General features: G+C 44.6%; 1 protein-coding gene across 3 annotated transcripts; it reads left to right on the top strand.

Annotated features, from left to right (window-relative positions):
• The first annotated feature begins 19,515 nt into the window (after positions 1–19,515).
• On the top strand, positions 19,516–53,371 carry LOC142587446 (AB hydrolase superfamily protein YfhM-like). Of its 3 annotated transcripts, XM_075698469.1 has the most exons (8): positions 19,516–19,538; positions 22,490–22,576; positions 33,777–34,002; positions 38,521–38,660; positions 40,764–40,876; positions 43,545–43,722; positions 50,214–50,350; positions 52,377–53,366. In XM_075698469.1, the coding sequence occupies exons 1-8, from the start codon at positions 19,531–19,533 to the stop codon at positions 52,793–52,795; spliced, it is 1,308 nt and encodes a 435-aa protein (XP_075554584.1). In that variant the 5' UTR covers positions 19,516–19,530; the 3' UTR covers positions 52,796–53,366. The 3 variants fall into 3 exon arrangements, with proteins under 3 accessions (XP_075554584.1, XP_075554585.1, XP_075554586.1); XM_075698470.1 differs by lacking the exon at positions 40,764–40,876 and having other exon boundaries at positions 38,521–38,692; positions 52,377–53,371; XM_075698471.1 differs by lacking the exon at positions 50,214–50,350 and having other exon boundaries at positions 52,377–52,558.
• The last annotated feature ends 18,718 nt before the right edge of the window (positions 53,372–72,089 follow it).

The raw sequence follows: 72,089 nt of genomic DNA, 5'->3' as shown, positions 1-72,089 counted from the left end.
CTGCGGAATCCCGCAAGGTGGCGGAACTATCATGAAAAGGAAAAACTGTCATCCATCCGTGTTCGGGTGGGTGACAATTTATCCGTTTCATGATAATTCCTCCCCCTTACTGGATTCCGCAGAACTGATTTGCCCTTAAAGTACCATGTTAAATTGTGAGATGTAGCTGCCTACTGATTGTTCCTTAGTGTGATTTAATGGCATGTGTGTGCAGCGCCACCAAAATTCTGCTCAGCCGGGCTCACACGAACTACGCCTGAGGTTGAGGGGAGGCTGCCGGCTAGTAGAAATGTAGGTGAATTCAGCAACGCTAAACTCAACCTCGTGCGTTAGTTTTATGTTGTATGAGATTAGGCACGTAGTGAGGTCGGATTTTGAGGTGAATCTTTTACGTAGCTGCTTACGTGCTCAGTTTACGTGCACGTACGTAGCCGCTTACGAGGCTCGGTTTAGTGGCCACATGCGTCTAAACGGCATTCCGTGGCAGCTGTGTAGACAACACCTGCGTCTTCAGAGCGGCGTCTTAAGAGCCGTTCAACAATAGCTTGTGCATGTATGACGTAGTGCGTGCAGTAGTGCACGCGTGATATTTCCTTGCATTTCTCATAAATGACAAATACATAATTATATATATAGTGAAATATCATCAAAACTTTACACCAACATAATTTATACCACCATAGGAGCTTCGCTGGTCAATCACCTTCACAGAGTGGAATGGTTCCTCAATTTCTTAAGTTACATTGTTATCACGTAGTATTTGCTTCTGTTACAGGCACGTCAGTGATATCATAACGTATTGACCGCGTGCCACAGGACTTTGCAGCAAACAACCCTAGGCGACGCATCAGCCGAATCGTTGAAATGGCAACCGTGTAAAATGAGCCTTCTTGAAATCGCTTTGCGGCGTGGGCCACTTGACCAATTTTTTTTTTCTCCATTCGAACGAAGCAGGTGAGAAAGGCTGTATAGGTGCTGCCTAAAGCAGCCCTGGAGTAATATATATATATATCATTGTGTTGGCCTATTGCCTCGCAACAAGGGTGTGACGTGCTTACCCCACACCTTTAGACAGCAAAGTGTCCATTGTTTCTTCTCTTACGTGGAAGCTGTCGGAGAACAGTGAGAAAACGGTATTCGCATGGCTTATTCAGAATATGTACCTTTGCCTTCAGCAAAAGCGGTCCGTTACAAATGCCACAAGTTGTATCTGAAAATGTCGCCATCACAACGAGAACATTTCAAAAACATTGCAGAGCACCGCGCAATCACTGAGGACAATTTTCGAGGACATAGATACCGGCTCAACAAAATTTCGCAGCTGCAGTGTAGGCATTGTTCTCGGTGACAAACAAGTGTAGAACAGAAAAGAAGCAAGTGCTACGGTTGAACCATACTGTTGGCAGCGGCTGAAGCTTTCACTTTCCAAAATACTTAATCGCAGAGAGTAAGCGAAGAAGAAAAGCTGAAGTCGCTTAGCTTTTTTGGTATGCATGTAATGGCGCTTTTTGTCTCATCGAAATTCGCTTCCTTTCCATTTGCTTGAGGCTCTTCCAGTATGCCCGGCGCCGCCGCACCACCTGCAGCAAACAACTGAACACAGACTCCAACGGCGGGTTTCATAACAACCTTTATTCTCAATTCAATGGCATACGCACATCGACAGAAAAATGTTTCATGTTTCAAGTGACGTCGCATATAGCCAGTGAACCTCTTATACAAAGACAGGACAGCGCCAGATGGCACGGACGTATAGGACAGCGCTACACAGCCAGTTGAAGCGGCAGTGCTAGCCGAGAATACATTCACGCATATGTGCCAAGTAAAATGACAATATTAATAGGTTTTAATTGAGAAAACAATGATATGATCATGACGCACGCCACAGTGGGGGACTTCCGAATAATTTGGAACCGAGGTGTTCTTTAATATTTACCCAGTGCACGGAACACGGGCGTTTTTTTTTGGGGGGGGGGGGGGCGTTCCGCCCCCATCAAAATGCGGCCGCCGCGGCCGGGATTTCATGCTGCGCCCTGGGGCTTACCAGGGCAACGCTATTACACCACTATCTAGGGTGTATGCAAAGCAAACGCAGGGGCGTGTTAGATTCTCACTTATGCAGAACTCTATGCAGCCTGACGGACTACTGCCAGCGCAAGCAGTATAAAATCTAGCTCCTCCATCTGGAGAGGCTTCAAGTTAATTTTTCACTTGGGTCTGCATGAAGGGCCCATATTTTACTGGGCACAATCCCAATATTCTATAACAGTATGACAATACCAAAAGCCAGTGTACATGCATCACCTCGTCATCAGATATTACGCTTGTACCACTTCATGCACTTGCCCATCATGACCGACTGATCCGAGATAAACTTCGACATTGGGCATTGAACTTGATAGCAGGCACTGCTTATTATTATTATTTTTATTATTATTTTACAATACTGCAGGCCCTCGTCGGGCCCATGCAGGAGTGGTTACAACATGGAATACACTACAAAAAAGAATGAAGTGAAACTAGTGTATCCAAAACAAACAGCATTAGCACACACAAAAATGAACATACTCAATAAATATATACACTGTTTAAATGAGCCGTCCGGGAAGCAGGAGAAACAGCGTTTACCATAGGAATGCATCTACAGAGGCTGCATATGAAATACAGGTAATATCACCATTCGTATTCCAGATTCTCAATACTGTCAATAAATGCTTTGGCAGATGGGCAATTTACGGCTCTAGAGGGTAGTATGTTCCAATGGGAAATGGCGTGTGGGAATAAAGACTACTTGTGAGTGTTATTATGGCTCGGATGGTGTCGTATTGATTTATTATGGTTGGTTCGGGCAGAAAGTCTGAATGGCGCTTGAATGTATGTTGCTTGTGGTATTCGATAGGAGCCGTGATAAAGTAAGTATAGAAATTTTAATCTGGAAATCATTCTACGCTGGGGAGCCAGTGATTGAACGTTAGCCTTGACGCGCAGGTTCGTAATGCTCGTTTGACGTGAATATTGTGAATATATAAGTCTCAATGCTAAGTTATGTATGCGTTCTAGTTTCTCGGTTAAATACTTGTGGTGCGGGGCCCAAATAATGTCAGCATACTCTAAAGCGGGTGTAATGAGGGTTCTGTATGCATTTAATTTAACACTAGGAGGTGTGTTTCTAAGTTTTCTTCTCAAGAAATGTAGTTTACCTAGGGCCTTGTCATATATGTTATTTATATGAGTTTCCCAATTTCATTTCGTTTTAGGAGTGACCCCGAGATCGCTATCGTGGCTTAAAAGCCCCGATAGTGACCGTTAACGGAATCCTTGGAATAATAATAATAATAATAATAATAATAATAATAATAATAATAATAATAATAATAATAATAATAATAATAATAATAATAATAATAATAATAATAATAATAGTGTTTTCTGCACTTCAATTTCTACAAGGTGTACCAGCCTGCTTAAGCGTTGCAGCTTTTCTGCGAGGCTGGGCAGCCAAGTTAACTGCGTGAAACAACAGCGAATAAAAATATAGTAAAAAGATTTCACCAAATAAGCATGAAATCCTTGTACGACGTTGGAACGACAAAACAAAAAACTAACAGCACAAATGATAGTAAACTTTCCCCAGGGCACACTTACATGCACGAAATGTAAATATTAAGAATTTAGGCAAATTGTAATTTACGTCTGCCTATATTATCGTTCGACCACAATCGAGGAATCTTCTTAAGGTATTTTAATACGGTAATGCTCGGTGTGGTTCGTAGTTTATTAAATAATAAGAAACATATTAGATGCGCGTTTTCTCTTTCCTTTTTTTGCCGTAAGTGGTGAAGATGCGGGGTATGACGTCATTTTCCGACTGCCAGAGAGGCCCTAGGTTAAAGTTGTAGATTTTTAAAGGAGCTGTGAAAGAAGTGCTTGTGCAACGTGTCAAAGGTAACTTGCTTGTGCACAGGTAACGCGTCAAGATATTTCATACTGTCTCTGAAAGACTTATCGTGATGGTTGCTTCCACAGGCGAGATTGGTTGCAATCTCGAGTAGAAGTCCACTTATTAAGTTTAACATATGGAAAGACGTGGTGCGTAAATTGCTAATCTGTATCCTAAATGGACTTTGTTAATCCCTCATATATAGTTTTTATAAGCCAAAGATCGCAAAGGGATCATATATATAAACAAACAACATATATGTAAACAACAGAATATATGTAAACACACACTAGGCGTAAGCCTAAGCGTTTGGGTAACTCTTGAATATATAAGCTCCACGACAGTGTTTTTTTCAAATGTAATACCGAGATATTTGAAGTTGGACTTACGAGTAAATTCCAAAGGTGGGCATAAACAGCGCGATCGTTTGCTCACATGAAGGTGTATATTTGATCATGTTCTAAACATTTTGAATGGACACTGAAAACAAAGTAGGCAAGTTTCTCTAATAATAATAAAACAATATTAGCACTAAACCACGCTCTGAAATTGTTGCCAGCACCGTATCAACTGAGCACAAATGCAGCAACTCTGCACAGAACTGATCGTAAAGCTGGAAACTCAAGCCAAGTTTTGAGCTGACATAATAGAACTCCTCGCTCTTCCCTGCAGGCGGGAATGATCTGAGAAAACATGCTGCATAGGCCAGAGCTTGCGCCTTTGATATAAAATTATCGCCAAGGTGGCTACGAATGCCACATCAGCGTCACATTTAATAAGAGCGTAGGCAGGCTGAGATGCATGTCTACCATCTTCCATTTAATATTTAGCATGTTTCCTGAAACCTTGAAATATTCCTAGAAAGCCAGTAAATTTGGAAATGTGCACAGTATATACTCTTAAGGAGTATCTACAATGTAGTACAGTAGAGTGCAGTATATACTGACGCTTGCTGCGGCATTTGGCATAAGTATAGCAAAATTGAGACGATTCATACCTTAATTATTACGCAAACGAAACAGAAGGCGCAAGCCTGCGTGGAACGTGCAGCTCAGCAAAAGCATGATTGAAGGAGCGCCTCTATAAGAGCTGCATTTTCAACAGCAAGCACGAAAGGTTTCGTACCTTGTGAGACGGCGCCGTAACATTTAGTAAAGAGTGAACAGAGGTGTCAAGACTGCGCAACGCACATATCCCTTCACCGGTGGTACGTTACGATTCCGCTGCTGCTGCTGCTGATAATCCTTTATTCGCATCCTCTTTGGAATTAGATGGTGACAAATATTCACTTAGCCTGCTTGAACTGACCAGGTCGAGTTACATGCAACATGCAACTGCTGTATGCAATACTTGGTGGAATACCACACAACTGCAATGCGAAATTTGCACGTATCCACACTACGCGGGGCGTAAGTAAAATTGTGACAAGTGGCACAATATGATGCTAATGATGATGACGACCCTTTTTAGGTACAGATACTTGTGCACTTTTGCCGCCCATTTATTTTGATACATGTTCCTGAATATTTCTTCAAAAGTAATATGGATCTGCCTTTCACTGACTTGAAACGAGGTTCAACCAATGTCCCCTTACACTGCCTCATTTGTGGTTTTCCATTGGCTCCCAAAGCCAACCGGCGCACAGATCTTTGGTTAACTTCCAACCCCGAAAATATATCCTATTTTAGGCACAGAATGGCATTTGCCAACTTCAGCGATGGCACCATGACTCATTTCCAGATTCAACGCACGCCCTCATGATCTGCGACATGGTGTCCCTCCTGGCGTAATATTAGGCAAATGCAATGGAAAGTGTGCACTTATCACCGCTACACAGCACGCATGTCACATCACGTGAAAAGTGGCACGATGCCACGCTGTTGATTAGCATGATGATGATGATGATGATGATGATGATGCGCCTCCTTTGAAACGGTGCGCAGACGAGCAGTTACTTGGCCTGCTTGATACATCGAAGTATGCGATACAGGTTTCTCACTCTAATATTTTTTATAAATCTCTTAATCTAACTTTTTCTTCTTCAGGACTTTTCTCTCTCCCTTGCACCACTACCTATACAACTGCTGCATGACGTGCCACCTGGTTCAATAATATGCAACTGCAATGCAAATTTCGTACGCATCGACGCTACGCGGCGCATATCTGGCTACTGACTCGCAGCTGATTCCCGCGCAGCGGTGCCGGGTTCCATCTCTTCGGGAACTGGGCTTCGTTTTCTCATTCTCCGCAATAGCTGCGATGGATACCGGCGGCGGCGACGCACCACATCGCCAACCCAAACGACTATTGAAATGAGCCCATAACAGCTTACGCAGTAATAGGCTGTAAGAAATATATCTTCAGGGTGTTTAGAATGAGACCAGCTACGAAGAAGCAGGGGGGGGGGGGGGGGGTGTATTCCACATGAATTGGCCTTCGTTGTCTTACTCATCAGGGCTATCAATTTTATGGCAGCACTTAGTGAAAGTATTTTAGGTGAGAAAGGCTCATTCGCGGTTATTTCTCGTATTGAGGCCTATTGACTGTGGCGGGTAACCCCTAATACACTGAAGCAAGGCTAAGAAGTATGGTCGGATTGGTGCACAGTCATGACACAACAAATTTTGTTGAGACGCCACGTTGGGCAGCGTAGTGTCCTAGACACTACGGTGGGGACAAACATATGAACATACCAGTAGCGCAATAATCTACACGTGTTGTGGAGCCATTTCGTCGATGATTATAAGACGCGTAATGTTTGCCTGTCGTTCTACAGAAATGTAGGTTGCCCCTGATGACTTTTGGTAGGAAGAAACCGTCTCGGTTGACGAAGAGCTGCTAAGGAATGTTCAAAGATGATGCCTTCAAGAAAAGATACGGCGAAGTTAGTTAAACAGCTCCTCGGAAGAATGTGGTCGTGTACCAGGTCGTGTATTGTACAGCCACTACGATTTAGTTTTTAAAGATCTAGACATAGCACGCCAAAGGCTCGAAGCCTGTTGCCTCACAGTACTGTTAATATCTTATGGCTTTGTCTTGATTCACGGGTAGCGACGCGACAGCAGACAGAATGAGCGCTTTGTAGCGTAAATAAATGACGGTCAATGTGGTAAATCCTCCGAGTTACCACGGCTCAATGACATTGCCCACTCTCAGGCGCGCGTGCTAACTCCACGAGCGGGAGGAGGAGGCTTGTCCCAGTCCAGTCTCCAAGAGTTCCGGGACACTCTATTTACCTTTAATGAATTCCTTAAACATTTCTACCTGAAGAGAAGACTCTTTCCTCTGCCACATCAAAAGCTCACAAGACCTCAGCGTGCAACCCTTAGGATGCGTCAGACTAGCTCTTTCTTAGACAAGTGTTTATTCCCGGACGTTTTTAGCTCGCAGTGCGTTAGCTGCGCGGGGACTTGCAATTGAGATCATATGCTCTGGCGGTATCCCTCGTTACGAGAGGATAAGCACATCGCTGAAAAGAAGTGGAACTCGGCCATCAAGAGCTCGGAATACCATCGTCAGCTTTGGGCTGTCCTGAGAGCCTGCGATGCGGCGATTAGGTTGGGTCTAACTGAGCCTAAAAAATGGGAGCGGCCGCGGTTTCGCCTAAGGGGCAGCGCTTCTCAGGATGCTTCTAATAAAGTTATTCGTATCCCAATCCGTATCAATAAGATGAGGAATAACATCATGTCGCTGCACAAGGGCAGTTCTAGGCAGATAAAAAAGACGGGCCAGGAGCAGGCGAAAACAGTGAGGGTGCATATTGTAGAGATAGAAGTGGCCAATCTCGATGAAACCACAAGAAATAAAGAGAAACTGTCTGTGAAAGTAACGTTGGGAATGACACGTTTTTTGCCACTAATTAAGACACGCGAAAAAGGAAGAAACACAGACGATGACACTGGCAGCAATGTTTCTTCGTTTTCTGCGTGTGTTAATTTGCGACAAAAACATTTCCTTTAGCAAACATAAACTGCACCAACAACCAGTTCTGTTGAAGTAGTTTGAGAACGCGGCCTCGTACGTAGAGGTCTGGGCAATGCACATCGAAGAGAGCACGCAACTAAGCAGTTTTGTAATGCTGATAGCCAAGGAGCGACTACTTTTGTTACATAAGAGCCCACACCTCCTGTGATAATTACCGAGAAAAGAGAGATAAAGTATATTTGCGCGCCATTCACTATGTGCTCCGGGGTATACAGGATGGCAGGCAGTCCACGCTTATCAGTCTACGTCCATATTCGCCACTGTCCTAAAGGTCATCGGGAAGTGGCAGTATCTAAGTGTGAGCTGTGTTCATAATAGTGTATTGTACATACTTCAACAACTGACTTTTTAGAGCGCAGCTCCAAGGCGCCTGTTGCTGCGTTGAGCGACGGCCTCGGCGTAGCCGACAGAACGAACGCGCGTACCGGAGAATGAAAGAAACTGATAGCGGAGTGAGCTCTCGAATTCCACAACACTTGCCGCCTTTTGAAATTTTGCCTTGAGAATACTTACTTCGTCTTTAACAAGGAGTATTACAATCAAGTATTTGGAACAGCGATGGGAGCATCTGTGTCCGTCGTTTGCGCCAACATGGCTCTGGAGGACCTAGAAAATGCCGCCTTATCTTCATTCGGGACGCGACCAAAGCTATTTCTAAGATACATGGACGACTGATTCTGCATTATCCCTGTTCGGCACGCACCATATTTCCTCGAGCACCTAAATTCCTTCAAGCCGAATATACAGTTCATGGCTGAAGAGGAAAACAATGGGCGAATTCCCTTCCTGGATGTCCTCGTAGAGAGGACTTCCAGCGGCCTGAGAACTAGTGTGTACAGAAAGCCAACGCACACGGGAAAGTACCTGAGCTTCGACTCGGCACACCCAATTGTGCCAAAGCGATCCGTTGCCGCAGCACTCTTTCCCGGGCATTCCGCGTCTGCTCCAGCCCCATGAAACGTATGCAAGAGCTACAGGTTGTGAAAAGGGACCTGTTGAACAATGGTTACCCTCTACAACTGCTCACAACGCAGGAGCTCAAATCAGTGACGCCCCGCCGTGCAACGGCGAAAGAAATAGTGAAGCGCGCTGCAGTACCCTAAACAGTGGAAACAAGCGAAGCCCTTACACAAATTTTTAAGTGCTACGGTGTGCAAATCGCCCACTTGCCTTCCAGAAAAGTTGGCCAACAGCTGGTTCGCGCAAAACACCCTTTAAAACAGATGGACTACCCGGGGGTGATATACAAGATACCATGCAAGGAGTGTGACATGTCGTACATCGGCGAGAACGGAAATTTTATACGGCGCTTGAAACAACACTTGAATGATGTCTCCAAGGGTCACACAGCCGCGAACGCCCTGGCGGAACATCATGAACTAACCGGACACATCATTGACTGGGACTCGGCAGCCATCATCGCAAATGCCAAACACTTATCTGCCCGTTTGCTTTTTGAATCATTTTACATCCAAGCAACTAGACGCACTATAAACAGGACGCGGCGTAATCTTCCCGAGACATACACCGGCAAGCTGCGCCACCTCACCCATAAATACATCTTCATTGTGATTAAGGGACCCGTACGGGGCCCGATGCGTGTGTTCTTTATTTTTCTTTTATTCTTGGTGAGTGCACCTTTTTTGGCACCTAGATTTCAAACTGCAGCAGTAGTCGAGTCGCTCAAAAATGAACACCATTGCATACCTCATAAATGAAAATGAGTTCATGCCTTTTAGTAAGCTTAGATGCAGGCCGCGGTGAATTGTTTCTTGTTAGTCTTCAAATGAGGGTAAGCTTGCCATAATAAGCCTTGTTTCCCATTCTCATAGGCAAAGCCAGTAATATCCATTGAACCGGAGGACCATATTTTCATCTCTACTCAGCATCATGTTTCCAGATATGATCCTCAAATTATGGCTTGAGCAGGGGCACAACCAGAGATGGTGCCGGAGGCACACTGGGCACGTGCTTAGGATGTGTGACAAGTGGTGTTTGTGACACGCCAGACTAATGCAGATATGACATCTGACAATGACCATATTCCATTTATTAGTAACAGTACGGAAAAATGGGGGCTGAACGGGGATTAACTGTCGGTTATTTCTTTTTTCATGAAATCTTAAAGTTGAAGTTGATTTAGCAGTTGACTATTGCAGTAATTTAAATGTTTCGCACGCATTTTGGTAGGAAAACTAAGAGCTAAGACTTTCTTTTAGTGCAGTGACTTTGGTTCTTGACTGTATTGTTTTTTTGCACCGTGTACTCGTGTTGACTTCTGCACGCGATATTTTTCAGGCACCCGCTTTATATAACACAAGAAGACAGCTGCAAGAACAGAAGGATGTCAAAGAGCCAGCTCCTCCACATGGTGCAGAGGAGCGCACTCAAAAGAATAAAAAAATACATTGCCATTCAATTTGGACGGGAAACCTAGAATGTGGGTATATGGGTGTACCATTTCACTAAATGTCACCAAAAACTTTCAAAATACATTATGTCACACCAAAAGTAAAATTCGAGTGTGCTCTAGGCAGCCATCTTAACATGGTATTTTTTGTAATGTTTCTGATGGGGAAATTAAGATTGATGAGTGTGCTCTCTAGAGACAAACACAGGAGCAAGTGTCATTGAAAAGTTAGAAATGTGTTTTAAGGAAAAGCTGATTATTTTTGTGAGAAGTGACCGCTTTTTGCCTTGGCTCTCAACAGATACATACATTTGACAAAAAATAGTGGTACAATAACATTACAGAAACCAGGTGGCTCTGCAGCTGCGGTGTTGGGCTGCTGAGCACGAGGTCGCGGGGTCGAATCCCGGACACGGCGGCCGCATTTCAATGGGGGCGAAATGCGAAAACACCCGTGTACTTAGATTTAGGTGCACGTTAAAGAACCCCAGGTGGTCTAAATTTCCGGAGTCCTCCACTACAGCGTGCCTCATACCCAGAAAGTGGTTTTGGCGCGTTAAACCCCATAATTTCTTAACGTTGAAGATTTGCTTTGTGAAATAATACATACTTCCAGGGAGCTCATGCTGTACTGGAAGAAAGGGGTTATACCGAGGAGCCCGATGTTATTAGTCAAATAAGAAGCCAACACTGACACCAAGGACCACATAGGGGAAATTACTTGTGCTTAATAAATGAAAATAAAGAAAGGATAAATTAATGGAAATTAAAGTAGATGAAAAACAACTTACCGCGGGTGGGAACCGAACCCACAACCTTCGCATTTCGCGTGCGATGCTCTACCAATTGAGCTACCGCGGCGCCGTCTTCCCATCTACTTTCCTGGGTATTTGTTTGTCCTAGTAGAACCCTGGGAGCGTTAGCCAGCACCACCACTCACAGACCTTGGCGGCGGACGTGGAACGTCCTTTTTTGCTGCAGGCGTCACGAGAACGTTATCTTTTTGGGTGAATGCAACTGGTCAGTAAACTCACACATGCTACCTTGAGGCATCAATGTTGCCGGATTCGAGACCCTCGTTACGTAATAAACGAGAAGAAAAGGGGTTAACCGAGGGGCCCCATTTTATTAGTCATATCATAAGAAGCCAACAAACACTGACACCAAGGACCACATAGGGGGAATTACTTGTGCTTAATAAATGAAAATAAAGAAAGGATAAATTAATGGAAATTAAAGTAGATGAAAAACAACTCACCGCGGGTGGGAACCGAACCCACAACCTTCGCATTTCGCGTGCGATGCTCTACCAATTGAGCTACCGCGGCGCCGTCTTCCCATCTACTTTCCTGGGTATTTGTTTGTCCTAGTAGAACCCTGGGAGCGTTAGCCAGCACCACCACTCACAGACCTTGGCGGCGGACGTGGAACGTCCTTTTTTGCTGCAGGCGTCACGAGAACGTTATCTTTTTGGGTGAATGCAACTGGTCAGTAAACTCACACATGCTACCTTGAGGCATCAATGTTGCCGGATTCGAGACCCTCGTTACGTAATAAACGAGAAGAAAAGGGGTTAACCGAGGGGCCCCATTTTATTAGTCATATCATAAGAAGCCAACAAACACTGACACCAAGGACCACATAGGGGGAATTACTTGTGCTTAATAAATCCAGTCTGATAGCGGTCTCTTATGGATCGCTGCAATGGAAGAGACAAGTTGCTGCCGTTCTTGCGCGTACGCGGGACACATGCAAAATATATGTTTAAGTGTTTCTGGCACCTCACAGCATTCACAGTTTGGGCTAGTATCACTGGCACCTATCGTATGTACATAACGGTTGATGAATGCGACACCAAGGTGAATCCCGTGCACCCTGCTCGTGTGGCTTCTTTTGAACTTGTGTGGCATAAGAAATTTCATGTCTTGGTCCCATTTGTGTAATCGCTTGTGTCGTCGGTCTGGTTGGGCCCAGTGTTCCAACGTACGGTTGCGTATTACGCGACGAAATATGGCGTTTGTGTCTGTTCGTGAAAACGCAATGCGCACTTCACAAGCATTATCTAAAACAGTTTTCGCTTCAGCGTCTGCCTGTTCGTTCCCGATGACGCCACAGTGTGAGGGTATCCACTGAAAGGTGACATTGTGGCCATTTCTAGTTGCGTGGTCGAGGCGCTCTGTAATTTCTATAGCCATGGAATAATACGGGCACCGTCTGAGGACACAGTCAACCGTTTGAGGAGCTCGCTTGCAATCGCAGAATATCGTCCATGCGTGAGGAGGCTGCTCAGAAAGAAATCGAAGCGCCTCCCGGATAGCAACAAGTTCTGCGGCAGTTGATGTTGTGCTATGGTGTAGTTTAAACCGCCAAGCGATGATCATATGTGGAATGACGAAGGCTGCAGTGGAGGCATATGGTTCTACAGAGCCATCGGTATACACGTGTGCAACATCTCCGTACTTTGCAGAAATGTGCAACAGGGTGAGTTGCCTGAGGCCAATAGATGCAACGGATGACTTTTAGTAATTCCAGGGATCTGCAATGTAACGACAGGTTTAGGCAGAACCCATGGGGGTATTCTCGGAATACAGGCGGGAGAAAATATTGACGGCAGAACCCTCAGATGGCGCGATACAGTCCTTGAAAAGCTGGAGCCTGGGTGGGTGGCAGGGAGCGATGACACAGGACGGTGCATGTGTCGGGTCAACACGTGAAGGTACATTCGATGAGGCTCGCAGAGCAAGTATACCGCAATAGGACAAGCACAAGCTTCCGCTATTGTTCTATTGGTTGACGTGCATCGTGTGATGCCGAAACATGTGCGCAATGCTTGAGCCTGAGTGCTCTCCAGCGCGCGCACACATCTAAGTCCCATGCTTGTGAGCGTCGGCATGCTATAACGTATATACCCTACGAATAGTGCTTGGTATAGTTGGAGTAATGACGACTCCGAGGGACCCCATCTTGTTCCGGCAACGACACGAAGGACGTGAACATAACTCTTCAACTTTGAGTTCAGTGCTGCGACGTGTCGTGACCAAGATAATCCCCGGTCTATGACTAAGCCAAGGAATCTGTGGTGTGTAACCGTAGGTATCGCTAATCCGTTAACGATTATCGGATACTTGGTCATTTGTTTTCACGTGAATGTAATCACGGAACATTTTTCTGTTGAGAGTTGGAGGCCTTGACGGCGCAGATACTTAGTTGTGATTGTCACTGCACGTTAAAGCCTAGCACGCATTTGGGGACGGGTGGCTCCAGATGCCCATATGCATATGTCGTCCGCATATGTGCTAATATTCAGCTTGCTAGGAAGTTCATATGCAAGGCCAATCAATGCAACATTGAAAAGAGTTGGACTGAGAATTCCTGCTTGTGGAACACCTACATGTATATGGTACTGTCCGGTGTCGCCATCCCTTGTCGACATATACACCATGCGGCCACGGAGGTAGCTAACAATCCATGCATATAGCCGGCCACCGACGTCTATATCTTCCAGTGCAGCAAGGACTGCATAATGAAGCACATTATCGTATGCACCCTTAATATCCAGAAAAATAGCTCCAACTAACCGACGGCGACTTCTTTCCTGTTCAACAGTGGATACCAAGTCGATAACACCGTCAATGGAAGAGCGGCCTGTTCTAAATCCGTGCGACGCAGCCGGTGGAATTCAAAACGCCTTAAAAGCTCCGATCAAGTTTCGCATTATCGAGCATCGCAATCGTCGATGAATGATCTTTTCTATTTCAATCAAGCGGCCAAGAGAGGATTGTACATTTAAGTGTGATAAATTGATCGCCTCAAAGAACAGCGCGTGACACGTCACTGTCGACATGCCTATGTCGATGATTACACATACAATGTAGCCTACACTCATTTTATCTTGAATGACAAAAACATCTCAAAGATACTGCACACGTGGTCCAAAAGGGATGCTGAATGTATACGGTCCAGCAGGCGTAGCCGGTTTATTATCTATGGCTCGTGCTGATGCTTGATGCAAGCCTGTGCTTTCAATATTTTCAGAATTGTGTTCACGATTCAGGCGCCACCAGAAGATTGCGCATACCGCCATCGAGGTAGCCATAATGACGTCAAATCTCCGGCAACATACTTCTGAGCGTCTCGGCGTTGCTGATGAATTAGGACAAACTTGTGGCAGGCTCTCAGCGACCTCGGCGATGATTAAATATTGGTCGCTACACAAATATTGGTCGCTACCTTGCCTAAATGAATCGCAGGACATGTTTTCTGGCTGTATACTGCAACAAAGGCCATCGCGTACTCATCACTTCGGCGATGGTAAAACTCTGGTTGTTGCTTCTGGTAATGTTAGTACTGCAAGCGATTCCTTTCATGGGAGGCGCGATGCGGAGACACTCTCCTTCGTGAAATCAGTGCTGACCGCTTTGCAAGCAATAATTGTTGAATCTAGCAAGCAGATAACAATAGCGTCACAGTTTCACCGAAGGAGTTTTGCGAACAACGTAAGCGGGTACGACGAAAGAACAATTGTCCTTCTTTGTAACTGATGATTCATTTTCTTTCTTTCTCGTCGTCAGTTTTCAAGTGCGCCTTGGTGCTTAAACAATTCGTTATATGTTTATTACAGCTACAGTACTTTCCGAAATCCGAAGTGTTATATACGTTGTTGAATCACTAGCCGAAACAATTCTTGATATCCACCTTGCGCTTTGCCGACCAGGATACCGCGTGCTCGCTTTGTCGCGATTTCAGACCCCAAGGTCCGTCGCTTGGTAAGTCCGACAGTATTTTTCATTCATAATGAAGTAACAGCGCTCTCAGTGTATAGACTTCTCAACATCGCATTACCCTCAAAACAATAGCTAAAGCCGCCAGTCAAAAAAACGTACAATTATTTTGTTGCTGCAGCTGCTTGCTATCACTCTAGAACCTTCGCTATTCCCTCGTTTTGAGTTTGGTTGTGCTGCGACGGTGCTTGCTATGTAGTTCTACAAGCGCAACAGTACGTGTAAATCAGTAATAACAGAATTATCATTCCAAACCCTTGGGCGATTGTCTTCTACTATCATTGATGTGTGGCGACGCAAGTTTTTATGGGCCATAGAAAGTCCCATAACATGGGCGGTTATTAGAACGCACGGACTTTTCGTTGCTAAGGCACATTACCTCAGCTAGAAAAGCGGGTTGTTCACGTGAAAATTCTCAGGGATTTTGAAACGTCTGCCCATAGCAGAACTGGCTGCTCAGCCTCTGGAATAGACATCCTTGACTCGTGGGCGATGAAACTGATCCGTTTACAATATGACCTATGCCCATTCAAAGACCAAGAAAAGAAATGAAGGTTCTGAGCACTGTGGAAGTCGGTCTATGCGAGCCTGGAGTGCCTTGGCAATGCGGAACAGCGCGTATTGGTAAGAGGCTGTTATTTTTCGTGGTGTGCGCAAAGTGAAGTTAGCCTGAGGTAATACTCGGCAAGAGACGCTCAGCAGCCAAGACGGCAGAAAAGTGCAACGCAAAGCCACTACCGACAGCAACATCTACACCATTTGGTCACCCGCCGTGGTTCCTCAGTGGCTATGGTGTTGGGCTGCTGAGCACGAGGTCGCGGGATCGAATACCGGCCACAGCGGCCGCATTTCGATGGGGGCGAAATGCGAAAACACCCGTGTGCTTAGATTTAGGTGCACGTTAAAGAACCCCAGGTGGTCAAAATATCCGGAGTCCTCCACTACGGCGTGCCTCATAATCAGAAAGTGGTTTTGGCACGTAAAACCCCAAATATTATTATTATTATTATTACACCTTTTGGTCGAAACCTCCAGACTCCACCAAGCTCTCATGCGTGAGCATGTGCATTTGAAAGATCTAGTTAGCATTGCAGAACTATGCGTACGATTGGGGCCAGGTACTTTGCCGTACAACAAAATGGAATAGCTAAAAAATAATTTTACAAATATCCGTCATCGGCACATGTGTAGCGATAGTACCGCTGACTGTAAGTGTAAGACTACTGGTTATATATGTGTGCTCTACGGCGATGAGCTATTCGGCAAGATTGCGGTAGCAGCACTCGCAGCATTCGTGGTCAAAAATTCCGGCAAGTAGTCGGACAGTCGTTCTTATGCATGCATTGTCGTACCGTTGTCGCCATTCCCTTGTGGTTTTGCCATCGTCGTTACTCCAGCATTGTCTTTCGGGTGTCTTCACGCTATTGTCGTCATAAGCTCGTCCTCATCCCATTGTCCTCATGGCGACGTCATCACGCTGTCTTTATTATACAATCGTCATAATTTTCGAATCGTCGTCTTGTTGTCGTCACGCCATGATCTTCATACCGCCTTTGCGATCGACGTCGTTCCGTCTTCGTCTTTCTTTCGTCGGCCCTGCTTTGTCATCATACAACCGCAGTCGTTTTGTCGCGCTAATTGGCACCTTTGGCAAGCGAGTATCCCAGCAATTTGGGCTATTACCAGAGACAGGGAATATTCTATATAAATGAAGCAAGGAAAGCCTCAGAATGAACATTACCGATCATAAACGTGATTTTAACATTACGGTGTGTCTCTACATTGCTTGAACGTTAATGTCATCACAGCCGACAGTCATCGTGAGATTGATTCTGCCGTATTGTTTTCTAAAGTTAGAATTGTTTTACAAATCACCAGTGAGTGATTGCACTGCTATGCTTAATCTGGGGAACATCAGGAAGTTGCACAAGTTGCAAGACAAATTCAAATGGCGAGATAGCCAGTTAAAAATGTTTGCCAAATAAATGTATAAGTACTCACGTAAGGATACATGTTGCAACATTGAAATTGAAAGTGGATATTTGTGAAGTGACCATGGGCGCTATAACGTAAAGCTATTCCAAACTTTCTATTCCAATTTAGCAATCAACCCTCCGCGATTGGTCAAAAAGTTCTGGAAACACCCCCACTTCGCCTGTCTGTCATGAGACATCATGTAAACCGCGGCCGCTCGCCATCTGGCATGACATGTACACACTGATTATGCATCATTGGAGCCAACAAAAGAAAAATTGTTATTTCTGATTCGACACCTTTTCGCTCTTAGCGCTCGGCTATTGGTCAAAAGCTTTTGGGCTGCACCCACTTCATCTGCCTGTCACGCGACGTCACGAAACCGCGAAAACTCAGCGCGTCAAAATGATGTATACGCATTCAAAACGCATTAATATGCCGAACAAAACTGAATCTTTTCTGAATTGCCGCAGGCTGCCCCGTTCCGAAAGGAATAAAAGATGGCTGTCGCCGTTCACTCAGGCACTGGCTACTCGCACATGCCGGAGAGCATGGGTTTATTTGTGTACAATAAAACTTCTTGCGTGGCCGTGTAATGTTTTTGAGCAATTTCGGGATGTTTTCGGCGTCGCTCTGCCAACTCTTCTTTGCTGAGGATCCGTTTTAGTGGCATTCTTAACCTTCCGTTGCATTCCGCCGCGATTTTCCACAAGCCACCTCAAGCTAAGTAAGGGAAAGCGGACCAGTCGCAGACACCAGCCCCACCCTCTTCGTCCAGTTACCTACTTTCATTCTACTGGCTGGACCCCATCGAATCACTATCGACTTGAGCGTGCTCCTCGCCTCTTGTCAGCCAATTAGGTAAGACAAGCCGCTCACTGTAGGCAATGTTATTCGTTTTAAAGCAAACAAAAGTGACCGCCTATAAAAGAGGACAGCGCTTGGTTGGTCTGTTGAGACAACATTACGGTTGACCGTCCGATGCTTGCGTCGGCGGTTACGCAAATTTGACGTCAGGAGATTGGAATAAAAACATATTGGAATAGTTTTACGTTATAAGGCCCCATATGATTAACATGTACGATCGTAGTACGACTATTGATATATGCGTCCTAAATATGTCCTACGAAATACACTGGCGTTCGAGTTACAAGGGGCGGAATTCATCAAGCTGCGCTGTTTCTACGAGATTCTTGGCCTGAAAGCTTTTACGCTAAGATAAGGCTACAACCGAAGCGGCAGTGCCTTATCTTACAGCGTCGTATGCGAGCGAGGAGCAAGCAAATCTTCCATGAAACGACATGAAAGAAGCGCGGTCAACTGATATCATGGTCGCACATCATACATGTGTACTTTAGGCTGTATTCTTAGAGAAAATTACTACACACCCCCTATTCAACAACTTCCTTTTCCGGGCGTGTGCGACAGCGCCGACAAGCGCAACGAAGCTCGGGCGTTCACCGAACCACCGTCAAAATAATGGCAGTCGAAATGTCACGCATTCTTGCGGGACATTGCTTCCGATTCAAACCGCGGCTGCCCTCCTCGGGCAACAACTTGCGGAGTGAAGATGGAACATGCACACTACAGTCCGAATCTTTTTTAAAGATTGGCTACCTAATCATACACCTGTGCTACAGGGCTCAACGGCTTGCAAGTAGTTACTAATGAAATTCTACCTATGAATCGCGCGCTGTCAAACATCAGAAAGCACAAATGAGGTAGCAACAGCTTGATTTGGGCGAGTTGGTAAATATTGAGTATAACCTGAAATAGCACGAAAAAGGCAAGGACAGGAATCGAAAAGAAATACAATCATGCAATGTTTTAATAATAGAGCAAGGCAGTATAAGTATAATGTAAAAAAATTTATCTAACCGCCGACGCAGGCATCGGGCGGTGAACCGCAGCGCTGTCATAACAATCCGATCAAACTCTCTTCTCGTTTATAGGAGGTGACTAGCGTTTGTTTTTCAAACGAATGACACTGTCCACATTCAGTGATATTTCTTATATAGTTGGCTGACAAGAATCGAGGAGAACGCTCAAATGGAGAGGGATTCGATGGCGTGCAATCAGCGCAGTAAAAATCAGTGCTCGATGAGTATTGGTGCCAGGGTCTGTGATTAGTCCGCTTCCTCTAACTACATTGCTGTGGCTGGTCGAAAATCACGGCAGCGTTCAACGGAAGCTTAAGAATGCCGCTTAAAAGGATTATCACCAATGAAGAGTTGGCAGAGCAATGTTTTATACGTGCCGGAAGGGCTTGATAACGTTAAACTGTCACGCAAAGAGCTTTATTATACGCCAATAAATCCATACTCTTTGGCAGGTGCGAGCAGCCAGTGCCTGAGCGATCGGCGGGCAGACATCTGCTACTCATTTCGGAAGAGAAAAAAATCCGTTTTGTTCGGCATACTCTTTTACGCCTACACATCCTAATGACGCGGTGAGTTTTCGCGGTCTTCTGACGCCGCGTGCAGACAGGCGAAGTGGGCGCAGCGCAAAACCTTTTGATCAATTGCAGAGGGCTAATGGCGAAAAGGCTTCGACTAAGAAATATTATTTTCATTTTGTTCGGTCTATTTATGCCTAATCATTGTGCACATGTAATATCAGATGGGGAGCTATCGCAAATATTATGAAGTTGCGTGATAAACAGGCGACGTGCGGGTGGTCCGAAAATTTTCTGACCAAATGTGGAGGCCTGACTGCAGAATTGGAATAGCAAAATTTGGTATACCTTTACGTCATAGCGCCCCAGGTTTCACAGCTGGCACGATAATGTTACAGCTTAGTAGTTCAGCGGAATTCACCGATGGTTTTCCTACAGCACGGTAAAAGCCGAAGGTGGCCTACAGCGCTGCTATCGAATGTCAATCATAGAACTTGCAACGCAGGCTTGGTATAAACGACGAGACGCCCGTATGGCCCGGGCAGCGGTGATAATGCACACGCAGGCGCCTTTTCTTTAACTGAATAAAATAGTTCCTAATAATATAAATTATTGAACTCTTTATTAACATTATTTATTCAACGCATTCCTATTCAGTAATTTCACAGCTCGGGCAATACAAGGCTTCGCGATGACAACTGTGCAAACAAAATGATTGACCCCATCCGTCATGGTGTACCTATTTGGTCTTAGTTTGGGAGCCACCTTCATTATTGCTGTCTTATTTGGTGCACCACATCTGTTACAAATATTAACCGTTTGCTTGCAATACAAATGAAAATTGTTCGCGTAAGTATTGATATGCCCTTTGACTCCCCATCCGAGCCCCTATTTAAAAAAAACTTCGCGTAATTAAAGTCAGTGATATGTTTAACTACCGCCTTGCTCTTGGATACCTAAAAGAAACCAAACAGAACTTAAGCCTTGTTTCATCTCTGGCTAGACTAAAACAACATCCCATGTTATAACACCAGCTCCCCGGAATACTGGCATGTGCTGCATGTGCGTTCAACCTATGGTAACCAAATGACTTGTTACACTCTCCCCACTTTGCTGAATACTCTCAGATTTGCGTCCGTCGATTTACCTAATTGTTCTGGCAGAGAACTGTATAATTTATATTGCCCCAATAATTTGGTTTGACCATGTACCTAATCTACTTCTTTTTAAGAGTTTTGTGTATCTATATATATATAGGTTTGTTTTTCCCGAGCTGTTTCATGTGCGAAGCAAATTGTTTAAGTGAGATCTGTGTACTACATGCTATTACCCTCTTTCCTTTCTTCATTTTCGTTGTTCCTCTTTCCTTTCTTTTTCCTCTTTTTTTTTCTTGCTCCTTGCTGTCTGCTGCCTTTTGGACCTTCTGGTTATTAGGACCAGTCAAGTTGAGTTTGTAGCAATTTTTTTCATAATATCTTGGGAATTTGTACGACTTGTTTTATAAATAAAGGTATTATTATTATTATTATTATTATTATTATTATTATTATTATTATTATTATTATTATTATTATTATTATAGTACTCTACAAACAACCTTTTGGTGAAGGCACGGTATCGACAGAGTTGTTTTTGCCATTATTATAGTGCTTGCAGCCAATGAGTAACTTGTTTATGTGCTTGGACAACTTTGCATGGATGACTGCTAACAAAGACCATATTTATTTACTTGGTTAAATTGGTACTGACAAGAAAATATGCACAGCATCACTCTACAGCCTTGTCTTTGCTGTATTGCAATCTGGAGAGTCTTGATTTTAAGGTATGAGCATTTGACACATTTATTGGCAATTCATAGCAATTCGTGACAACATGCGCTCATTCACTTGATCCTGAAGTACATGTTATGTACTGATATTATCATTGCTCTAAAATAAAAATATGCATTTAGGAGCGTAAAGATGACGATTGCAGTAGAGTTTGACATACTGTAACTATGTCAAACACTCTCTCTTTTCTTTGAGAACGTTGAAAAGCGCGAACTGGACAGGGACGAACAAGTCACTTATACAGGTACAGATAGGTATAGTTTATTACGAGAGAAATTATATATGGACACTTCTGGCGCATTTCTGCCGTCGTCTTCGCCGTTGTCGTTATGTGCTGTATAAATTGCAAAGGCGACGAAATCGTCGCCGCACGCCGTATGCTGTATGGGCGAATAAAAGCACGCGAGGGTGAGCCGACAATGGTGCCTCAATCTTGCGCACGCAAGGGAGGAAAGCCAGGAGAAAGCGCGCCATCTTACGTCACGCGCAAGGCATGGAAGGAGAGGAGGGAGGGGGGTGCGTTCTACTCCGGCGGCTGCTGCGCATGGCGCGGCCACCCTTGCACTATACTGAATGCGGTCTGCGGTGGGGGCGGAGCGCGCCGAGTGCTTATAGCTTCGCGTGCGCTGTGTTCTCGCCGCTTAGCTTGCATTGAAACGAGATGCAGCACAAAGGCCGATTCGCTCGCTGCTGCTGCCGCGCTTCCTCACTCCAGCGTTTTCACAGCGAATGTGCGCGGTCATCGAGTGAGATGTCTTCACGTTTGGTTGTGCGAGCGTGATACCATGCTTGTCAATTTAGTTAGTAAGGGAATGCTCACAATTCGATATAATCTAGAAAACTACTGCCCTTACTTCGCATAGCTGTCTACTAATTTGCTATCGTAATGAATGCTTTGTTTTTCGGGCCAAACTGCGACTTTTTCTTCCGTGTCCAGTTCACGCTTTTTAACATTCTTATGTATTACCAGTGTGTCCAAACTGTTTCTGTGGCCTAGAAGAGTTGATTGCTGGGCTAGTTAGTGTCTCATAATTGAGCTAGCAACTTATTAGAATAAAAACCACAGACACGAGAAAGGTGGATAAAGAATAGCGCTTGTCTTTGTCCACTTTCCTTGTGTCTGCAGTCTGTATTTCACTAAGTTAATATTGCTACTGTGGTGCTTTATCTTTTCAGCATCAGTTTCCCAATTGATGTTATCAATATGATTGAAGCGTTGTCGACCACTCCATCACCGTATATGAGACGGCTGTTAAAGATAACGTAAGTGGAAATAGTTTGAGAATGTTGGCAATCCTAAGAAAAACACAACTCATAGACATTATACAGGACTTATGGGAAACAGAGATGAACATCTTTTTACGCAAATGTAAAAAGGTTCTTTGAAATCTTTGTAATGTGCATCTTCTCTTACTTAGTATTTGAATGTATAAGCCTACACCTTCATAATATTGCGAAACACCATAATTTCGCGGCTAATGAGGCACTTTAGCATATTCACTGTTGGTAAACTTCACGATACGCCGCTTTGCTAATTGGCGCCGCGAAAAGACTGCACGCTTCCTTTTTTACCATTTCTTCCTTTTCGAAACTTGAGCTTTGCAGGTGGCACTTCACTCACACGTGCTCTTCGCTCTTGACTTATCATGCATCATTTGTCGCTCGAGGAATGCCTGTACAAAGTTCTTTGGCATGACTTCGCGCGCAATCTTATTGCTATTGCAAAGTCCTGCTTTTCGCATAGCGAAAGCATATATAGCCAAATAAATCGAATGCGTGATAGGTCGGGAAAATAAATTGTTCATTTTCCAAATTATGCTCATATTTCTCCCTTAAAGCTATCGCGTAGCCATAAAATTTGCGACCTTTTTTCAATCGCGAAAGCTGCCAAAATAAACACGTGGTAAAATAAAATGTTTTACAATAGATTTTATCCTGCAGTAGATAAGACAATTTGACCTTCTCCATATGCTACTGGTTGTGATATACATTGCCACATTAGAAAAGCACCGAATGTAGAAGGTGCTTTCCTTGTCTGTGGCATTTACTAGTTTTTCAATAAGTAATCGATTCCGCCAGACAGAAGAGTTGCGGAAAGCAAGCTGGACAATACTGCGAATACATTAGGAAGGAGTACTAGAATGCTAAGACGACAGTGTGTGGCCAGAAAGACAATTTTGCATTCCTCGCCATAGTGGATTGTAGCTTCCTCATAAATATGGTAAATAAACCAAGGATGGGACGCCAGCGTGTGCAAATAACTTGATTAAGGCGATCACCAGAGCTTATGCTCAGCAAGGTCGGCTTAGCACTTTTTAGATCCGGGCAGGCAGCCACTGATACTGAACTGGATATGTTCAACACGGGAACTTTATCAACTACTTTTGAGATTACTGTAATGAACACAGGGAGCGAAGCCTTGTGTTTACACCTGTTCTCGACAGCGCTTTTCGTATACAGTGGACACCGTTGTGTGCCGATACGGCCGCGCGGTCCGCGCTGTCATGACCAGAAATCCACTGGTAGATGTTGGGTAGTCAAGAACAATAAAAAAGCATGCATAAACATCTCAGCGCAATGTCCGCAGCAATTTACAGATAGAATAACTATTAGAATTGTGTATTACCGCCTGGTGTTTTACGTGCCATCCGATCATAACACACGCCGTGGTGGTTACTCCTAAATAATTTTGGCCACCTTTAGTTATTTAACGCCCAACAAATGCACGGCACAGAAACGTTTTGGCATTCCGCCACAATTTATTTATTTATTCAGCGTTGATTTAGAGACAGCGAAGGTCTTGGATGGCAAGGCTAAAGGCAGAACATTCTCTGCCTGACTAAGGCCCTGTCACCTATACATTGCTCAACGGTAAGGTAGCCTGTCATAAAATAGGGTATACACACATATCAATAGCTTGGATTACACATACATAGCATGCATTACAAAAATACGTGCATTAAATACAAGAATCATCGTACAACTTTCTAAGTCAAAACAGTTTAGGTCCAACAGAGTAATATGAATACGAAAAAAAGTTTTGTATGTATACAAGCATAACATGAAACCGACTTAAAATAATTATAAATAAAACACACAAGAAACCAATTAGCCCAATGTCAATCAGAAAGGGAAAGGAAATATTTTTTCATAGCGCTTTTAAAGCAGTTTATTGATCTGAAGTTTTGAGCAATAGTGATCGTGTTAGGATGTGCATTTACGAAGGATGGGACTAAGTATGCTACTTGTTTTCCACCGTAGTTGGTCCTGCAAAATGGAATTCTAATATGGGCATGCCTAAAATTGTATTGGGTGTAACTTGAGAAGTAATATTGATAAAAAATGAGTGAAGTTTTCTCGAGTTCGCCTCGTATGTATATAGCGCACTTAAGTTCGCGTAGTTGATTTATTTTTAAAAGTCCATGTTTCAAGAAAAAAGGTGCCGTGTGATCACGGGGTACAAGGTTTTCAACACAGCGAACCGCTTGTTTTTGGAGACATATCAGTCGACCCAAGTTTGATTGGAATGTAGTCCCCCATACCAACAGGCAATAACTAAGCTGGTATTGAATTAAAACATAATGCAGACGGCGTTTCAACCAAGTAGGAACAAGGTATCTAATCTTAAACAAAATACCTATTGACCTACAAATAATACAATGAATGTTCGTTACACGAGGTGTAGAACTCAGGTTCTCATCAGAAAGTACGCCTAAAAATTTAAAAGATGAAGTCCGTTCGATTACACAACTGTTGAACTTTACACAAAAAGTAGAGTCATCAGGCCTATTTCTAGGCTCAAAAACCACATACTTAGTTTTAGTGATGTTTAACTGTAGCTGGTTTGCTGATAACCAAACAAAAAGTTGATCTAATCAATTATTAGTTGTAATTTCTAGCACACGTAGACTGTCACCTGAGAAAAACAAACTTCTGTCGTCAGCATACAAGACTATATCTGGAGTAAGCGGCATGTTTACAATATCGTTTACGTATAGAGTAAAGAATAGTGGACCCAAAATTGACCCTTGAGGGACACCGAGTGCAATTTCTTTCTTTTGTGAATGACACCCATTATAACACGTGTATTGCTGTCTGGTAGTGAAGTAATTTTGAATCAGTTTTAGAGCCACTCCTCGAACTCCGTAGTATGAGTGTTTATTAAATAGGATGGTGTGTTCAATGGAGTCGACAGCTTTTCTAATATCCAGGAAAAGACGGACTGTGTATAGTTTGTTCTCAAGGTTACTGAGCAATTTTTCTTTGATCTTAGCAAGTGCTATTTCAGTAGATCTGTGTTCACAGAAGCGAAACTGTTGGTCCACAGGGGCGTGGTTCTTATCTAGGAATTTAGTTAGTCAGAACTTAGGAGTCGTTGCAGCACTCTTGAGAAAATAGGTAGTATGAATATCGGTCTGTCATTATTTACATCAGCGACAGAGCCTCCCTTATGCAATGCAATCACTTTGGCAATTTTCACAGAATCGGGAAAAATGCCATTCGCGAAAGCACCGTTACAGATATGGCATAATGGAGGTGAGACATCGTCTGCAACAGATATAATTGGTGCTGCTTTTATGTCATCAGTCTCTGATGTAGTATCCTTTTTCAAAGCCTTGAGAAAGGAAAACACTTCCATTTCGGTTCAAGGTGACAAAAAGATAGAATTGGAGGTCTCGTAGTTTAGAAATTTTTCAGATGACGGTAGTGAACCACTAGAGTGGGATGACCCACCATCAAGTAAAAATTATCATTGAATTTATTGGCCAAGGAAGTATCACTGCATTCGGCGTCATCAAACCTTAGAGTATTCTGGTTCGTGTTATACTGGGTTCCTTTTAACCTGCGAATTGCATTCCATAATTTATTTGGATTGTTTGATACCGTAGAAAACACATGTTTATAATACCTGTTTCTAGCTTTCTTGAGGTCTGAAGTCAACTTGTTTCCTATTTTCTTGTATTCACTTTATATAGCAAGATCCCTGTACCGAATAAATGCATCAAATAAGTTGTCACGTTTCAGCATTCTTTTACACGTCTCTACAGTTACCCAAGGCTTCCTAGCTTTCTTGAAGGTCCTTATTTGTTCTAATGAGAAAGCATCATCATAACATGACTTTATTATCTGAATAAACGTATCATACGAAATATTCGGATCATTTTCACTATACAATTTAGACCAGTCTGTATTCTCTATCATTGAGCGAAAAGCACTCATATTGTCATCGTTAAAGTGGTGACAGAAAGAAAGCTGATATCGAAAACGCCTTCTTTTATTTTCATGTCGTAGCAAAAACAAAATACTGGCAAATGATCGCTTAAATCAGAGGTGAGAATTCCCCCCAAAACATCATTTGGATCGGGGTTCGTTATGCATATATCAATTAATGATTCAGAATCTGGCGTTATTCTGAGTGGCGAACAAATTGTATTAATTGAAGTTATAGGAATGTCGCACGTCAATGAATTCTTGAGTGGGTGCAGTAGGTAATAATAAGTTAATATTCATATCGCTAACTAAAACAACCGGGAGACTCTGATCACAGGTATATTCCAATATTTTGGTAATGTATTGAATGAAATCATCATGATCACCTGAAAGGGGATGGTACACTGATGCAATTAGATATTTACAACAATTTACAGCAACACATTCATAGGAATCAGTAACGCACGAAAATTCGGACAGAAGCTCGTAGGACAGATCGTTTTTCAAATAAAGTGATGTACCTCCACCACGGCGGTGTTTACGATAAACATCTCCACATTTATAACCATCAAAATCATCTACGCTTGTGAACCACGTCTCGGTAAAAGCAAGAACTTAGAATTTATGTCCTAGAGATTCCACATACGTCTCAGTTTCTACATATTTATTGTTCAGACTCCTAGCATTTAAATGAAAGATAGCTTGTTATCTGTTAGAAAAAATGAAGCATTTACGGCAGAAGCTTCTGCCTCAGCTTCGTCGACCTTTTTTTTTCAAAGCAGCTCTCTCTGAAGAATGTGTTTTCATTGTAGCCTGCACTTGATCGCACACATCCGAGAAATGCTGCACAGTTTGCTCTAATTTATCAACTGTGTGCTTCAGCAGCATGAGTTCTTCAACTTTATTCATAATGAGAGGTAGTTGCATCAATTGATTGTTAATTTCAGACAGCATCCGTTCAACTCCTGAAGCTTGTTCGTGTTTCTCTTCTCGCACGTCAGCGGCAATTCGGGCTGCTTAAACAACACGCGTCTGACATTTCCAATTATTCTTCGTCGGGTCACCTTGTGCCTTAAACGCGGTCTTAGTCACGCCTGAACATGCGCCGAGGTTGTAACTAAAGCCGGATTCTGTGCCCATAGGGTACAAGCCTGATTCTCGAAGGGTGTCATTGCAGACTACCAAAGTACCGACAGAGGCATTTCTAATAAAAAAAAAGTGCATCAAAGTAACATTAGAAGCAGCAGTGGTGGTGGCAGGGAGCAAGCAAGACTTCTACTAAAATGTACAGTTTGCACCAGCACAAACCTGCAAGTATATAGCGAAGAACTTGGTTACACTTTCTGCGATGCCGCTCGCTATCACCACCGCAGAGAAAATGCACCGATGTCAGGGGAGCCTTGTTCTTTTAAAGTAGCTCGATGACGTCACCGCTGCATGCAATCTTGGAAGGATTCCTCTGTCAGTGCCAGTTCCACGTGGGCGATGTTTCCAGGGAAGGATAGCCGCAACTGCAAGTATCCAAGAACTTGGTTACACTTTCTGCGATGCCGCTCGCCACCACCACCGCAGAGCAAATGCCAAAATGTTGCCGCCGCGGATGAAACTAAATCAGTTACTGGCATAATTCTTTATAAGAAAACCTAGAAACTAACAGTTAAGATGACCGTCGGACAAAGAGATGGGATTTATGTTGTGTTATTTATTCACTCTGTGCTTGCAAAAAATATGCACGACATTGAACTCATGCGAATTTGCTTAAGGGATAACGGAAAATATATCTACAGCGCAGTGTGCTGTACAGCAGCACTGTAGATGAATCAGGATTGAATCGAGAAAGGCGCAATGCGGATTTGACTATGAATAACGTTGAGTAGATTGCCACGTTTGACATCCTGGCGCGGGAAGAATAGTGGGTCATGGACAGATGACCTATTAAAACTCCGGAGATTACGTTGGTGGCATGCAAAGTCAGCGTTGATGATGAGACACAATAAAGAGGAGCATATTTTCTTGAGTAGCAGGCCCTAGCTGACGGTCACTCCTCAGCGGATGAATCTCCCGGGCACTCGCGCCGGCCACGCATGATCCGAGCCACGCGCCCACTTCGCTTCCTACGCAAAGTCCTGTCCCTAGCCAGCCGGCGTTCTCTTCATCTCCTTCGACATCGGTGCCGCTGCAGGTAAATCAACGTCAACTATTTACAGGGGAGCCTGATAATATGTAGAAATTAATAGCCGCAAATTCTGGTCGTCAATCCTGTCCTCCACGTTGGATAATCCACGCGACACTCGCACGACATGTCATTTTTCAGATTAGTGAAAGGGAAGCAGGTGATGGCAGAGAGGGAACTTCCGATGACGTTCGATTGAACGCCGTCGCATAGGATACGTGCTCGACAAACGTGAAAGCCAGGTAAATAATTGTGCTTTAAAAAAGCGCTGGCTATAGTGGCCGACGCTTACAAGGAAGTTCTACCCAAGCACAGTAAGCTTTCTGTACTATGATGGCGCTGCTGTCGGAGGCTGTCTTTCAACTCGAAAAAAGAACTGGAGGTGTCGTTATCACAGGCAGAAGTTACTGATTCGCCATCATCAATGCGACGCACTCAAAGCACAGCAGCACGAAGCTAAAGCTCAATCACGAAACCGCAAAATTGCCTCACCGCGTGGCCAAAAGTGCGCTGACGTTAGCTGCATTGCGCTTATGTGACCCCAAGCTGACCGGTTTTGGCAATTGCTTTATCATCATCGGTGGGAGCATTTCGGGGAACGCTATGTCATTTTTCAGCAGTATGAAAGAAGCTACCGAATGTAGTTGGAGCACCATTTTCCGACCACCCGAATAAGATAAGTTTCTCTACAGCGGTCCGAAACGACCACCTAAAACGCCTAAGACATTTCTTGGATCCCGTCTTGCGAGCACGTGTAAGTCGTGCTGGACAGCTTAGCGAAATACCTAACATGAATTGCGCACAGCCAGTGATAACCTCTGCTGCCGAAGCAAGGAGGATCTCTAATAAAGTAAAGAATATAATTGCAGGAAGATGAGCGTTGACCTAGAAATAGACAACTGTAACCTCAAGAGGCCAGAAGACACTTGTATGGCCTGTAGAGCAATAGGTGCAGCAGGCATCCTGGTTCAGATTCAGTGCGTGAAATTAATTAAGAAAGATAGGCAATACAAAGAGTAGAAAACCGCTGGTCCTAAAGAGTATCAGAAATTGGTGTGAAAGAAAGGAAACTCGTTCTGCGATGACTGATTCTGCAGCTCTCTGACCTGATTTGAAAAGCTGCAGGCGGTATCATCATGTAGAAGGAGGAATATATTTGAGTGTGGCAAGGCCGCTCGATTCCTAGGCACTGTTGTTGCAAATCTATTCGATATAATGATATCTCTTTTGTACTAACTAGTTCTGGGTGACTTAATCACTACGACGCAGTATTAAAACAGAATTATTTATCTTTTATTTTTAATCTGTTAGCATTTTTAGAGCACCTGACGGACTAATGGTCGCTATGCTGCCCATAGTCAAATGGTTAGAGGATCGGGTTGCTAGCAGTGTTGAAGGAACAGGGCTGAAAACCAACCATTAGTCGAAGTTTAGACGCTGAACATGCGACAGTGTGCACATATGTGCCGCTTGATTGCTGCACGCATCGGTTACTATGAATGCGGCACTGGGTACGTACCGCTACTTAATGAAACTGAAATGAAATGCGGGACTGTGTATATGCGAAACGGTCCATGCTTCTCTTCAGTGAACATTGTGGGGTGCCTGTGCCATGTTCCCGACTTTTCTGCTTTTTTGTTTTACTCACGAGGGAATAAAATTACCAATACTCGTCTGTATAATTAATTATTTTATTAACGCACTAGAAAAATCTCTGGACACAGACAGGCCGCCAATGGAAACTGACCGTTGCCACATTTACCACCCAAAGTCCATCGACTGAAGGTGCCTAGCAGGACTCTTTGAGAAACTATCAGGCAATGTTTGGGATATTATAGGCCTTAGTAAAGTGAAAAGAGCTGGTGAGGCTTATACAATGCAGAAAAATGGCCACGTCCTCTGCTATAGAGGATTACCAAATAAGAAGGACTTCGGAGTAGGATTCTTAATCCTTAAGGACGTAGCGGGCAATACTGACGAATTCTACAGCAATAGGGAGAGGGTAGCAGTATCGTAATAAAGCTGAATAGGAGGTATAGATTAATGCAGTATAAACCTAAGCTCCAACCTGCAGTCACGACGATGAAGAAATAGAACAGTTTTATGAAGACGTTGAATTAGCGACGCGAAAAGAGCAAGCTCAGTATACTGTTGTCTTGGGCGACTTCAATGCAATACTAGGGAAAAAGTAAGCTGGTGAACAAGCAATTGGCAACGACGACGTTGATTCTAGGAGCACTCTAGGAGAGATGTTGGCGAAATTCGCGGAAAGGAAAAGCTGCGAGTAATGAACAGCTTCTTCAGAAAGCGTTGGAGCAAAACGTGGGCCTGGAAAAGCCCTAATTGTGAAACAAATGAAATTGATTTCATACTTTGTGGCGATCCAAGCAATATTCACGATGTAGAAGTGCAAGGTAGGATAAAGCGCAGTGACTATAGGTTAGGGAGGGCTAGGATTCACTTCTATTTGAAGAGAGAAAGAGTAAAATTGATAAAGAAGAAACATGCCGACCCAGACGTAGTAAAGGTAAAAGCAGACCTATTAAGGCTAGAACAGAGAGATGAAGATGACATAGAGAGCAATGAATGAAACCGTAACTAGGCTTGTTTCAGAAGCAGCAGCTGAAGTGGGAGGTAAGGTATCAAACCTACTAGTAGGTAAGCTTTCGCAAGTAAGAAAGAACCTATTAAAGAAATGACAAAGAATGAAAGTGTCCAACTCAAGAGATTAGATAGAATTCGCCAAACTGTCAAAACTGATCAACAAGAAGAAAATAAGAGATGTTTGAAATTTAAACGTCAGGAAGATAGAGGAAGAAGCAAAAGAATGGCGCAACATGAAATCAGTAAGAAGGCGACTTGGCGTAGGACAAACCAAGAAGCATGCATTGAAAGATAAGCAGGGTAATATCATTAGCAATCTCGAAGATATAGTAAAAGCAATGGAAAAATTCTATACTGACCTGTAAGTACCCGAAGCAGCCACAATACCTCCATTCGCAGTAGTAATGAACAGGTTACAGAGCCTCCTTCCGTAACTAGCGATGAAGTTAGAAGGGCCTTCCAAGACATCTAACGGGGGAAAGCGGCAAGAAAAGAGGGAATACCGGATGCAAAGATGGAGGAGACATAATGCTTGCAAAACTGGCGGCCCTTTATACGAACTGTCTATCGACTGCAAGGGTCCTAGAGAACTGGATTAATGGCAATATTATATACTATTCCACAAAACAGGAGACGTTAAAGAATTGAAAATTTATAGGCCCCATTACCTTACTTCTATAACTACATAAAATATTCACCAAGATAACCTCCAATAGAATAAGGGCAACAATGGACTTTAGTCAACCAAGGGAACAGACAGGTTTCAGGATTGGATACTCTACAATGAATCACATACATTTAGTTAATTAGGGAATCGAGAAATCCACATAATACACTCGGCCTCTCTATATGGCTTTCATAGATCACGAATATGCCTTTGATTCAGTAGAGATACCAGCAGTCATAGAGGCATTACGTAATCAAGGAGTACAGGAGGCTTACGTAAATATCTTCGAAAGTATCTACAGAGATTCCACAGCTACCATAGTTCTTTACAAGTAGTAAGATACCTATAAAGAAAGGGGTAAGACAAGGAGACATAATCGCACGAGTGCTATTCACCGCATGCTTGCTAGAAGTATTCAAGATATTAAACTGGGAAGGCTTACGCGTAACAATCAACGGCGAATATTTCAGCAATCTTCGATTTGCAGTTGACATTGTCCTGTTCAGCAACTCTGGGCACGAGTTACAACAAATGATTGAGGGCCTTAACAGAGAGAGTATAATAGTGGGGTTGAACCTTAATATGCAGAAGACAAAGATAATGATCAATAGATGGGTAAAAGAACACTTCAGAATCGCCAGTCGGCCTCTAGAGTCTGTGAATAAGTATGTTTACCTAGGTCAATTACTCACAGGGGACCCTGATAATGAGCAGGAAATTTACAGAAGGATAAAAATGGGTTAGAGCGCATTCGGCAGCCATTGTCAGATCCTGACTGGAAGCTTACCAGTACCATTGAAAAGACAGGTGTACAATCAATACATTGTACCCGTATTAACGTATTGGGGAGAATCTTCGAGAATGACAGTCAAAGAACCTCGAAAGAAAGTTAAGGACTGCGCAAAGAGTGATGCAACGAAGTATCTTAGTCGTAATGTTAAGAGACAGGAAGAGAGCGGTGTGGATCAGGCAGCAATCAAGGATAGCCGATATTCTTGTTGACATTAGGAGAAAGAAACGGAGCTGGGTAGGTCATGTAATGCGTAGGTTGGATAACCAGTGGACCATTAGGGTTGCAGAACGAGCGCCATGAGAAGGAAAGCGCAGTCGAGGATGGCAGAAGACTAGCTGGGGTGATGAAATTAAGAAATTCTCAGCCGCTAGTTGGAATCGGTTGGTGTAGGACAGGGGTGATTGGAGATCGCAGAGAGAGGCCTTCATCCTGCAGTGGATATAAAATAGGCTGATGGTGATGATGAATATGACGTCTTTGTTTTCGGTGCTTAGCATCACAGAATCTGAACAATAGTGATTACAAATTACTTCTACCCGTTTCGCGAACAACTGGGCTGGATACGTGATCGTGCAAATGCCACAGCGTTGCCGATCTATGTCTGCCGGTGAATAATCTCTTTTTGTCTACCGCATAGTTTTGGGTGGAGTGCCACCAAAGAAAAACTGTGTGGCTTAGTTTACCCACAGCTGCAGCTCAGTGGTTACGACGTATAGCGCTTCCGACCTCGAGGCCGAGGGTTCGATTACTGCCACACCAGCCACATCCCTATGGTGGCCGACGAAAAAGACGCTCGTGCACATAGATTTACGTGCACGTTTAAGTATTTGATGGGGTCAAAATTTACCAGGGATCAGTCACCACATCGCGCCTCTTAAGCATATCACGGTGGGGCACGTAAAGCCCCACAACGTAATTTTATTGCCTCTCTCTTCTCCCCCTAATGCCTTGATCTTTTCATTGCTGCGGTTATTAGTGATAGAGAAAAAGACTGTGACATTTACTTTTCTAACAGGATTAGTTTACGGAAACGTCGGCGAATGTTCACCAGGATGGTAAATCCGATTATTGGCAAACTACTATTCGTGGCTATCGGTGCAAGCATGTGGATATGGATGCAAGCCTATGTCAAAGTTCAGATCGCCCTGTACGGAGAAAATGTTTTGAAACCCCGCAATCGGTCAGTGCCGGACGAATTCTACAGCGACTCCTTTGGACGACACGAATACGCAAAACTCACGGTATGTAAACCCGCTTTTCACAGTCACACTGCGGACTCTTAGCAAGTGCGGAGTGTCGCTCCCAATTCCAAACAGCAATCTGCATAATGTATGTTACAGACATGTCTCATTATGGTATTGAATTGAAATTAACATCATCATAATTTTTGAGCTTTAAAGGGTTTAAAGCTAAACAGGGGTTTAGAAGTACACAGAGGGAGCATACAAAAGATGCAACATAATGAAAGAGTAACTCGAAAATATATTTGTCCGAATACAGCTGCAGCATCCCATTGTAATACAAACACCTGCCCTCCCCCCCCCCCCCCAAGAAGAAAAGAAGAAAAGAAAACATAAAGCAAAGGAAAAGCAGCTAAATTCAACAAAACGAGGCAAAAAAGGTCGCAAAGTGTGGATGATATACCCCTTACAGGAAGACTGAAATGAGAAAAAAAGTGACGTTCTTTTACTGTATGGTCAATATGTATGCGAAAGAATTATATGGCCCCTTGAGTGAAAATCCATCGTGATCGGCGTGGCTCGAAGATGGTACTGAAAATAGCCGATGGCACGAAAAATAAGGACGTCAAAAAATGCTCGGACTGACATGAAAAGTTTCAGGCTAGTTTTTGTGAACAAAGGAAATTAATGACTGGAAATTAAATTTTGTTAATCTCGGTCTGGGCGGGGAATCAAACCTCGGCCCTCCTGGGTGCGAGACGCGCACGCTTCCCCGACGCCAGGGTGGATTCGCTGTTCTAGCTAACTAAAGGTGTGCCTAGTGCGTGCGTCATTGGCCACGTGACGGCGCAGCCAAAGGAGAGGAGGTGGCGCCACGCCATGAATGTATACCATGAGCGCATTCATGGCGTTCCGAGGTCCAGAAGCGGTATAATTCTTGCGCATTCCCACACGTAAGCAGTCTTAAGTGTATCTGCCGACGTTCTTATATCCCACTTGGCAATACGTTTCAGCAAAGTTATATACTAAAGCTTTTCCTGAGCCTTCCATACTCTGTACGCTGAGAGTATTGAACAGACGGCGTGAAGTAGGACTGGGTAGCAAATGAAGCGTTCTACGTATTTGTACAAGCTTGCAGTACAGCAGTTCTTGAAACCGACTTAGATGGGTGAATTGGCGATGATGATGAAATTAGTCTATGTTGAAGGATAATTTTATGTTATTCCCTCTAAGCCGATAGCCATATTAAGGCGGAATACGTACAAAACATGATGATGTGGTGTTAGACAGGCAAAAAAAATTTGGTTTGATACAATATGTAATCGCAGAATAGATAATGTGCTCGAGAAGCTCACACACCATACGCGTCCGTGATATTTGGCGTTAACTTTATGCATGATTTCAGTAGCCACTTTTCAACCGTTAAACCTTTTCCTTATCTTCCAGTCACTCGATATTATACAGGCGGCTATAATACACAGCGTGAAAATAATTTCGAGATATGCATCAGTAACCAGGTAATGGAGGGTTTTGATTATATTGACACGGTTTCTTTTAGCCAGAAAACTCTGCATCTTCCTAGTTTGAATGCATGGCGCAATTCTTCCAAACCACTTTCCATATAGGTTCGCAGAGCTCTTGATTTTATGAGAAATCTGCATTAATAATTTGTACTTGAGCATTTACACACACGGGCTGAGAGAGCATGCAATGAACACAAGCCATAGAGGCATGTCCTGTCTATTTTGTGCTGTTATTCAGAAGGTGAAACTTCTTTGAACACCATTGAGAAGTGACCCAAGTCTATACATTTAGCGGCTGCCAAATTTTGTCCTCACAGGCGTATGTTCGTAATAAGCATGCGTCCGTGGATCTGAATGCACTGGCGTGTCCCGAAAAGCGGGGGCCGGGGTGTGAGTGGAGGCGCACATAACTCCTCCCCTTTCCCCGAGAGATTATCCCTAGCCCACCTTACTCAACTTTGCAAAATCATTCCATCAATCTACAAGAATGTCTGAACCACCAATTGTTCTCAGAATAAATGAGTCTATAGTTATTGCTAATATACCTGACCATCAGTAGATGTATTTAAGGACCGAGTATCACTTGCTGCTCTAATTGTAAAACTTATTCTAAATGTATTAATGCGAAGACATCATGTGCCCCATGGTTGGCACCGCAAATGGCCAACGGCGCAAAAAGTAAAAACACGTGACAAGGTGCTAGGATTGACGTCCAATTTATCAAGGAGGTTGCTGCAAGCACAGTAAATTAATAGAATTGAAAAGAAAGTTTGGTAAGTTTCGCCTCTGGGGGAAAAACGAACCCGTACTTCCAGGGTGCACGCGAGACGAGCGCGCTTCCCTGACGTCACAGCGGCTACACAGTTGTCGTTGACTATAGGTATGCCTAGTGTATGCGTCATTGCAGACGTCACGGCGCAGCCAATGTGGAGGAGGTGGCGTCACCTCATGAGTATATAAAATTTTAAAAAAATTCACCGACGATTACGATACTCCCTAATGCGAAATTTGAACGCAGCGCTAAACGTGTTTTCATTTCGCGATATATTGGCTGGCGCGGACAATCTGCTTGTTGCGGCACGTTGCAAACGGAGCAAAGTGTGGCCCAACTGCCTCGATAATTGTAATACCGCGAGACGTAGAGCGCGGGTGTCGCGTGGGCGCGATTGACAGCAGCGCCGCAGACATACCTCCCAGACAGCGCGCGCTATTCTGGCGCCGTGTCTTACCCATCATCGCTGCACTGCGCTTTACTTCACGCGCTCTCGCTATACCCTCCTTTACCGATTTCATCCCCTGCTGTCGTTCGCTCGATGACGCCGACGCTAGCAGCAGGAAAACGGCGGCTAAGAGTTTCGCTCTAAAAGCATTAATGTCCCATTGAGCGACATTGAGCGGTCCTTGAAGTTACGAACTTCTTGCGCGCAACCAGCGCATTGAGACGCTTGGCGCGTTATGATTTGGCCTTACTGAGGCGCAGTTAGGACCCTTAGGACGCAGTTGAGAGCATACGCGATTAAGGAACGCGCGGAGAAAGAACGTGCGCAGCTTGCACCAGTGGTGGAAAACTAGAGTCAACAGCGGACCTTCTGATCACCTAGCTATATTACGTGGCTTGAATAAGTTGTTTGTAGGTTTAGTGAGGTTCTGCCGGGTTTTGGTAAGTTGTCTCGGCGGGCTTCACGCTGGAATCTGTGAGCAGTCGCAGGCCGCGATGGCTTTCTCGGCAACGTCGAGCGTTCAGGCACCGACTCTCGCGTTGCCTGAACTGAAACTCGAAGTCCTCGACTAGACGTCGTCTCTTCTGAGCCGCAGCTTCGGTGCTGTGTTCCGGATCAGCTCGGCGGCTATGCATCGCTTCTCGCTTGGCAGTACGGCGCTCTTCCTGATAAGCCGCTTCTTTTTCTGGCGTCCGTACTTTCTTCGGTCTTCCCAGGGCAGCGGCACTTACGCTAGGAGTAGAGGAAGTGAGAGGAGTATCGCCGCGCCGGCTGTTCCGAGCTTTTACTTGCCTGTGACGTCACGACACTGCCCTAATAGCGTGGGGTGCGAGGAGGTTAGGTGGCTCAGTGGTCTCGCAGGTGGTTGCTAGGCAACGCGAGGCGGCGCACAGCTGTGCTGACGACTTTTCTGGTAATGCTCCACGGCGGAACTAAAGGCTTAGACAGCTCTGCTGTTAAAACATTTAACCAAAGGGGCTACAATTCTCTCGCATGCCCACACCTAAGCAATATTAAAAAGGCATACAACTCGCCAGAATATGTTGTGAGACCTTGATGGAAATGAAATTGCCATGATTTACAGTGATAGAATGCAGCACGCTGTTTACGGTTTAAGGAGAAATTATAATTTTAAATTGGCAAGAAAGTCTCAAAAACCAGTAAGCGGCGATACCTGGCGGTGAAATATTAGTATTTCGAATGTTATTAAGTTTAGCATATTTATTGCTTAAAATTGCAGTTGCTATATTATTAGACACTTGCGCTTTATTCTATGCTTCGGAAACCAAAACGCAGGCGTGGCTACGGCAACACACCGAACTGTGCATCACGTGTAAAGGCGCCATTTAGTTTTCAATCCGATTGGTTTCGTTTTGAGTGGTTAAATACCGAAGCAGTCGAATAGAAAACAGCGAAAACGCATATTATCGCATAAAAAGTTGAGCGATTCAGAAAAGATGAATCGCAGGAAAATCGACTTGATAAACAAAATCATACTTTGTTACAGCTACGGCCACACTTGTCGTACGCCTCCCACTAATGCTGGCGTATAATCGCTACCGCGCTCACCTATCACACACAGTTTTCAGCATGCTTCCAGTGAACGACTACATCCTCGCTGCACACAGAACAATTCTGATACTGTTCGACAGCGTTTGCCGCGTTAACGGCACTTTGACCGATAAACTTTCCATTGCCCTGAAAAATGGGTAACATAAAAATTGGCTGTCAGTCCCTTTAAGCGTCTCTGTCGAGTTTTTCAAGAATAACTTGTAATTTATGTTCAAAGAATCATTTGTTTTGCTTGTGTTCATCACTGAGCGTTTGCTTTTCAGAATATTACTATGCATTATGTAACCAAAGGCTGTCATGAAGAAGCTAGTGAGAATCGTCCTCTTCTGGTTCTCCTGCACGGATTTCTTGACTTTTGGTACATCTGGAACAGGCAGATACCAGTTCTCGGTGAAGATTTCTGGTATGTACGCCAGTGGCAAGCTCACGATCATGGTGAGATATAACATTTCTCAGGAAAACGTATGAACAGCTGTTCCTGTGCGGAACTTGTCAGCTGACTTATTTAGACTGAAGCGACGAGTTATAATTATCTACAATCTAGTGGCATTTTAAGAACACAGCTGACAATGTAACGGAAATGAAGCTATCTTGCATTCCACAGCTAATCGCCGCGACACGAACACACCATGTGTGTGTGTTCGTGTCCCACTTCCCACGCGCCAGTAAATCATCGCTGCTGATTTGCCAGGGTGTGCGCGCATGTTTAAATGCGTAACCGCTTTAATGCCTATTCAATGAGGAAACCGGGGCGTGCGTCACGCAAGATGAATCGCCATAAAGAAATTATAGCATAAAAGGAAATAACTTCGAAAGGAAAGAAAAGGTCGGGAGTTTCGAACCTACTGCCCCACGCTGAGAAGCAAAGTGTTGTTGCCACTTGGCTAAACACCCATGCTTGCAGAAATGTATATATCCATCTGAACCACATGAATGTCTTGTACCAGCTACTCAAAACAAATGTCAAAGGAGAACAGCTTCTTTGAAGACTTTGTTTAAAGCCTTCAGCGACGCATAACGTTTCCCGCCACTGCCATCACACGGTTGACTCAACATATCTAGTATGTATAGTATTATTGTGAGACAAACACGATAACTTGAGAAGCGCAAACGTCGCTTGGACCACAGCGTGCCTTTTGTTCACTCTTACTGATGACTGCCCACATATATTTCTGTCTACGGTACACAAAAGTTAACTTTTACCGCGTTAGCCTTAAGGAGCCTGTGCCGCCAAAAATGTGTTGTCATCGGCGTTGTCCGTTATAGAAAAATTATCCCGAACGACGCAAGCCGTCCACGTGGCGCAGAGGCGTTACTCAACTAATTGAATTTCGGAAAGCAAAATGCGTCTGAAAACTTGTAAATTAGGACTTACACACAACCTACAGACATGATAGCTTCGGATTGTAATTTTAGTGTGCGAGAAAACATAATTTTATTGCCCTGAAACTCAAACACAAACCCTTCTTTCAGCTGCCGTTTAAGGCCTGCCTTAGTGGCCGCGGACGCTAGGTATGGACACTAGGGGGACAGAGTGAGCGTGTTGTTGTCTTTAACTTAATTAAATGTGTTAGAGACATGTACCTATGAACGCTGTCGCGTTCCACTCCTAAGGGCCAAGGTTAAACTACCTTCAAGTTTTTCCTGTCCGTAATTATATGGACACGGTGTCGCCACCACGTTTCCCACAAGGTCCATATATGGTCGCTTGGCGCGGCGGCGTCCACTCGTACGCGGAAGGCCGGAAGGCGGCGAGTTTGCACGCCTAATTTTCGTGCGCGTAAAGGGGGGGGGGGGTGCAGAGCACAGTGGGGCCGCGTTTAAATAAACTAACCAACTAGCAAAGGTAGCGCGCGCCCAGAGTGAGGAAGGGAGGTGAGGTATGGATAGGGTAGCGCGAGTCTCCGCTTGTACTCCGGGCGTGGGCGCGCAGGGCACGGTTGATTGCAGCCGCATGGGTCCTATCTCGGAGGTAACCTACAATGAATTCCAAGGCTAACCGACCTGAAATAGCTGATGGCTTCGTGTGCGCCGAGTCGTCGTGCGCGTAGTTGGCATTGAAGCGAGAGACTGCAGGAAGGGGAATTCAATCACCGCTGCTGCCGCTTTTCCTCACGCCAGCGTTCTGACAGCTAGTGTCCGCGGTCATCGACTGAGATGTGTTCATATTTGCCCGTGCGCGCATGACATCCTGATTCCTATTTAGTTAGTGAGTGAATGTTTACAGTAGTTTTACAGCTGATAAAACTATTAACCTTACTGTGCATAGCTGTCCAATAATTTGCTATTGTAATCAATGCTTCCGCTTTCGGGCGAAAGTGTGACTTGTTTTTTATCGGTTGCAGAGAAAAAACGGATGCGTTTCATATCAGATACTACAAACTAAAGGCAGAGTGCTGAATTAACTCTGAGATTCAATTCACAAACAGAAATTCCCTCTGTACACAGCCGCAAATGAAGCCGAAAGTTCTCACCCTCCCCGCCTGTTCTGAAATTATATTCACAGCGTTGTGGCGCCAGATCTGCGTGGCTATGGTAACACTACACGGCCAATGGACAGCGCGCAGTACCTTATGGTAAATCTCATTGAGGATGTAAAGGAGCTACTCAACAAAATAAGTAAGTAATAGCTTTGTGCATGTTTGTATGAACACTACTGAAGACGACGCTCGTGAATTTAAACTAATTCATATGCCTGCTTGGAGGGCAGTAAAGAAAGATTTGAACTTGTGATTAGCTTTGGATAAAAAAAGAATAGTAACGAAAATTTATATGAACTTATGGTTCTAGGTGTATTGAGGGACAGCTGTGATTTGCGGTTATTCGTTGTGTCAAAACTGTAAGCTCCTACCTGTTAAGTGCAAGTTACCAGCTCACTAATGTAATAATTGACTCAGCTTCTCATGGCCTCGTTGTCTTCCAGCTCGTTATAAATTTAATAAGTATTTTGAGAAAGTCTTGAAGAGCCTCTTTTTTCATACATCGTGGGCTTTCTTCGGTCTCCGAAAAAACGTAACCACGTTAAACACAACGTAATGGAAACACTTAATTCGGTGTATCTGAGCGCACCCTTCCACTTTTCAATACGACTCATGACATTTAATGGATCGAATATGTAAAATTTTGCATACCTATACTCAACCAAATAACAAATGAAGAGTACTCCAAAAACTGGCTCAGCGACTCTAGATGACTACGAGCAATGTACCAATGTTCATATTTATCTAAGGTGTACCTGTCTATATTTACAGCTTGATTCTAGTTTCTTCAAAGACCCGATAGATATTGTTTTATGTGATAGTGATTTTTTTGCTGAAAGCTTGTTCAGCGTTTTGCTTTCAACAAGCTTTCAGCAACAAAAAAATCCTGGACGCGTTCAGCGCTTTCCGCTGAACAACCCGATATTTTCCCATTACAAAAATGACGGTTTGAAGTTCGTCAGAAGTGACGGTGATATTGGGCGCTGGCGTTCTGTCGACGCCTGATTATTGCGCCTGACCGGGTATATTTTTGGCAAGCGATATGAGCTACTCATTGCACCGCTCAGTGAGTAGACCACACAGAGAAATGTGTTCAGTTTTAATAAACAAATATCATTTGATATCGTCACATATCCGTAGAAAAGCCGATGTCGCTATATTTTATTGCACGGTCCACACACATCAGTAAGTTGTTCCACTTCCGGAAATAAAAAAAAATGTGACCGAAGCAATGTCGATATGAATATCGGTATTTCTGCACTTAGCATTGAATGAACGTAGCAACCTACCATCTTGTCGATTTCTTCACTACTGTGTACCTGACGTCTTCAATGTTCTGTTACCTGCATCTCCTTTTCTACTGTTTACCTCAACGCTACTAGCTAGAGGCCTTCCTTGGTCCCATTCTGTTCCCTTTATTTCTTTCTGCATGTTCAGTGGCTTCTGATATATCTTGACTTGCTTCTCTACCCGGGTTCTATGGGTTCTCTGGTTCTTCTCTACCCGGGTTCTATTCTATGGCACATACCGATTCTGGATGATTGGCTAAGACTATTTATGTGCCAAGTGCCACAACGCCAGTGGCACAAGTTGTCTAGTTGGGCACATGTCCAGTGGCGTATGCTCTGCTGCGCATATCCAGCAGCCCAAGTCGTATATTCTTTCATTTACTCAGTGCCAAATACCCAGTTACACAAACATTTGTACAATGTGTATATACCCAGGTTATATATTTGGGCATATACCCCTTGGCACCTACCCTGCCCATTTTGTTATGAAAGATATGTGGAAACGTGAGTGAAATTCCCCAGTAATGCTAACGGCATTTAAAGCAGGCGTTCTGAATTGCACAGATTATCACACATTGATGTTCTCCGACACAGACTTGTGGTATAATCTGACAGACAATATGACCGTGCAGATTCAAGGAGAAAATACTGGCGTTCAGGCTTCGCACACTCGCACTAAGCACTGCACGGCTGTACCACGCCAAGAAATAGCAGTGGTGGTATTTGCGCAGCCAAGGGCACTGCGCGTGAGCGGGTGACGTCAGGCTTTGACACCGGCGTAGTTGTGTGATGTGCCCCGGGAGAAGTCTACAGTTGAACACCGAGATTGCTTGCATCGTGCATCGGTGCGAAAAGCACCCTGCATTGCAGTGCACTTTCACACCACATAGCGATAACAAATTGAAGAAGGAGGGTCTTGAACATCGCCGAATAACCACTATTAACCTACTTTGATAATATCGAATACATTAGTGAGATTTATTCACGAAGATGATGCAGAATCGAAGGCAACAAACAGCCACCCGCATAAGGAAGTTTAATTGGTGTAGCTAGGGATGTCCTCTATAGTCGTGTTCTATAAGGCAATGGTATTAGGTCTGTCGGCGAAGGCACGTCAAAGTGAATGAAGCCTGTTATGCAAGATTATAAAGGTGTATGAATGGGATTGGTACGTTATGCTAATGGTCGCATAGCCTTACAGGTGCTGTGTGCAGCTATTGGAAGGCATTGAATGATGGCTGTGAAAGTAGGAGATTCAGTTCTCCTAATTTTGCGTCTGACAAAACTACAACATTACATCCTACACAATGCCGCAACAGGTTTTTATGGTTCCAGCATTCAGGAACTGGCAACAGAATCTGACCATTTTACAACAAATGCTTAAATGGCAGGCTGCAAAAAGCATTGTAAATTGTTTATGGGGCAAATAACATTTCCAGCGAATCTGACTTAGCGATATTACTGTAATATCTGTAATTCTAAAAACATTGTTTTTCTTTGTGTGTGTATGTGTTGTAGACCCTGGCCACAAGAGAAGAGTTGTCATTGTGGGGCACGACTGGGGTGGCATGATCGGTTTTTGCTTCGCAACGATGTACGAAAATATGATGGACAGAATGGTAATCATCAATGGCATGCATCCCTTGGCTTTCTCGAAGCAGTTGTTCCGAAGCCTCAGTCAGATGAGGATGTCCTGGTAAGAACAAGTTTCATTTTTGCGAAGTGCTAGCCGGATTAATTGTGGTTTCGCATATAGCGGTGAAGAAACCGCCAACGTTAGCCTCATTCTTTTCGTAAACGGACAACCCTGAGCTCCTCCGAACACGCTAGGCAACGAGCATCACTATTTAAATACAGTTTAGTTGTTTTGTTCACGTCAAACTAAGCATTTGGTTTCTTTTGAACATCTCATAATTGCCTCAACGTTTGGTACCGAAACAAGGGAGAACCAGAAACGATGGAACTTATCATTGAGGAAACGGAGTGAACATATGTCCACAGCGCAACGAGCTCGGTGAAAACCAGCTACGATCTTCGGGCAAAAAAAAAAAAACGATTGACGATGCGCGCCTTCAACAACGAGTCCTGGTGACGCTACACCCAACCGAAACCTACCCGACGCCTCGAACCACAACTGTAAACATTGATACTGCGATGGAACAGCTCAAACTGAAAATAAGGGCTTTGAGAAATCAAGTGACTAAACTGATTTCTGAAGCTGACTTATTCTTGCAGAGTCATGCAACAGATGAAAGAGCTCTTAGTGGCTTGTCTGCGAGGCTTAGCGCCTTCCAAATACAGCTAAACGAGGTAGAAGCAACCATCGATTCTTTAGTGCAAGACCAAGACGCTAAAGAAAGTTATGTACGGACCACAGCATACAACTACCGTATCGTCGCACACATGGCGGAAATCCGCCAGGAAGCAGAAAAAGACCTGCGAAAAAACAAACAAGCAGAAATAGCAGCAACGCAGGCGCAGAGCGACGGCTCTCCAGCGGGGGCAAAGTCCGAAGTGAAACTACCGACGCTCGAGTTACGATTTAGCGGTGCCTCCACGGAGTGGCAGTCCCGGGAGCAGTTAGAGCAAGTGGTGCACGAAAACGACGGCCTCTCCAACGCTCAAAAGTTTCCGTACTTGCAATCGTCGTATTTGGGAAAAGCCACAGTGGCCATTGCCGGCATTCGAGTGACTCGGGCGAATTATAGCGCTGTCATCAAACTTCTCAACGAGCGCTTCGGTCGACGAGATGTGCTTATCCAAGAATGCTTGATTCACTTGCTGGACTTGCCATCGGTAAGGAACGAAAATGAGCCTATCGGTGTACGTCCGCTCTATGACCCCCTGCAGCACAACGTCGCTGCGCTCACGGCGCTTGGAGTCAAAACACACAGTTAAGCCTGGGATACATGGAGCGAAAAACCGGCGTCCAGGCGGCGAAAAACGCCCGGCGTCGAACGCTCGCCCCTCGGCGTCCAAAAATTTGACGCCCGCCGGCTATCCGGACCGATCGGAAAAACCGACGCCCAGCGATCGACGCCGGCGGAAGTGGCGGGAGTGCCTCTCGTGTTCACCAGGCGTCGCGACGATCGATCTCCCACCGATTTCCGGTAGCCGCCGAACGTTTTTGTCTGTTTTTCCTTTTTAGCTGGTACCTCCGTGGGAGCGTCCGTCGCGCGGCCGCGCTGGAGCGACGGAATGTGGGCGTTTGCGCTTGTTTGGACGCGCACTTTTGGTCTCTCTGCGTGTGAAAAGGACACCATCGATCGTTACAGCCGAATATTGAATGTTTCAGAGCATTAAATGAAGAGTACAAATTTGTGTATACATATTTTTCGTCTACAAGCTTAAGTGACGTGCTCACGAAAGAGATAATTATATATGTGGTACAGTTTTCTTACCAACCCTTTCAAAAATTGCAATTACTGTGAAATATCCTGCTTAAAACCTTTATTCTGCGTAAGTGTTGATTAATACTCGAAATGCAGGAAAATAAGTGACAGCAAAGGTAAACCTTGCCCATATTTACAACGTCAAATTGCAGTAAGTTCGGCGGACTCCTCCAATAAGTACATCATGAAAGTCTAAAAAAAAGAATTGGTGCCGATGTGCTCAATAACATTTCTTCGTTTTAAGAAGTTAACTTTCGTCGGGGGTGATGGGGTATTAAACTCTTTGAATTTACTGGTGACGCCAGCGCCACTATAACCGCCGCGTGGGTGCTATGAGCTAGCACTGGCTAATCTGAACAATATTTCTTCTTTTCGCAACTCTTGGTGGTGCTTGATCACACAGATTGCGCTCTGTTCTTTTCCAAGTAGTAGGCTTCCACTCATACTCTGGAACATTGGGGAAGATTGTTGATGGCACCGCATCGTTTTTCGACTGAGGCACATCGCCAGAAATGGCCGGTAGCAAGAACGAGAAAAGAAATTAAACGTACGAAAGCAAATCTTAAAAAAATGCGTACACTAAATAAAGTAACTTTTATAAATTGCTGACTTCCGCGTCACAGCTTTCACATGCTGTTGTCGGCGTACGTATAGAAAAGGCGACGCTAGCAAAGATAGCATACAAAGGGACAACTGAAACTGCTACGCTAAAAGCCTAATGAAATCCAGAAGGGTACGTGGCAAGCTGTATGCCCTGAGGTGAGCGGCAGAGGAAACTAATGAGACACATATGGTGACGCACGGCACCGGGGAGCGTCCAAGGAGCGCACATGTGAAGACACCGAAGGATTCTGCTTCCACGTGAAATGCCGAAAGGCGTGAGAATAGTTTACAGAGAAAGCGGGTCTTCCAGACAAGCCAAGCGTTGGTACGAAGAGAAAGCGCCCACTCGGTATACGGTTGTCGCGGATACAAGAGGTGCGCGGAGGCTGCACAATATCCAAGTGCTCTAGGGACAGCACTGTAACCATGGCAAAGTCATCGAAAGCAGCGAGACTAGAATACAATGATAAGCTCATTTCAGCAGTGCAAATGCGTGGCATAATTTGAGATTGTGGTCGCCAGGACTACAAGGACCAGCGAAAGAAAACTGCGGCATGGGCAGAGATCATCGCCGATATCGGAACCGATCCGGGAGGTAAGTTCACAATGTTGGTACTGATGAAAACAAATTTATGTGCGGAAGTGATCACCCGATGATACCACATTTTGTGCTTTCGGTACACGACCGCGTTGATTTATATATTCGTCGCGCCAACTTATTGTCGTTCTAATTGTAGGATAGTTATATAATTCTTGCGCCCTTGATGTCCCATCAAACTCATTCCTCCTGCTTTCCTGTTGTTGTTTTATTTCTTTTTCATTCCCCTTTATCTCAGTATATAGTTTTCGAAACCAGTGCGCGATCTATGTGTGCGTGCACACACGGAATGTTTTGGGCGCCAGGACGCGTGTTTGGGTGCAGCAGCTTCAGGCGCTGCTTACACCACGCGTTTAGATTAGTAACTATTCCAATTTTTTTTACCAAGTTACTTTAGGATCACGCTCGGATCACGCTCGGAACGAGAGCCGCCCATTTCACGCCAAATATCGATAATTCTATCCTCTCCAGCTGCAGCACAAAACGCTAGTTCTTGGAGGAGGCTTTAAAACAGGAACTGACACTGAAGTAAACATCAATAACCACAATTTATTTTTACGCAAAGTAAACGTCGCTGTTGGAGATCCACAAAACCTTCTGCAACGCCTGCACTCCGCGGTGATCGCAGGTGCCCGCTCACTCAACGTAGCCAGACCCGCCAGACGGCGCAAAGCCAACCCGCTAAAATGCTTGCAGCTAAATGAAATGTGTAGAAATCGTTCGTAAGCGCCTCTATGAAACTTTTTTCGTAGTTTAGTCAGTAACAATAAATAATACAATAAAAATTCTGCTTATTCCTTTTTTGTTATCCAGAAACACATTTGTAAAGTCTGGCAACAATGCGGCGGGCGCGTCCGCCCGTTTGTCGCTGCATGTAAGCGAAGCCAGCGAACCACCGGCGTCGTCCCGCCGCGTCTATTCCCGCCGCGCGATGTTCGCCGTGAAAGAACGCTCCATGTATCCCGCGCTTTACGGCACCCTACTTTCCTACGCGCTCCTGCGAATGCTGCAAACCGATCATGTTGTCCGATACCATAGAGGACTTTTCGCTGCAAACAATGATGACGGGCTCAGCATCAAAAGTTTGCAATTTTCTCTGAAAGCAGAAATAGAGAGCCGGGAAAAGGCACTGCAAACTGATAATCTTGAAGCCAGAGAATTATGCCCAAAACGTAGACACAACGACAACAGGAATCCTCAAAAAGGCTCAGCAGCTGCTCTGTTCTCTGTGGGTAATTAAAAGCAGTCCAATCCGCGTGCATTCTGTGCTACAAAGAATGGTGGGGAAACAGCGGAAGGCGGGAGAGGAAAATTCAAGACGATAAGCAAAACGAAAACAAGGTGAAACCAGGAGCCAACGTTTCGACAAGTGAACTTGTTTTCTTCAAGGCTTGAAGAAGACAAGTCTACTTGTCGAAACGTTGGCTCCTCCTTTCACCTTCTTCTCGTTTCGCTCATCGTGTACAAAGAATAACGTAATGTTTCTCCGGAAACACGCAAGGAGGAGGGAAGCAATCAATATACGGAAAGTGAGTAGATGGTAAAGCGGCTGCCCCGGAAAGGCGGTGGTCGCGGGTCCGAGTCCCAGACCAGGACGAATTTTATTTCAACTGCGAGGCTTTTCTTTCGAGGAACCCCTTTGGGTTTCCTTTATAGCAATTCACTATGATTACATGGATGTCTCATTTTCCCTTTGTTCACGCACGATAGTTCACGCATCGTAACGGCATTGTACATACATATTCGATCATCCCCACGTCAACCACAGAGCACTGGTCTGGCTTACTGCACTGTGTGGACGGTCAAGGACGGATTAATGAAAATCTGAAGTGCTGATCTAACGACTTCTCTGGCTCGCATCTTGTGCAACTATAGAAACACTCCTCAACAATCGGAGCTCCAACCATCTGAAAGGCTTCTGAGCTACCAGTTACGCACCAGGCTGAATTTGTGTTTTCCATCCAGATACCAAAGCTCGTCTAGGACTAATCTACTGAAAACGCCCACTGGAGCTTCGGCCCAGGCGAATACGTCTTGGTGCGGAACTACGCCACCGCAGACAAGTGGGCGCCGGGAAGGCTTAAGCACACGTCCGGCTGGGCTGTTCGGTCGCCATATAGACCGAGTACGGAAGTGCAGCAATGCAGTTTTCTCAAAGAGCGATGATACCGAGGTAGCAACGCTAGCAGACAACACACTGACACCAGAAGCAGCTGAGGGCATGTCAGTAGAGGCAACAGTACTTCGGTGGTCTACAAGAACAGAAGTCGACCGTTAGGCCTAATAAAAAGGCTGTGTTGCAGTACACACGCTCCCAGTGGAAAACGCAAGTGTGGAGCGCGCTTGTGCCGCTGTATCTTTTAAATGCGAAGCAATTCTTGGCGAACATTTGCCGATTCAACAGTGTCTATCTATTGCGCCGCGTACGCCTTGGTGCTCTCATGGTCTTTTCGTAAACTTGCTATGTACTACGACTGGCATAGTATGACATATATGATAGGTCATGACATGCGTACCATGTAGGTCATGAAACAGCTGCCTACGTCTTGGCGCTCTCATGGTCGTTGCGTTAATTGGTAGGCTCTCCGCACACTGATTCGCATAACGTCGATTCCTACAGGGCGTGGGAACTGATGGCTTTTTTTCCCATTCCCCTACTTTCCCCTATTTTTCTGTCGACAACTTCCAAGCAGAAAATAAACTATGGTTGTTTTGCATGGCGACGCGCTCCACTTGTCAGAGATGGGGTAAACGCCACCAGCGTAACATAATCTATCTATCTATCTATCTATCTATCTATCTATCTATCTATCTATCTATCTATCTATCTATCTATCTATCTATCTATCTATCTATCTATCTATCTATCTATCTATCTATCTATCTATCTATCTATCCTCTTATGCCAACGCACTAGCTCAAGTTGTCTTCCAGATAGGGCGACTCGTTAAGGGATCTAGGTAGCGATGCGATTGTGGTCATTCCATTATCGCCATTTCAGCTTCATTTTACTCTTGTCATGTCTGTCGTAGTCGCGGCTGCTAATCGACCAAGAGGTGTAAGTTGCCTGATAGCTTGGCTCACTAGGTATGTGCTCGTGATGTCGATAACGTCGCAGTCATTACAATGTTGTTATTTCGCCTACGCCATATGACCCTCGTCATGCCATCATTGCCACGCCATTGTGGTCATACCGTCGTCATTCATTGAAGTGGAACCACAAACTGAGCTAATTCCTGGCATTTTAAGTTATTTGTTGTATTGCAAAAAGCGTTGCTATGTTATTTATTTGTTGCTTGAAGGACGAAGGCACATTTCTATAGTAGTTTCTATTCTAACTCCAACTCACGCATAATAATAAAATACACAATACTTCAAATAGTAGCGATTCCACGTTATCCTAACAATTGCGCTGTTTCATACGGCATATTATATTTCGTCTTTGTGGCTGAACGCTTATCAAGACCTCCGTGAATGCGATGGATACTAGAGTCAAGTATCGACATTATCATCGTTTTACCATCAAATACAATTATCTTGTGCTCCATGACTAAGTTCTGCTGAAGCCAAATGTAGACTGATGCTATTTTGCAGGTTCATGATTCCATTCCGGCAACCGGTTGTTCCGGAGCAGTACCTGATGTTAAAAGACCTCATGTTTTTTGATAAGCTGCATAAGCCTTTCACTACCAAGGAGAAAAACGCCCACAAATATGTGTTTTCGCAGCAAGGTATGGCATTCCCTTGTTATCCTACAAGCCACGCGAATTGAAACGTGTAAAGGAATATATAAGAGACGATCCGTTTACTCCGCCATTTGATGTCTTGCTCGTCATTAGTGCCCCATCCCCTCCATCTTGCTCGTCTTTCTCCCGATCTCATGAAGGCTGCGCTTGTCTTGATCGAGACGCTTCGCACCTACACTGTTTCATTCTTTGATTAGTCTACTCTTCTCGGCTAAAACTGAAGGACGTTTGCATACGGCGCTTGGTTCTGTTTTCATTTTTGCCCTTTATACTGATTGGCTTTCAAGATGCCTGCTGATTTATCGTTTTGATCACCATGTAGGGACTGATGAATGGTGACTTGGAGCATTCTAATATTTGTGTACAAAGAGCAAATGCCTTCGTTAATTATCTCGAATGTTATACGATTGTTTAGTGCCATGAGGGAGTTGTAGGAAAGAAAGTTAAAGAACAACACTACACTAGTTTTTAAAAGCTTTATGTAGTAATAAATTAAAAATGAAGGCATGCATTTTTAATTCCCTAAGGGACATCAATATTTCAGAGGGATATCAATACGGTGCAGCACACTGTACAGCAATCTGCGGCACCAGCTAGGGCCGTCAAATCCCTTCTGCTATTTACTACGATGTAATGCCCGATTGGAAGATACAGTGAATGCTCTGCCATGCTCAAAACTGACTACGTAGCCGTTTCATGTTACAGGGGACGCGACCTAGGACGGCATGCACCTGTTTCATTGACGTCACCTATAGCTACTTTTTCACTGCCTAATCATGGTGAAACGGCGCATAAAGCTTGACGAGGAGCGATTCAGGTTTTCTGTGTCCGCTGCAATTCTCCAGAAAACCGATTCATTGTAGGCCGCCGAGGCATGTATGGTCTAAAAGTTTATTCTAAAATGTTTCTAGAAGTCCTAATCGTTACAACCAGCATTGAATTGAGCAGATATATCGGCCAAAGAAAATGTTTTTTGACCTTGAACTGGCACGCAACACACACACACAAAAATACATAAACAAAACAAGGTCTAACTGCCACTGAAATTACAACGAAGCTCTCCACTCCCCGGAGTACCTTTGCGAATGTGCGAAAAACAATCACAATCATTACATTTTTGACGGTGGGTGGACAAAACTTAAAGTGACATAGATATAACAAGTAACAAGGTTATATATATGCATAAAAAGAACCGCAAACATGACACAGGATCACTTTTATAGCATTTTTTAAAAATTTGTCCTGAAGTGTGAAGAAAGGAGCTTTCCTGGAATGAAAAATACTATTTAAAGTATGCACATTTCCACTCCTAAACACGCACTTGTATTCAAATTGGCGTACCTGATTTTTCGTGTAAGAAGTTCGTCTTGGTACCGTACATGAACCTTTGCAGCATGGCAGAAACTTTGAGTAAGATAACATTCAAACATTGGTAAATTTTCTGCTCATTCATGTGCGGTCATGAGTATCAGAAATTTGCACTGTTAAAGCAACTATGTTACCAAACAATTTGCCCTCCATAAGTTGTTATAAAGTTCTACACGTTTTCATACCAAGATACCAACATTAAACTGCTAATTTTGTTAGCTAGTCATTTACCATAATACTCATTCTCTATCATTTATATGACAAAAAAAATTGACAGTTTAGTTCTAGATTGTGGGACCAGCCATACCCAAAATGCTGAACTCTATATTTAAATAAAAGAAGTGGCGTTTGATTAAACTAATAGAACAATACAATAAACGGCCTAATCTTTTTTCGGCGTTTTTTACTCGTCCAAGTACACGCTGCCCCCTTCTGCCGATGTTACAAGGCTTGCCATTTGATGATATATAGTACCGTAACATTACTTGAACCAAGCAATAATTCTTGTCTAGCTGCGACTTACCGGAGCCGATTTTCTTACGATTGTCGACTTACCGAAGCCAATAATCCTTGTATTCTACGACTTGCCGAAGCCGATTTTCACCAGTGAACTCATCGTAATGTTTTTTTTTTCTCATTGCAGGAGCACTCACTGGGGCTCTCAATTACTACCGCTCCTTTAACAACGACAGCGATGATCTCAAAAAACTACCGTACCGCAAGATCAACGTTTCTACGTTGATACTTTGGGCTGAGAAAGACGAATTTCTTACCAGACGCATTGCTGTGTACAACCAAAGGTGGCTCAACAGTTCAGAGCTTGTGTACTACGCTCGGTCTGGTCACTGGCTCATACGGGAATGTTCCGACCAGGTTACAGAGAGGATCCGCAGGTTTGCGCATGATACGACGCCAATGGCAATGACGAATACTGCGAATGACCGAAAAAGTTATGTAAAGTGCAGAGAATCAACGAAGCCAACGCCTTCAAGAAGTTGGATATTGAGGTTATTTGCATGGCTTCCGCGTAACACCCAACTGCCTAAGCTTATGGAAGAATAAAGACACCAAGTTTGCTACAGTCAGCACTCCAAGCGCTTATTTACATAATGCACAGAGTTCTATCGCCGATATAAGAAATATGAATTCTTATAGAACGAATTTAGCATCCTGGCTAGGCCCATATAAGTCTAACGGCACTGTTGAAGTTTGAAGAGCTAGAAAGTTCTAGTAAAAACTTAGGTTGACGCAGGGAAAACAGTACTTTTAGTCTGATTAGTGAGTTTTGAAGAGTGGGAAAGGGCTAGCAAACATTTAAGTTAATGCAAGGAAAGCAGTAGAAGTGTACTCTGGGTGACCAAGATGTTAGGCACGTAGTGACAAAATAAACGTTTATGGGCTTATCATGATTTTACCTGAGAGATAAGAATGCAATATCACAGCAGTGCATGCTCCTGTTACTGCGTCCTTAATGAGACGATGAAGCGCAAGGGCACGAAAACAAAAAAAACCTTGCTCGACGTGTTCTGTGTGTATTCTCTTTATGATTGTGCCCTTGCGCTGCATACTTCAATAAATAGTGCAATATCATTTTAGGGATCCTGCTATTCAACGATTTCCCAGGAAAAGTTCAAAAATAATTTTTTGCTGCTGCTCCGAGTTTTGCTCCGACGCTGCTCCGTCACAACGCGAGTAGCGTCATGACGAATAAGGACGTGACTGCTTTGAAGTAAAGATGAGCTCATGTACATCTTTGTGCGGTCGTTACGAAGCGGCGGTGGTATAACAGCGGCCATTGTAAGGCGAAGGCGGTCGGCGTAAGATTGTAGGTCAGCAGATGACGGTTCCGAGGAAATGAACTCACCGGGTACGCGAAGTGTCGTGCCGAAAACGAGTTCAGCTGAGGAACACTGTGCATCTGCTTTCAGAGCTGTGCGACGACCTAGTAGAACGAAAGGCAGGCGCTCTGTCCATGGAATCGTGTACTCAAGGGCACGGAGTGTCGTTCTTAGTTGACGATGGAACCGTTCTACCATATCATTGGAACTTGGGTGATAAGCTGTCGTTCGTATGTGCATTACACCCATAAGACGGGAGAGTGCTTGAAATGACGAGTCAAATCGTTTTTCTCTGTCTGTCGTTATTGTCTATGGTACGCCGTAACGAGAAATCTAGGTATTTAAGGTGGCCCTCGCTACAGGCTGTGCAGTAATGTGAAATAGTGGTATTGCTTCACGCCAGCCTGTGAAGCGGTCGATACAAGTGAGTATGTATTATTGGCTCGAGGACGATTGTATGATCCAACGATACCGATCTGAACATGCCCGTAACGAACATCTGGTGGTGGAAAATGACCAAGCGCGCTCACTGTTTGTCGACTGACCTTGGCATGCAGGCACTGTTTGCATGCCCGAACCCAGCAACGGACGTCAGCCCTCATACGCGGCCACAGATAGCGGAAGTGATCAGCCGTTGTGTGGCACGTACTTCAGGATGCGATAGGGAGTGTATTGCGTCAAAAACTTGATGCCGAAATAGTTGTGGAAAGTACGGTCGAGGATGACCGGCAGACATGTCGCATATCAATGTGACGTTGTCGGCAGGCTGTAATTTATCTCCGAAGCGCAGAGAATCGTTGGCAGACTGGAGTGTTTGAAGTTCACACTCTGTGCATTGAGCGGTAGTGAAGCGGACAAAGACAATGCCGGAGCGATTAACTTGGTTTGTATATATATGAATCCGTGACAGAGCGTCAGTGACGGGATTATCGGCACCACTCATATGCCGAATATCAGTAGTGAATTCGCAGATATATGGAAGCTGGCAAATTTCGCGGGGAGTGTGCGAGGAACTATTGGAGGTAATAGTATAAATGAGGGGTTTGTAGTCGGTGACAATAAAGACCTGAAGCCCTTCGAGATTGTGGCGGAAGTGGTGGACTATAAAGGTATAGTCCTAGCAATTCGCGACCGAAAGTGCTGTAGCGGATTTCTTGCGGTGTCAGCTTCCTTGAAAAGAAAGATGTAGGCTGCCATGTCTTGTCAACCAGCTGTTTAAACACGCCGCCAACATATATGTCAGAGGCATCTACCATAACGGACAGTGGAGCGTCTGGTTGCGGGTGTGCCAACAGAGCAGTGGTAGCAAAAGCGTTCTTGGCAGAGATAAAATCAGATTCAGCAGCATTAGTCCATGATTAAGCGGGCTAGCACATGGTGTGCCCGAGAGTAGAATGTGCAGGGGCTGCAAAATTGAAGCACAACGAGGAATGAAACGGCGATAGTAACTTATGAGGCCCAGAAATGCCCGTGGTTGCTTGGTGGAAGACGGACGTGGGAAATCTTTCATGCTTGAACACGGGATGGGATGGGTTGGTTGCCATGCTCGTATACTCGATGACTCAGGAAATCGAGAGAAGTAACGCCAAACTGACTGTCTGAGATGTTTACAATCAGGCCATATTCACGGAGGCGTTCAAACACCTTACGTAGGTCAGATTTGTGTTCCACAGCAGAGCGACTGAATACAAGAATGTCATCTTAATAGGCGAAGCAACAAGTCAGGCCATGGCGTACTTGATAGACGAATCACTGAGATGTTTGAGCGGCATTATGGAGGCTAAACGGCATGCGCACATATTAAAACATGCCAAAAGTGGTTATGATTGGCGGTTTTAGAAGTGTCGGAAGGCTCGGCAGGAATCTGATGGTAGGCTTTTACTAGATCCACCTTGCTAAATATGCAGCAACCATGAAGCGATACGGTGAAATCGTGGATGTAAGGTATACGGTACCTATCGCAAATTATCACTTATCACTTATCACGAATTATCACGCGCCTTCTTGGGCACAATGTGTAAAGCATATGACCAAGGGCTAGCGGAAGGACGAACGAAGCCCAGCTCGAGCGTGTGTTTCAATTCTTGCTTTGGAATTTTAAGACAGTCTGGCGCTATGCAGCGTGCTCGGGCGTATACTGGTAGTCATTTAATCACAATGTGGGCCCAATACCGTGAAACTATTCCAATATGTTTTCATGCCAATCGCCTGACGTCAAATTTGCGTAACCGCCGACGCAAGCTTCGGGCGGTGACCGACAGGGTTGTCTGAACAGACCACTCAAACGCTCCTCTCATTTATAGGAGGTCACTTTTGTCTGCTTTAAAAACGAATAACATTTCCTACAGTGAGTGGCTTGTCTTATCTAATTGGCTGACAAGAGGCGAGGAGCACGCTCAAGTGGAGAGGGATTCGTTGGGCCAAGCCAGTGCACTGAAAATCTATAACCGCTTGCAGAGGGCGGTGCCAGAGTCTGCGATTGGTCTGCTTTGCCTTACTTGGCTTAAGGTGGCTGGTCGAAAATCGCGGCTGCATGCAATGGAAGGTTAAGAATGCCGCTAAAACAGATCCGCCGCAAAAAAGACTTAAAATACCGAAGTCGTAAACTGGCTGAAAGCGCTTTAAAACGTTATACGTCCACGCAGAAATGTTTATTGTACGCAATGACTGAATACAGGAGGGCTGAAGCCCTACATAAGCTTCATCACCACAGAATGTGGCTGGGCCTCGATATCGCTATCGACATGAGCTCACCTCGCATTCTTGCAAAGGTAATCAATAAACCCACGCTCTCCGGCAGGTTCAAGTAGCCAGTAACTGAGCTATCGGCGGCAGCCATCTTTTATTCCTTTCGGAACGGGGCAGCCTGCGGTTATTCAGAAAAAAATCCAAGTTTTATTCGGCATATTATTGCATCTTTAACGCGTACTCGTCACGTTGACACGGTGAGTTTTCGCGGCTTTTTGACGTCGCGTGACAGGCAGGTGAAGTGGGTGCAGCACGAAAGCTTTTGACCAATAGCCGAGGGTTAAAGACTAAAAGGCGTCGAAAAAAAAATAACTATTTTTTTTTCTTCCGTCCAATGATGCCTAATCAGTGTGTACACGTCATATCAGATGGGGAGCTATTGCGGTTTTCGTAACGTCGCGTGACAGACAGGCGAAGTGGGGGTGGTAGAGAAGTTTGGAATAGCTTTGAGTTATAGCGCCCGTGGTGCGTCACGTTGTGCACTATTCGACGATCTGGCGAGGGTGGTTCAAACATCTCTGGAAATTCCAGCAGGGTGATGGACTACGGTTTCACTACCTGGGTGTGTGCTTGTATGAGACGCAAATATGGCGCAGACCTGGTGATACCTTGGACGGACAGCTTTGTTGAGGAGTCAACAATGCGACAGTTGCGAAGGTCGACAAGAACGTTAAACTTCCACAGAAAATCAGCGCAGATGATCGGTCCGCGGACGTCAGCGACGGTAAATAGCCATAGAAAAGGGCGTCCCGCACCAAGGTCAAGAGTTACAGATTTGTGGCCGTAAGTTTTAATGTTGGAACCGTTGAATGTAGCGAGAAAAGACGTGTCATGGCGATGTCTTCAGTGGTCTTGAAAAGTAGGGCGAATGAGACAAAGTTGCGCACCAGTGTCTACATGATACGAACTTTCGCGACTCGGTCGGTGACGTAGCAGAGATGGCTTGATGTAGAGCCAGTAGCACTAGCAGTCATCCGTGACTGGTCCGAGTGTTTCCGGGAAAGTTGCAAGATGAACGGCACTGCTGTGCGCGAGTGTCACTTCTGGCGTGATACCAACAAATAAAGGGAGACGGAGGGCGTGACACGTTTTTGGCATGCGAGCGATGCCGCTGCTAATTATTATTCGCCCGAAAGTGTAAGGCAGCCAACTGCTTAGTTAGCTCCTCTACTTGCGCAGCAAGTTGCGTGCTTGAACTGTCGGGTTTGTCAAAGTTCGGCTGTAACTGCGGTTGTGTAGCAACGGGTGCATTACAACTTTCAACAGTGGATGTCATAGGAAGGAAAGTATCCATAATCTGTTCTGCCATCATCGCTAAGGTGTCGAAAGATGTCGTAGTAGGTGAAGCACGTAAAATTATGCATACCTGGTTCGGCAGATGCTGGAAGAAGAGCTGCCGAAGGATTTTCTAGTCTGCTGATGATGGACTGGTTCCCAGGACTTCGGTCATGCGGCGAAGCAGCTCAGTCATACTTCTGTTACCAAGCTCCTCCGATGAGAGGACCTGTTGAACCCGTCGCGACCCAGAGTCGGTGGTGCGCCGTAGCAACTCCCCTTTAAGGGTATCGTACTGATCATCGGGCGGAGGAGCTAGCGAAATGTCATGGATCAAAGCTGCCGTGGTCGGGTTAAGCTTACCCACGGCGTTGCGGCGTTGTCGTACTTGGCTGCCTGACATGTAACTCGGTGACGACGAAACTGGGCCTCGATGTGAACGAACCGGAGTTTACAGTCACGAGTTGTAAGAAGAGTCGTCAATATACAATTGACAGGATTGCAGAAGCCGCTGGCTTGAGCTCGGGCGTTTGTGAGGGAATGTTAGCGTGGAATAAGGCATGAGGAGCATTGCCGAGATGTTTGTTTCCCGTCTGCTCACCCTGTATAAAAAGTGGCACCGCATGGATTTTCGAAGATTATTGGCGGCAGTATTGCAGTCAGCAAGATATTTGTGATGGGTGTGAATTTGGCAACGGTATGTGTTACAGGTTGTAATTATTTTTATGAACACCAGCAGATAACCCCGTACGCATACCCAGTGAACCAAGTTAGGTTACGGAAGCTTGCGTCGCTGTCCGTGCGTTTTACCTTTGCTTCTTGCAACCTCTAGGGGCTGCAGCTCCCTCGTTGCGGCAATGCAGGAAGATTATTCTGAGGACCTTCTTGGTGTGCAGCCGTCAGGCCAGCTTACGTCCAGGAAACGTGGGAGAATGTCAAGCGACACAGAATGCAAGGCCACTGATACTGGGACAGCTACGACTCCTCGCACGACTACTTCAAGCTTGTCATGAGCTGAACGACAAACACAAGACTTCTATAGGCGTCATCGCAGGCAAGTATTTCAACCTGAAGGATACAACGCCCCGTTGGCCGCACACTCTGCTCTTCTTGTCCGTGGACCCTACGACCAATTTGTGGCTCCTGAACAGGCAGGTTCTCTCTTTCTTACTCGAGGGAATCGCACCGAGTGAGATTAAAGACATAAGAATAAAATTGACGGAAGAAATGACTAGCTGTGGGTGTTTTACATTGTTGCGTATTACAAAGCCTTCGGGATGTCACGGAAATCGACAAAGTAAAAGCGCGATGAATGATCCATGTAGGCATTAATGACACTGTTGGCGTCATTTATGACGTCAACGCTTCCATGCCAACGATCGACTTGCCAGTACGAATAAAGCGGACAACAGAAGACACTCTCTTCCCACACCTCAACAGGCTTCGGAACACGCTGCATGAAGCTTGTGATTGAGGAAGACTTCCTCCCCTCTCCGGCCATGTCCACCATCCAGTTCGACCAAACATACGGAAGCCTCTACAGTGTCACAAGTTACTTCAAAATTGCCTACGTAAAAAGCATCTTCTGAATGTGCATCCCATTCAAAAGACGGCTGCCGTGCGACTGTCCTAAAGTGCCCTAACCGGCGTGGTTCTCACAAATCCTTATCGAAGGACTATCCACGGGTCCGTATTCGAATTGCGCTGTTCAAGCGTATGATTTGGGACCATCAAACACACAGGGAGTCTGCCGCTGCCCTCAGGCGGCGACGGTATCGCCTCTGAACAGCGAATCGAAAAGCCGCACCAAGCGACACGCCATCTTCCACCAAAGCGGCTGCTGCATAAACGTGGAGCGCGACCATGAAATATACTGTAAAAGCAAAGAAAGTGGCGAAACTCGATGATTCTGAAAAGTTGTCCGCACTTCCAAGCCTACAACCTGCCACGGAGACACCTCGAATACAACCGCCAGCACCCTCACAACCCGCTCATGCAATGATGACTGATGATCGCCAAGTCAAAATCATGTTTTGGGGCCCTATAACGTAAAACTATTCCAACATGTTTTTGTTCCAATGCCCTGACATCAAATAAAAAGACCAATAAAAAGCTCTCCTCCTTTATACGAGATAACTTTTGTTTGCTTTAAAAACGAATAACATTGCCTACACTGAACGGCTTGTCTTATCTAATGGCTGACAAGAGGCGAGTAGCACGCTCAAGTGGAAAGGGATTCGATGGGGCCGAGCCAGTGCACTGAAAATTGATGGCCACATGAAGAGCGTGGTGCCGGCGTCTGCGATTGGTCCGCTATCCCTTACTTCGCTTGACGTGGCTGGTCGAAAATTGCGGCGGCATGCAACAAAAGGTTAAAAATGCCGCTAAAACGGATCCTCAGCAAGAAGAGTTGGGAGACCGAGGTCGTAAGCGTGCTGAAAGTGCTTGGAAACGTTACACGGCCATCCAAAACGGTTTATTGTACGCAAATAAACACATGCTCTCCGGAAGGTGCTTGTAGCCAATGTAGCCAATGCCTGAGCCATTGGTGGTAGCCATCTTTTATTACTTTTGGAACGGGGCAGCCTGCGGCTATTCAGAAAAAAATCCAGTTTCGTTCGGCATATTAATGTATCTTTAACTCGTACATGTCACTTTGACTCGGTGAGTTCTCGCGGTTTTGTGACGTCGCGTGACAGGCAGGTGAAGTGGCTACAACCCAAAAACTTTTGACCAATAGCCGAGGGCTAAAGCGAAAAAGCGTCAAATCAAAAATAACTGTTTTGCTTTTGTTCAGTCCAATCATGCATAATCAATGTGTACGCGTCATATCAGATAGTGAGCTATCACAGTTTTCGTGACGTCACTTGACAGACAGGCGAAGTGGGGGTGCTCTGAAAAAAGTTTTTTGACCAATAGCGGATGGCTGATTGCAGAATTGGAATAGAAAAGTTTGGAATAGCTTTACGTTATAGCGTTCTCGGTCTCTTACGTATCCTAAGAGTGTTCTACTCAGCAACTCAGCAACTACTCAGACAGAGCTGCCCGAGAGGCAGCTCAGTCTGCCTCTCGGGCTGCTCCAAAGCACGATACGACGGGCGACATCGGCCCGAGAGGCCAATGTCGTCCGTCGTATCGTGCTTTCGAGTTTTCTTGCGAAGCCAATATCCGCAGACGCGTAAGTGCCTCTAGGCCTATTTATCGAGGCCTAGGGTATCGGCGACCGTAGGATTTTTGTGGTGGTGAAAAGGGAGGACATGCAGTGTCAAGCCTATACCGGAGCGGGCGAGCAAAGGGCTATGCTCTATTGTCTCATGGTTGGCGGTGTGAAATGCGCAAGTAATACACAGAAGAATTTCTTCCCAATTCTTGTTACCAGACGCAACACACATAGAAAGCAGAATGGTTTTTGTTAGATTAATGCGCTCAGTGAGGCGTTTCGTTCGTAGGTGATACGGCGTCGAGCGAGGTGCGAGTTACATAAGCGTAGAAGCTGTTCCACGATATCAGCTGTGAATTGACGTCCGCGGTCGCTGATAATACGCAAGGTGGTCCATATCGCAGAACAATAACGTGGAGCACGATGAGCGACACTTCGGAGGGAATGGCTAATGGCATGGCCGCCGTCTCGCAGTAGTGCATAAAGAAGTAGGCGCAGACAAATATCCAGCGCTTCGCCTTGGATGGCCGAGAAGATTGGCCTAAAATATCTCTTCCAACTTGTTGAAAGGGCAAGCTTGGAGGAGGTACAGGCGGAAGAGGACCTTATGAGGCAGTGGTGGATATTTCCAATATTGGCACTGCTTGCGGCTGGCCCCATGCTGTATCATATATGATGAAAGCGCATGCGCTATCTACATGCACGATTGCCACTTGCATGTTGACATGTGGACTTGCCTATCTTTACCGGGTGACCACGTTTCGCCGCCTAACAAATGTTATCGCACAGCGCGGGATGCGCCTGCATGTATCGGAAGTTTCTGGAATGTTATCGATGCTTCTATCCGCTGTCTGTTGTCGCCGAACCTTGTGTTATCTGATTTCATCCGGTGACGCGAGTGCTGTAGAACTTTGAGGAAGACACGCGCGTCCCAGCGATTAGTCTGGAACGTTTCACGACTGCTGTATAAAAGCCGACGCGCTTTACCCGCAGATCAGATTTTGATGATCGCCGACTGTGTTCGCCGTTCTTTAAGTGTACCCTGTTTTGTGGGCACAGGTTCGCCCAATAAAACGTTAGTCTCTATAATCACAGTTTCGCTTCCTTCTTCACCATCAGTACTACGTGACAATAAACCTGCCCCTCACTGTTGCTAACCCTTTCCACCTTCGACGATAAACAACGACGCAGAATGAACGAGTTTGTGATTTGTTTCTTGACAACCCAGCTGTCCAGTCTGTTTGTGGCACACGGGAACGAAACATGGTGACAGAATTGGGATGCAAGACTACCAGCTCAAGCGAAAGGTAACTGAGATAGGTGAACGTGAGAAGCGACGACGTGGAGCACCTGAGGCAACCTGAACCGCTACTTCTGACAGCGGATGGCGCAAGGAAGTGGAAGCGGTTTCATCAGCAGTTGGAGCCTTTTCTGCAAACGAAGGTATGAAAAGCCAATTCGAGGTCGGAAGGGGCGAAGACGGCCCAGCTCCTCAGCATGGCGGGTGAGGAAGCCTTGGACGTTTTTAACAATATTGTGTTCAGCGGAGAAGAGAACAAGGGAGACAATACTGTGATTGCGAAGTTCGAAGAATACTGCACGGAGCAACAGAATGAAATCCACGAGCGATACGTTTTCCGTTCTCGTACTCAATGTGAGGCGGAGCCGTTTGAGCAGTTTCTACGAGAGTTGAAAAAACAAGCGCCGCATTGCAACTTCGGGGCCATGGCAGACGATATGGTACGAGGCCAAATTGTCATTGGAACAAACTCGCCAAGGCTTCTAGAAAAGATGCTCATTCAGGGCGTCTTGGCGTCTTGTTGCAGCGAGAAAGAGCGCGTATACGAAATGCAGCATCAGAACGACGACTTCGAAGTACTGAATGTCGCCAGTAGCAGCGCAAGCAGAGAACGAGACTGGCGTGTGGACGCATGCATTGACGGCAAGTACGTCACCTTTAAGGTAGACACAGGATCGCAGGCAAACGTTTTGCCACTTTCAATGTTTCGCATGCTCAACAGCCGTCGCCTCGACCATTGCGACGCAGCCGACGACAGACGCCGCAGCCACATCGTCTGGGTTATGACCAGCAGTTCCAGCAGACGAGCCAGCGGTATTAATTTCGTCATGTAATTACTGTTTGGAAGGAGGATGCACCATATCTGATGAAAGCGCATGCGCTATCTACATGCACGATTGCGACGTGCATATACCTGCCCCTCACTGTTACTAACCCTTTCCACCTTCGTATATATATATATATATATATATATATATAACGACGCAGAATAAACGAACTCGTGATTTGTTTTTTTCACAACCCAGCTGTCCAGTTTGTTCGTTGCACACGCGAATGAAACACATGCAATCCAACCGAATGTTCCATCGGGGGCACTAAAAGCCTTCTTGAAGGCGATAAAGGGTTCGTACAGCGCCTGAGTGACCGGAGATAGAGTCATCTCGCACAGCACGAAAGATTGCTGGCCGGAGACGCTCCGGCATCGCTAGAAGGAAGAATGCACCTGTGCTTCAGTAGTTGCTTCTGTACAAGAAAACCGTCAGGTACACAGTAGCTGCTCCTTTCAACAGAAAGGGCTCAAGTGGAAAGTGTCTCCAATTTAATTCCTGTTCGTTGCACGGCTTTGAACGAATCGATATCGGAAAAATCAGGTGCCACAGAGGCAACGAGATGGTCAAAGCTTAGAACGACAGAAAGCTGAGCTAGTTGGTAAGGATTCATAATGCAAAAAAAGAAGTAAGGCGTGCAGACAGGACACAAGAGTAGAGAAGTAGAGTAGAGAAGAGTAGAGGCGGTTCGTGTTGTCCACTTCTCTACTCTTGTGTCCTGTCTGCACGTCTCACTTCTTGTTTTGCATTATGAGATGATCAAAATTGTCTCCGTTGCAGCCCGTCGGGGCAAGGGGCATACGGGAAACATAGTCTGCATCAGAATGTGTCCGGCAACTCTAATAGGAATCAGTGAAGTTATATTCCTGCAACCTCGAAGCACAGCACGCAAGGTGACCACAAGGGTCACGAAAGTTCAACAACCCGCACAGGGAAATGCGGTCTGTGGCGACTACGAATGGGTGTCCGCACAATTAAGAACGAAATCGCTGAACCGCAAAGATTGCAGCGAAGCATTCTTGCTCCGTCACCGTGTAATTGCGTACATGTTTACTCAGCAGAGTGCATAAGCAATCACATGCTGACCGTCGTTACAGCCTTGAACAAGGACGGCATGCGTATGCTATACAGGGAGAGTCTAACGTTGGCTGCATACGTGCAACCATAAGCAAGTGCGAAAAGAAATCTGCCCGGGTATTCTGAGGGTGATTTAAACTGAGGCACTAATCGATGTATACGCGTAGCGAGCTCAAACGGGGCTCCAAATACGACAAAGAAGGCCAATCGCTCTGTCGCTTAGCGTGTGCCGTTTGAGCTGCACATCGCTTCAGTCGAGTTCGTAATCTCCTTGGAACGGAAGGAACTTTGGTACTATTGGCAAAGAAAATCTAGCCGTCTAACAATGACTTGCGCGTTTAATGTGTATCACTCACTTATGATGTGCGCACGAAGGGCATGGCTCTTCACATTCCATCTTTTAAGTTTCACGCAATTTTCTCCGAGGAGGCAAGGTGCTGCTTTGCATGTAGTTCAATAGACAGTGCACGAACTTCGAACTATTCACGATTTATAGACAATAAAGTTTTCGCCGCATCGCTCCAGGACACGGACGAAAACAGCAAAGTGCATGGAGGGTAACTGTTGCCGCTCGTCCTTCCGCTGCTCTCTTTCCGACCAGAGACTAAACACTTAATCCTGTTTCACATGATGCGATTTTCGTCGTTTGCGATGAAAATCGCCGTCGCAGTGCCGACCCGCCGATGCTGGGCTGCGACCAACCGGTTGGTCGCACAGTCGCACCGTTGCTGCGATCGCTGCGATTTTCCGTCCAAATTGCGCGGAGAGCTATCGCGGAGCTATTTCCCCGGTTTGTTTTGAAAAATGGCGTCTCGCACAAGTGCAATGCCGGAGATGTGGATTGCCGAATTCGGTACGTACGGGAAGGAGGAATAAAAAACTGGTCCTGCAGATTCCATTCTCCCGTTTCTATGCGTTTGTTGACACGCTACGCAGAAAATGAAGTGCATTTTCATGTTTGCTTCGTACGCCTTTGCGAGTTGTTAGTACTAGGTGTTCGATCCCCGCCAGACGACGCGGTCGTCACAATTTTCTTTTGTTCAGTAGCATGCAAAAATCGCGCTTACGGAGCAGCTTGAATTATTTCACCCTCGGTAAGGGCAAATAACAAGACAGCAAAGTACCCGAAGTTTCAACGTTGTGCTGAACGCGGTACCGTTCAGTTACATTTTCTTGCCGGTTTTCAAGCGTGAATTTCCCGATGCATCTTGAAAGCTTATTTATTATTAAATTTGACAGAGCAAAAGTGTAGGCTATCGTAATGAATTTGCGACAATAGCGTTAAATCCGTGTCTTCAATAAATATTACATGCACGTTAAGTTGAAACTCCTCTCTGGAGAATTTTCTTTTCTTGCACAGAAACCAATAAACATTGACTATGTTGCAGACTTTGTATCCTTACTGCATCTGTAATAACACTTGCTTTGAAAGGTAATTAACTCTACAGATAGTAGATTAAGTAACTTACTTGCTTGCTATAGTGGCACCATGACAACGTACCCTCCTGCACCGTCATGTAAAACTTGTGCAACAATGTGAAAAGCAGGCAAACGGCATCTTCTTGTGGGGATAAAACAGTATAAAACGACATGCTGTACAAAAGTAAGTCAAAACTGTGCAGTGAAGTCAGCCAGTACAAGCAGTTCTTGCACGTTCACAGCTGATCAACTGTGCAGAAACATTCATGCCTTACATGTTTCTAATAAGTTCGTGATCACATATATTAGTGTGTAAACCCATATAACGATATCTGCTGTGATTACTCTTTATAAGTAATGAAATACCATGCTACTTGCAAGAACATATCACCCGAGGATTTTAGGACAAATTTCTGCATTTCAACTATACATAATATGTGGTTTATTCAATAAAGGACCACAAACTGGGCCTTTTTGCAATGACAAACTTATTCCAAATTTTACTTACATGCAGGCAAGAAAAAAATCTATAGACAAAAATATTGTTCCTCACTTTATTAACCTGCCACTATGAGTATAGCATTCTGCTGCTAAAACAAGGCGAGGGGTTGATTTGCCAGCCATGGAAGTCGCGTTTCGATGGGAGTCATAGGTAAAAAAAAAAAAAGCTCTTGAACTTAGATTTAGTTCATCACCTTTTATTGAACCCTTAAACTTCAACATACTATTGCATAGGGGGGCCATACTTAAGCAAATCCTAACACCAATAGAAAGCAAAGGGCAGAATTGTAAGACAACCATCTTTCGTGATAATTCGAGTGAGTAAATATTCATTGCATCAATATGTATTGTTCGACAGCACTGCACAAATAAGCATAATCAGGTATAGCAAGTACTCTGTCAGGAAGCTGGTTTAACAGATGTATAAATGTCAAGGCATGAATGCTCATACTACGTCACACACATAGCACGAAGAATACCGTTTTCAAGAGTTGTCCCTTCTGGCAGATATGAGTGGGCCCATAAGCAGCAGAAACATTATTGGAGGACATTGTGTAATACCGCTCATGAAAGAATGAAGAGAGTGAAGAGGCTTTTAACAGCAGTACCTCATGCTACTCTAATAAAAGGTACGATGAGCGAAAACATTTCTGGTAGAGCACTTAAACAGTAACTTTCTGAAAAACAGAAAATTACAGGTGAGAGTTGGAGATACATTTGGCCCACTCACACCAACCACACAGGCATACTGCAAGAAACACTACAGCCTATGGTGTATTACAGTCTATGGGAAAGCTATCTTATACAGAAATCAAGAATGATGCAACAAGCCCTCGACAACACTACAGACTTTCTTGGCCAGTCTAGCCTCTCGCTTTCTGATAAGTCGGCTTACATCGACGTCGGAAAAAAGACTAGAATCAAGAACTACTCCAGATGGCACATTGTGCTCACTATAGCTGGAGAAACATACCTGCAAGTCAACATCCACAAATCCTCAGCTAGTGTAAAACCATGACAGCAGAGCCAGAATGTGGGTGAAAGGATTATACCGTGCCTGGATGCAAATTCTACACCTGGTGAAAAGAATAATCTTGAAATCATGGGGGCTGGACGAGTAGATACTATGGAAAATGGCAGATGCTGTGCTTGTGTCCAAGGTATGGTACGGTATGAATTACCAGCAGCCCACAAAAAAGACAACTCATCGAATACAGGCATCGGGTAACAGGTATTTCAGACTTTACCATGCTTGAAGACCGCTATGAGAAAGAGCAAACGAACAAGCACCGAGACAGAGTAGAGTTGCAGCCTGCAGCACAAATTCTTTGCCTCAAGAGCTCAGAACCTGGTCCCAAGATACTGTGCCAGCTAGCATATGAGATGCAAGGACGACTACCCCTCCCTTTATAAACAACGTCGGGAGCACCTGAACTTGAAACACAACAGGCCCATACCGTGAAGTATGGGGGCAAACAGTTAGGCCAGGAGACTATATGCAACTGCCAGACACAGAGAGGAGGTTGCTAATCATGAATATGCAAGCAAACATCAGGCACACATAGTACACTGATGTGGCAATAGTAGTTTAACAATAGTATGACAATACATAAAACAAAACCCCATATAAAAGAGTACCATTCCAGGTCAGCCTACACCTAGAAAAGCTGAACTGAAAGCAATCAAAGCAGCACCCTGCACAACACCCTTCATGGATTCACCAGAAACTGTCTGTGCCTGCACATCACACAAGATTGTCAGGAAAATCAGGAGATTGACACGCAATTTGTAAGCACATGGGCAGAAATTAAATTACAGGATACATAGCCATGCAGATATTCCAGGACACAAGCGGGCTTATAAGCCCGACATAACTGAAAACTGGATGAGTTTGTGTGTATTCATTATTAACTAAAGTGCAACAGATAGACAACATACAAGAATGAAGCGCTCCGTGTGTTCACTTTGTTCTTGTCCATCGTATTTCTGTTGCACTATATTTAATGAATTCATAGGGCTGCACAGGAGAAGAATGATACCTCTGCCCAAGGGCTCGATTTCACATCCAAATCCACGTGTGCACACGCGCACACACACACACACATACACACACGCGCGCGCGTGCACACGCACACACACACACACACATACGCACACACACACACACACAAACACACACACACACACACACACAAATATTGCAATAGTGCATAGCATGAACCAGTATCAACAGGATGAGGACTAACTATCAACTGAGGTTCATTTGTAAAAATGTGGCGAGTTAACAAATTACCAGAAAAGAAGATGATGAGCAAAACGAGAACAAGGTGAAAGCAGGAGCCAACGTTTCGACAAGTGGACTTGTCTTCTTCAAGGTCCACTTGTGGAAACGTTGGCTCCTACTTTCACCTTGTTCTCGTGTGGCTCATCGTCTTGAATTTCGATCTTCCTCCTTCACCGTGCTTTCCCCAGAAAAAGAAAGACATCTTTGAAGGATATATGAAAATTGGTGCTTGATGCTGCTAAACAAATAAAAATGCTACAGAAAGAAAATACAGAAAAATTGCAAGTGCACGAAAATAATCATTACAATTGCCAATCCTGCATGCCAGCACCTTTCAAGAAACACTGTTGTTATTCCAGTAGACAGACTGACAGCTTGCTTATGCAAGCACATTCTTCCAGTTCCATGCCATTGGAAAAAAAAATGAGTTTCTTGGAATGTAGCCACATACACACTTGGTGATCACAATGTTTTTTTTTTCCCTGGACTTGTATATCTATATGTATTTTCTCCCTTTCCCGCTTTTATGTTTGGTTTCATCAAGCACTAGTCTTTATCAGGTTTTATTGCTGTACTACTTTCTGGTAACCTTTATAGATCGCTGCATTTTCTCAATGAACCTTTTTATTAGAAGTTAGCCTACCCTGTTCTTACTGCTACACACTATACATTCTTGCTACATTGGCCAAATAAAAGATTTTATAAGGTACATAGAAGCATCACAAGGGCCATTAAAGTGACTTGTTGCAGTCTAAAAAAATGATGAATAGCCTGGCTGCAAATGGCACCAGAGAACACATAGGACGAACAAGAAAACCGAGATGATCTAACAACCAAACGTTTAATGTACACACCGAGTAAATGCTTGCTGACAAGCAATAGACCGAACATACACAAAAAGGAGAAGCAAAAATTCATGTGCGTTTCCTGACAGGAAATGCACCCATTTCTAACGGAGACCGTGCTGACAAGATTCTCCCAGCATTTTTAGATCTACAGCTTCCATAATTTCTGTAGGAAGCCGATCTGTACAGAATGCTGGCTTCTTCCTCTACAATGCACGCTCAGATGTGGAGAGTGCATTGTAGAGGAAGAAGCTAAGATTCTGTGGAGATCGGCTGCCTAGAGAAATTATGGAAGCTGTAGATGCACATACACTGGGAGAATCTTGTCAGCATGGCATCTGTTACACTTTCAGAGATGGATGCGTTTTCTGTTGGGATCTGTATGAACACACATCAGTTTTTGCTTCTGCTTTTTGTGTAACTTCGATTTATTGCTTGTCAACCAGCATTTACTCGGCATGTTCAACAAACTTTCACTTGTTAGTACGCCTTGGTCTCTAGCAGAAAGGTGCTCATTCTTTCTACAGTGAAGCTGTATATGCCTAGGCAAAACATGGTCCGATCCCAAAAACCCTAGTGCAGGGGTATCAGCCATTGTTTAAGGGGGTGTGAGCCATTGCATTCGTCTTGCATGATGGACAGAGAAATTTCTTGTTGGGTGGACATATAAATGTTTACGCACTTCAAACATACATTTATCTAGGTATTATTGCAGGGAAGGGACACAGAGGGGGACGGGGTTAAGACAAGATCATGATGTCATTATCATCTCACAGCAAAGGTGTGGTGGGCCATTGGCTAGACCGATAGTGACATCGTTTCTCTCTAGCAGCAGAGCGCGCATGCAGCAGTCACTCTCCGACTTCCCAATAGGTTCAAAAAGGTGTCCCTGTATTTAAATAAATGAAATGTGCAGCTCCGGTGTGTTACTTCGTAACTACAGTGCATAACTGAGCCATAACCATTATGATTAACGCATTACAAAAGAAATGCGTAACATAATTCAGAAAGACTTTGATGGACTCGCTGGATTAACACAATGAACCACTCACTGCACTTTCCATGATGGTGAACTTGCAAAATGCGATGTGTGGCATTCCAAATAAACAGTGTGATAAACCCAAGCCAAACATGTGCATAACCTCATTAAGAAACACAGACATAACCAATAATAGAGAAAGACTTGAATAAACAATTGGAATTAACCCAGTGATAAACACCGGGGCCGCACATTTCAGCTTCGCTGGTTTACCGTCTCTACAAGGTGCATGGGCAGTAATTTTTTTCTGTTATTGTTTGTTAAGTATTGTATAATGTTATGCCAGTAAAACAACTTGGGCTAGTTGGTGCATTGTATTGGTACTGCTTTTTTTGCTGGTTTTTTTCTTAACGTTGTGCCCTTCTTCCTTTTGTAACAACTTTTTTATTTCCCCTTGCATAATACTTCAACCTTGCATCCTACGAGGTATATAAATAAATAAGTAGATAAGCACGTCATTCATTCATCTGCATAAACCTCGCACCATTCCTTGCTCAACATACGTCACCGTGTTGATGTCTCGCAGCATGCATCTACATTAACTGCCGTTTGCGTTTCAGTATGGTTTGTGAACAGTGTAATGCATAAAGATTACATGACATTAAGGTTGTGACCTAAGCGGTGCATAAGAAAACCTTGGAAAAGATGACATGTTGGATTGTTGAAAATAAGACAAATTGTATATATCGCAGTCACTTTAACAGCATTTAATTGACCACTTGACAAAAACTTCACATACATTCCAACACGTACACTGAATCTGCAATTTATTTTTTGCTTATTAATGTAGTCTTTACTCCATGGCCACATTGTAGATTTGAAAACAAAGCTAAATAAATTTGTTTGTTGCAATGTAACAATATGTGTAGATCACTGCGATTGTACACCAGAACTTGATACAAACATACACGCTATAGGATGCAGACAAATGCTCAGGAGAAACTCCAGAATGTTTGCATCCTGATACTTATGAAAGTGAACAGTTTTATTCCATGGCTGTCAATGAGAGGGAGGGAAAAACTTTACTGTGTTCGTGGAACAAAAACGCATTGAGAACATTAGACGTATAGTCATTGCGTAACACTTTCGAAATGAATAATTATAGCTTTTATCGACATTGAAGCAGCCTTTCGACAGCAACAAAAGCAATCAGTTTTTCCACCTCTGAACATTGAATTGCAGAAAATGCAAGCAGGCATGAAATTCTGCCAGTATAATCTGTTTACGAAAACCAAATTGGAATAAGAATTCAGACTTTCATTTGTACTTTCTCTGGCTGAGCAATCTAGTTTGAAATGACTCCCATAAGCATGTCGTAACAATTTGGATCTAATACAGGTTAAATGCATGACTAGCTTAAGAAATCTGGATGATTGCTATAAATTACAGTGAAGAAACTATAATATCTAATAACAATAATAATATAATAATAATATTTATTTCCACAAAACAGGCTAACCGTGAGAGGCGTGCGAGGCTGAGCACAGAGCTGGAAAATTATACGGCACGTGCGCCTGCCGTGGGCCTACGATCCTGCATTATGAATAGCGCGTATTGATACGGTCTTCTTGTTAGAAGTCAATTGCCAGTATACTACCAGCGCGAGACACAGGACAACAAAGTGGACGAGAAGCGTGTCTTTTAGAATGCTATGTTACAACGTACAGGTTTCTACAAAAGTGACGGTAACTGCTCGAAACATTTGATGCTTCGACTTTTGCGCCTTTAGAAATATTTAGAGCGGGCTCCCATATATATATTCGCAGCGCAAGCACGGCGATGAACGAACCAGGATTGTCAGGAAAATCAAGAGATTGACACGCGACTTGCAAGCACATGGCCAGAAATTAAATTACAGGATACATAACCGTGCAGATATTCCAGGACACAAGCAGGCTTATAATCCCGACATAATAACTGAAAACTAGATGACTTTGTGTGTAATCATTATTAACTAAAGTGCAACAGATTGACAACAGACAAGAACGAAGTGCTCTGTGTGTTCACTTCGTTCCTGTCCATCGCATTTCTGTTGCACTATAG

The sequence above is a fragment of the Dermacentor variabilis genome, chromosome 7 (genome assembly GCF_050947875.1).
Source record: "Dermacentor variabilis isolate Ectoservices chromosome 7, ASM5094787v1, whole genome shotgun sequence".
Lineage (NCBI taxonomy): Eukaryota > Metazoa > Arthropoda > Arachnida > Ixodida > Ixodidae > Dermacentor > Dermacentor variabilis.
Note: the sequence above shows the minus strand (reverse complement) of the source record. Positions and strands in the feature narration are given on the sequence as shown.

What these genes read in the sequence shown, in the direction of transcription:
- LOC142587446 (XM_075698469.1), top strand. An exon ending in AGACGGCTGTTAAAGATAAC is followed by an intron (nt 22,577 to 33,776) that starts GTAAGTGGAAAT and finishes CTTTTCTAACAG; the next exon opens with GATTAGTTTACGGAAACGTC. An exon ending in ATATGTGTTTTCGCAGCAAG is followed by an intron (nt 50,351 to 52,376) that starts GTATGGCATTCC and finishes TTCTCATTGCAG; the next exon opens with GAGCACTCACTGGGGCTCTC.